This window comes from Strongylocentrotus purpuratus, unplaced genomic scaffold, assembly GCF_000002235.5.
Source record: "Strongylocentrotus purpuratus isolate Spur 01 unplaced genomic scaffold, Spur_5.0 spur5_scaffold_12, whole genome shotgun sequence".
NCBI classification, from domain to species: domain Eukaryota; kingdom Metazoa; phylum Echinodermata; class Echinoidea; order Camarodonta; family Strongylocentrotidae; genus Strongylocentrotus; species Strongylocentrotus purpuratus.
This window is the reverse complement of record NW_022145597.1, coordinates 8,866,353-8,933,341: the sequence shown is the minus strand read 5'-3', so window position 1 is coordinate 8,933,341 and position 66,989 is coordinate 8,866,353. Positions and strand designations below refer to the sequence as shown.

General features: G+C 36.6%; 3 protein-coding genes and 1 long non-coding RNA gene across 5 annotated transcripts in view; all 4 read left to right on the top strand.

Annotated features, from left to right (window-relative positions):
• The first annotated feature begins 2,422 nt into the window (after positions 1-2,422).
• Positions 2,423-4,929, top strand: LOC105441031. Its single transcript, XR_004063506.1, has 4 exons — positions 2,423-2,501; positions 3,450-3,523; positions 4,194-4,246; positions 4,688-4,929. It is a non-coding gene; the product is annotated as an uncharacterized LOC105441031 (long non-coding RNA).
• A 6,740-nt stretch (positions 4,930-11,669) lies between these two features.
• Positions 11,670-19,517, top strand: LOC115922609 (coiled-coil domain-containing protein 112-like). 2 transcript variants are annotated; one of them, XM_030981769.1, is made up of 8 exons: positions 11,670-12,656; positions 13,877-13,935; positions 14,734-14,817; positions 15,020-15,093; positions 16,427-16,510; positions 17,301-17,365; positions 18,265-18,317; positions 19,154-19,517. In XM_030981769.1, exons 3-8 carry the CDS (start codon positions 14,748-14,750, stop codon positions 19,291-19,293), a joined length of 486 nt encoding a protein of 161 aa, XP_030837629.1. In that variant the 5' UTR covers positions 11,670-12,656; positions 13,877-13,935; positions 14,734-14,747; the 3' UTR covers positions 19,294-19,517. The 2 variants fall into 2 exon arrangements, with proteins under 2 accessions (XP_030837629.1, XP_030837628.1); XM_030981768.1 differs by lacking the exons at positions 14,734-14,817; positions 15,020-15,093; positions 16,427-16,510; ... (1 more) ...; positions 18,265-18,317; positions 19,154-19,517 and having other exon boundaries at positions 13,877-13,936.
• A 5,766-nt stretch (positions 19,518-25,283) lies between these two features.
• On the top strand, positions 25,284-52,736 carry LOC585285. Its single transcript, XM_030981767.1, has 9 exons — positions 25,284-25,401; positions 31,400-31,896; positions 43,686-43,818; positions 44,740-44,857; positions 45,673-45,792; positions 46,590-46,814; positions 48,624-48,894; positions 49,242-51,571; positions 52,260-52,736. Exons 2-9 carry the CDS (start codon positions 31,512-31,514, stop codon positions 52,407-52,409), a joined length of 3,732 nt encoding a protein of 1,243 aa, XP_030837627.1. The 5' UTR covers positions 25,284-25,401; positions 31,400-31,511; the 3' UTR covers positions 52,410-52,736.
• An 11,865-nt stretch (positions 52,737-64,601) lies between these two features.
• LOC594581 (multidrug resistance-associated protein 5) overlaps positions 64,602-66,989 on the top strand; it is a 30,210-nt gene continuing 27,822 nt past the window's right edge. The window contains exon 1 of the mRNA XM_030981765.1: positions 64,602-64,776. The gene's annotated coding sequence lies outside the window, so the exon portion shown is untranslated. The remainder of the gene's footprint in view (positions 64,777-66,989) is intronic.

Below are 66,989 nucleotides of genomic sequence, written 5' to 3'. Positions count from 1 at the left end.
TTATTTTTCGATTAGATGCCGGGATCATGCTCATATTTCACTTGCAAAGTAGGATTTCTGAATTCCATTTCCTGTTTACGTGCAATCGCTATGGGAGATGTTTTGGTATATCGGTAACGCACTTGACTTCCAACCTCGAGATCCCTGGTTTGAGTCCGGGTGTCTCCAACACTTTTTTTTTCACTTTTTTTTCCTTTTGACCTTCACTGTACCATCTCCTTTGATTATTTAAACACGTAGATTCGCAAATAATGTCATAAATAACCCTTTTTACTTTATTATTACCCTATTTTCACTTAATCCATTACTTTTTGCGTGTAATCCCTATGGGAGATGACTTTTTCTCAAATCTGGAGGCTACATTCCTGTCTTTTGCGAGCAATATCGCCGTTATTTCGGCTTGGATTTTGTTGATTTTTGAGTATGTTGTAGCTGAGATTATATGCTATCTAAATCAACCCTCATTTTTTCAATAAGATGTCATGATCATGATCATGATCATCACGATCATCATTATCATAATGATGCTAATCATTTATCAATTACATTTTCATTTCTTTGAATAAGATAAAATCGTCAAAAGGTGTTCTTCATGATGTAAATTAGAGTCAAATGTGTAACTGGTTACTGCATAGGGTCAAAGGTCATATATTGTTTCAATCTATCTTCCCTAGATCCATGATGATTAAGGAGACACAATTTAATCTTGACATATGAATAGATCATAATGGGAGAAGCATATGAATGGGAGAAGCAAAATAATATATCGTGTAATGCATTATTTGTTATGTAAACCATTATCATACGTATCACCTAATTCGTCTAAGTGACGAATTAAAGTCTAGTTATTTCTGTCTTTCTTCTTAAATCTCAGAGTAAGATATTATGACGGAGAAACTCTTATTTAACATACTTCAATTACTTTTAAAAAAATCAAGTGTCTTTTCTTCCACAATTAATGATATTGATATTTACCAAGTTGAAAGAACACCGGTATGAATATGGTAAAGAATAACAAAATTATAGCCTTAATTAATTAATTATAATTATATCTCACGTTCTTTTCCCTTATCCTTCATCTTTCCCCTCGCTCTGACCTTTTTTCTTCTTCATACAATTGGGTAGCATGTGCACCCCCCCCCCCGCCCCCGCCCCCGCCATAGTTACGCCACTGTGCAATTATATTTTTGATATTTAAAAAAACGTTTAAATGAGAACAATTTTGAATGGTATATGCAGTTTGTCTTACAAGTTTGGTAGTAAAATTGTCTTGTGTTGGGATGAAATGTCATAACGTTCAAATTCCCTTTTAGTATGTGGCATCGTATTCTCATTTTAAGAGTGTTCTTTTCCTTTCTTTATTTCCATTTTTTTTTCATGAGGTGAAAGTATGTCTGAGGAGAAGCTAGGCTGGCGCTAGCCAAGCAGCAGCGAACCAAGAAATATGAACTTATCGTAAGAAAATTCAATTTACATTCCTTGGTCTAGGTTTATATTTGATGTTATCGCTGCAATTTTGAGTGTTAGTATACAAGATTGCATTTTAATAAGAGTAATAAACAATTATTCTCAAGAGTTTCTTCTATTACCTTAAATATACACGTCGCTCGTGCATCTGCTGAAGCCGAAAGTTTTACCAGGCTTCTATTACCCCTCCCTTCGTCAGTGAGATTTTGTTGGGATCAGTGTCTTTTCTTTTGCTTGTTGACAGGTTTAAAATAATGATAATAATATATTACATTTATCAAGCACTTATTACTATGTTCCAAAACAAAAAAGTAATGTTAACTTACAACAGTATTATACATGATCAGGCACGTACGCAGGGGGGGGGGGGGGGGGGGAGGGGGTCGACCCCCCCCCCTCAATTTTTTGTATGCGTGTGTTTTGGAGGAACCCCTCCACCCCCCCCCCCCCCACCACCACCAAAATAATCTGACAAAATCTTTGTCAACAGCTAGGTTCAGAGTGCAAAGATGATATTGATCGACAATGTGATTTTCAAATTTGTCAGACTTTAATCTGTTTTACATGCAGTAATTATTAACTTTTCAACCATAGTGGTTTTAGTAATGTTCTATTTTTCCCCAAACAGGAGAAGAGGGGAAAACAGCGGAGAGAAAAGAAGGAGAGAGAAGAGAGGAGGGCTGAAGAGGCCACTGTATTACCAAAAAAACTAGCCACCAATTTCTGACAAATAAATAAATGCCAAAGTCTACAAATTTAACCCTATAAACCCGGGGCCTGAGCCTAATTTTTATACAAAATATCTATAGCTGTGAATGCGCATTTGGTCATTTTCCTTGACCTCATAAATATATGATATATTTCGTCAAGACAAGTCAGCATCGTAGCTATATATAATTAAATCTTCCAACCATGTGGTTTTATTAATGTTCTTTTTTTTCCCCAAACAGCTGAAGAAAGAACAATGGAATAGAGAAAAGAGGGAAAGAGAAGATAAGGAGTTTCAAGAAAAGAAAGCTAAAGCTAGACAAACAGTAAGAATTATCAGTTGATTGGAGCTTAATTATTCTAGTTTGTTAATCTACCAAATCCTTGGGCAAAAATCATTTATTTGTAGTTTTTCACATTCAGTAAAAAATAGTTTTAAAGGTCATTTACAGTTTTGAGGATCGAGCTAAAAGAAAATTGGAAAGAAAGATGTTAAATATATGTGCTTATGTTGTTCTTCTTGTAATGCTTGTATAAAAAAAATATATATACATGTAACTATATGTAAAAGATCATTTAGCATTTTATCCATGATATCCGGTGAATTGTAGTGTAAATATATGCAAGGCATGCTAGATAACAGCTGCACTCCCTAAGCTAGGGCAGTGTGTTTGTAGAGTGTAAAGTATGTACACAAAGTCATAGGTTTTACAGCTGTTGTTAGAATTGACATCCCAGGGGGGTGTTTCACAAAGATTCTAAGTCAAACTTAACTCTAAGTTGGACTTAAATATTATGGAGAGCCATTTGTAGCCTTAAAATGAAATATATTCAAAAGCAACAATTGAAGTATTTTAGACTTTTCATAAACTCCACATCAAGAACATGAAATCTTTCATGATAATAGAAAAGATGAATGATTTGAATCAACATGTTATGCCTTTTAAAATAACTTTTACAAAATATTTTCAATGACGCTAATGGCTTTCCATAACTTTTAAGTCCAACTTAGAGATAAGTTCAACTTAGGATCTTTGTGAAACACCCCCAGGATGGGTATCTGCATTATTTTCTACCTCTCATTTCTTTGATAAATCACTTGAGGAGGAAAACAAAATATTTTAGAGCAGTTTAGTATTATCACTATCTTCCTATTTATCATCTGAAATCAAAGATATCTGACAACTTTTTTTTTTTTTTTTTTTTTGGGGGGGGGGGGCTTACCAAAACTTTACTTGACCTTTAAATTTCGAAGATTGACATTTTTTTTCCAGACTGAAGAAAACGAACGAAGAAGAAAGGAGAGAGAAGTTAAAGTCTTCAGAGATAATGCAGATGAACGTGCCAGGTGAGTTACTATCCCCCTCTTCTTCTATGAGGAAAACAAATAGATGCTTCAAGTTTTTGTTTTTTTAATACATTGTTTGACACCAAGCAAAGAAACTGTTGACCATTGGTTATTACATGCATGGTGTGATAAATATTTGTGCTTTGTGGAACCAGTGCCTCAATCCCAAAATCAAACCATATACAATATGAACAGAACTTCAAATAAAATGATAGTCCAGAGATAACAAATTCTTTTTGTAGGTTTTGGTCAAATTGACACGTTTTTTAACTATATCATTTAGGGACATGTATATTCTGGAGTTCAAATATTCTAGCCGGAGAAAAGAGAAATTGCTTTAAATTCTGTAATTTCAATGCTTCCAAACTGTACAGAGAAGCTAGATGAGTTATATAAATCTTTACTTTTCTACGCTTCCCTCTTATGATCTTTTTTTAGATTTTTGATAAATAATTTCATTGTTCTCCAATTTATTGGTATTGATACAATTAATAAGAAGCCGAAATCACAAATACTGAAGATGTCTTCTTCCGAAGCAGTTAGGGGAGCAGCTACAGGGTATTCAGTTCTATTTCGTTAGAATTCGAGGACATGTGTGTTTGTGAATTTTGTCTGTTTTTATTTTTGTCAACCTTTTTTTTTCTTCCACATTTCATTTTGTCTTTTGTAGAATTAATGAGGCATTTTTCAGAAGGCTAGAGGCCGGAATGACACTTACACAGAGTAAGTTACTACAATAATATCAAGTCAACGCAAAGCATAGCATCCCCTCGCCGGGTACAAATGGCCAATATTTAGCAATGTTTGCATATTTAATGAGCTATGACATTTGACCTACATACACCGAAATGAAACTTAGGCTGTATTTTGATAATATGTACCATCATATCAAATTCCGTTAAAATCCGTTAAACATTATTAAAGTTATCGAACGGAAATCACATTTTCGAATAATTAGCTTTTTTTTTCTGCATATTTAATGAGCTTTGACCTTTGACCTAAATACTCCGAAATCAAGCTAAGGCTGTATTTTAATACCATGTACCTTCGTATGAAATTGACTTAAAATCTGTCAAATATTACTAAAGTTATATCGAATGGAAACCACATCTTCATTGTTCAAAGTTTGCCATCAATTATGTTTCTTTTTTCTTCTCTCGACAGAATGATGATTAGGGGTGCCCCCCCCCCCTCCCATTTCAGCAGCGCTCTCGACCAGTGGCGAATCCACGTTTTCTCAGTGAGGGTGGTAATTAGGGCCCTGTTTCATAAAAACTTGTTATCAATAACAAGTTCCGATAACTGTTATAAGCTAATGGGTAGCTGATTTGCCATACAAATTTAGTAAAGAGAAATTTAATTGATAACAAGTTTAATGAAAAAGGATCCAGGTTTATGTGGGGAGCACATAGTAAGAAATAAAAACAAGATAGTCTCATGTTACCAGGCGCGTACACAGGGGGGGGGGTTTAGGGGGTTAAACCCCCTCCCTTTGGTATTTTTTTGTGTGTAAACCCCCCCTAAATTTCCCCAAAACCCCCCCCCCCCTTTTGGATTTTTTTTTTTTTTTTTTTTTTTTTTTTAATTAAGAGTCGTTGCGATTTTTTTTTGGACTACCAAAAAAAAAAAAAGTGTCCGCTTCCCCCCCCCCCCCCCCCCCCCCCACTGAGCGACTTTTCGGCCGGCGCGATTTTCAAATTTTCGGGAGCAAAATATTTTGGGCTAGATTTTAACCCCCCCCCCCCTTGAAAAAATCCTGCGTACGCCCCTGCATGTTACACTTATATACCATTCTGTGAGGTAGCGTAGCGATATAACGCAAAGTGCATTTTGTAATCTTGAGACAATTTTTATACAGTGTTATTAAGAATTGAATGAGAATTATATTATATACACATTTTACTACACTTTCTCACACAAAAAAAAGCATTGTTGGGTGCCAAAAATATGCGGGGCATCCCCTTGGCTAAGCCGCTACCGTAATATGTAACAATGAGGACATCGCGAAGTTCAAATCATATAGGAAACGCCAGGAAGCCATCTCCAAACGACGGAAGCTCGCCGGTGAGCGGAAGTCCATCCAGGAAGATTTGACAAAAGCAAATCAAGACCAGCTTGCACATGTAGGATCCTCTGAGAAAGAAAAAGCAGCAAGGTCAGGAGATGGTCGTATTCTATAGTGACTGACAAAAACAACAACAAAGATGATGTTCATGATTTAAGTAATTATAGACTAATCTCAGTTTTACAATTTTTTTCATTTTTTTTTATAGAACGAATTGTATATAATCGTTTGAATACATATGTATTGGATAATGCAATATCAAATTCCTGCCAAATGAATATGGATTTACCAAAAATGTATCAATTGAAATGGCTCTATAAATTGATTTTCATGATTATTTAGTACCTTCCCAAAGTAATAAATTGCCCACTATAGTTTTTTTCTTAGATTTAAGCAAAGCCTTTGATTCTATATTTTGTTAGATAAATTGAATGACCATGGAATGAGAGGAGTTGCTTACACATGGTTTAAAAATTATTTGGAAAATTGACACCAAATAGTTGTGTATAACAATGTTTTATCCCAAACAATGCAAGTCACGTGTGGAGTCCCCCAGGGCTCAATATTAGGTCCTCTTTTAGTTTCATTGCACATAACTGATTTAAATTAGTGTTCCAACATTTTGAATTTGTCCTTTTTCCTGATAACACCAATATCCTCAATTCTCATAAAGATATTAGTATTTTGTGTCAATCTTTAAACAATAAATTGCTGCTTGTCTCACATGGGTTTAATAGTAATAGATTGTCTTTGAATACATCTAAATCTAATTTCATATATTTTCATTATATGCAAATATTATTTCAGATGATTCGTTAAATGCATTAAATATTAAGATGAATAATGTTCCGATAAAACGAGTGCAATCAACCAACTTTTAAGGTGTAATTATTGACCAACATTTAACTTGGAATGCTCATATACTTGCCATTTCATCAGTATATTACGTCATTTCTTACCAATATTTGTTGTTGATTTTATTGTACAATACAATAGTTTTACCGTATTTAATGTATTGTAATGTTATATGGGGCAACACATATAGCCAACAAGATTGCAACGACTGCTTTCATTACAAAAGCGTATCGTAAGAATATGTCTTATGTCTGATTTCAATGCCCATTCAAAACCATTATTTCAACATCTACAGTTTTTAAATTTTGAATTAACTGATAATATTGTATATCACTCATGTTTTTTTTTAAACTGTTAATTGCCGATTAATCCTGCCACTATGATGAAATGAAATATGGAATTCTCTCCAGAGATATCTGTGATTCTACTTTCCTTAACTCTTTTAAATGAAAAATTAAAAAATACTTCATCTGTTTTTTTAAATCAATAATATATGCATGCTAACACGTCTACTATGTTTTGTACACTGTTTTGTTATTGTTATAATTTTATAGGCAATTGTTGGAACTTGTATGTATCTTTTAATATCAAATAGGGACTGCCTCGACAGAACCTTCCGGTTACATTTGCAGTTTCCGAATTCATTTTTAATGATTAACTTTGTATAATTCTGGTATATTTGTAGACATGTTTCCATTTTTTGTTTGTTCTCTGTTTTCTATATTGTATACAATCTGTATCGTATACTTTCATTAAATGTGTGTTTTATAGATGGAATTGAAATAAAACTTGAAACTTGCAAACTTACTCGTATGTGCCTACTCCCATCGTGTGACCATATGCTGTGTAGATTGTAATGGTCACCCGTGTCGTGCATCCATATATAAAGTCTTGGTAAATATTTTACGTTCCTCGATCGTGATTTCTGCAAAACAAAATGTCATATTAATATCAGTGTTTCACTTAAACTTGCGGCGTGGATGGGAGGAATTCATCAAAAATTGGGAGCACAGGTGGATCAAGAGGGAGTCATGGGGTCCCGATAACCCTCCTTTGTTTTCTCGCTCCCATCGCACCTCTCTCTCTCGCTCTCTCTCTCCAACTCGATCCTCCTCTCTTTCTCTCTCGCTTGTTGGAGATCTTTGGTGTACACCAATAACCAGTAGTATGTAATTTCCCCCAGCTAGCTCAGCACATGCTCACAAAAGAATTGCATTCTTTCAAACAATACCTCCACATTACCTTTCTTTTCCTGGTGATATGCTACAGCACGTCTGACATAAGCCATGTTCAGACGGGGCTTCCTAGTTAAGCCCTAGATATCCCATAAATATTTGACTTGCACCATTAGTTGTCCATACCCTCTTACTCGGACAAACTTGCCACGATTAAGTCAACACGACCTTCCACCGACCCTGTCTTACTCGACGTAACTTCCAGAAGTCAGGAGCAGATCAAGGATTTTCCAACAAGGGGGGGGGGGGGGGTGGCGGGGGGAAGTGCAAAGCTTGGCACATTCTGAGGCATTTATGAACGAGTAAACTGAACTTCGATGTTTGGGGGGGGGGGCACATACATGTAATCGATCGAGGTTAAAAAAGGGGGGGGTCTAAAAAAGTTCAACCGATCTTTGAAATTTAGGGGGGCATGTGCCCCCCCCCCCCCCCCCTCGTGGCTACGTGCCCGGGCCTGCGCCCGGCCTACTCCCCCTGGATCCACCCCTGGAAGTGGTGACGCCCACACTAGTCGACCTCTACCCACCTTCCGGATCTACACCGCGCGAAATCTCATTTTCATTTTTCGATTGTAAACAAACAACCCTCGTGAAAGGAGATACTCCGAGTGCCTAGTGAGAACATTCACACCCTACCCTCTAGTCGTGTTAGCGCGTTGCTCCTGGATAAATCCAGGAGTAAATCAGTCGGCGTAAAGGGGGGCATACCTAACACGACTAATTATATCGTTCAGACGATCACTACGTCGAACTTTACGCTGACCTTACCATATTTACCCCGACTAGCTCTAAGCACGACCAAAATTGCCACGGTGTGAACACGGCTATAGAAACTCCTATGTTGGATGGTCAGCTCTGGTGAAGCTACCTACTACTGTCTCTTGTTAGCTCATGATTGACAGATGATGTCACAAGATGAATGAGATCTGGAGCATTTTTTTGGGGGGGGGGTGAAACTTAGCATGTCCGAGAAAATTATTTTAAGAAATATTTAAAAATCTATGAAATATATTTAGATGTTTGAATAACAAAATATGATTTGTATGCAACCCTGCACATCAACAGGAATCAACTTATATTTGGATGTCACCCGACCTTTAAAGCTTATCAACACTAGTGTGGCTAGGAGGGATTAGACCACACAGCGAGGTCACTGACAGGTGGCTATCTCATCAACTCAGCTCTCAAATAACATAAGAAATAGAGGATCATGGGGGACCAACAGGCACCGATTAGGGAAGTTTTCTATATAGAGGGAGCAAGTAGCTACAAGTAGGACAGTGGGGCTTTAAGGCAATTTCAATTGAATTGTGCGTCACATAATGCAAGTGGAAATATTACAATGAAGTATTACGATATCCAAGCATGATTTCCGTGGGACATACAGAACTGCCCCTGAGCTGATTTCTCGAAAGTCTGTGCGATCGTGCTTTAAGTATACTGTCCCCAGGGCCCCGTGTTATAAAGAGTTGCGATTGATCTAAACCAATCGCAAGTTTGCGGTCTCCTATCTTTTATGTACATAAAATATATATATTTGGGATTTATATCTACTCTTTTTAAGACGGGGCCAGGCATACAAGTTGTATAAAGACTTTTTTTTATTTTTTTTAATCTTTGATTGGTTATGATCGAGGAGCTCGGATTAAATGGTGATTAAGTGATAATTTAAACATTGATGACTGGTACATTCTACTTTCAACCAGTCAGCAATCCTGAGGTCCATCGGAATGACTTGAATTGAAATTAAAAAATTCATGTATTAATCACAATTTTTACTTATTTTGATGTACATGCAATGATTAGAAAATGAATGAATGAATGACTGACTGCAGGGCGGCAGGGCGACTTCCAGAGTGGAGAGGGACACCAAAAAAAAGGTCAATTTCTTGAAAAAGGGCACCTACAAAGGGAAATCTCAAGGCGAAAATATACATTTTTTAAAGACATTGGAATTTCCCCCTATATTGTGGTTACATTATCAGGGATGATTTGTAATGTTTGCTTCTCTTTATACATGCGAGATTTTGCTTAATCATCATACTTTGCAGTTGGGTGTGATGGTCTGAATATTCATTTGCGAGCGAAAAGGAGAACGTGTCAAAATACAAAAAGGTAATTATGAGAGGTGAAAATTGGGCACTTCTTACACCTGAAAAGAGGCACTCACCAGAGATGAAAAGGGGCACTTATGAGAATGGGAAATGGGCATTTTCGACGGAAAAGGGGCACCCATCAGATTTTGATAGAAGCATTTATGAAAAGGGGATATTAGGCTATTATTATTATTATTATTTATTATTATTATTATTAGAAAGGAAAAGGGGCTCGTATCATTGGGACACTATTCATAGGTGAAAAGGTGTATTCATAAGAAGGGGAAGAGGCTCTTTTTATTACAAACAAATGGGGGCACTTTTCATAAGGAAAAGGGGCACATGTGAAAATTAAAGGTGCGCTTATCCGAGTTAAAAAGGGGGTAGTTATTAATCGGGGAATGGGCACTTCTTACAAAGGAAAAGGGGGCACTTGTCAAAGTACAAGGGGGAACGCTCAAATTCGAATAGGGCAATATTTGAGAGGCGTAAAGTTGGTTGGATATTCGACATTCGCATTCAAAATTTGTGGGATATATGATATTCGTGATTCAAATAGCCTGACGGCTTTAGCGGGTCAAGCAGCTAGCCCAACGGGTCAAGTACTGGATCCGGGCAACCCCAAAATGTAGTTACCTTGCCCTGGCCCATGGGGTTTAAAGGTACTGTCCCATTTGCAGGGCTAAAAAATGAAAAGATTAAATTCCAATAGCATTTGCAAGATAATATTTAAAACTTCTGTCAAAACGAAAGGGCTTGAAAATGTCTTTTTGTGGGAAAATAACGGCGATAAGTTGTCAAATCGACATAAGTGAATTTCATACCCTGGCTTGCACCGAATGGCCGTATGTTTTGTGCTGCGCAAAGACTCAATCAGTTTAATTTTGGCCATTTCAAGAAGTTGGTTATTGATGTAGACAATTGCTGCATGTATAGGCTTACCTGTCACAGCTCATTTATGTATGTTCTTACCAAAGAAAAAAAAGTCAGCCTGCAGTCACTCAATAGTGTCTGCCAGTGAAATTTATCAAATAAACGAGTTTCCTTGCGTAATTTGAATACTAGGACATTGCAAACGTTTACATTTCACAGATAGGACATGACATATTCATGATTCCTACAATGTTTTATAGAATTTGATGTTCAAAGGGACACAGTAGTCTATCTTTAAAGGTGTCCCAAACAAGATTATTCATCACGGCCGGCAATTAGTAATTCAAGAATTTCTGAAATATACTCCATGAATATACATGGCTATAGAAATAGCCTCACGGTTTTAGTGTGAAGGGGGCACTTGTCATAAGTGAAAAGGGGCACTTTTCGTACCTGGAAAGGGGCACTTACTATAGATTAAAAAGGGCACTTATAAGAATGGAAAATGGAAACTGGTCTTATTGCAAAGGAAAGTGGGAACTTGTCGAAGGAAAAGGAGTAAGTGTCAAAATAAAAGGGGCACTTATCGAGGTGAAAAGAAGAACAGGGGCACTTTGGGGTACTTGAATATGTGGGGGCACTGCGCCCAACCCCTCCCCTATCCCCGGGAGCGCCGCCTCTGACTGACTGATGACTGAATGAATGAAGGATTGGAAGAATTAACAAAAGTAATCCTAACATTTACAGTACCGTACAGGAATTACCTTAATTTTTTTTAACGAATGGAATTGAACCCCTAGTAAAACAGCTTGTAAAATACTCTGGTATGGAATGTACAGTAAATGAGCAAATAGTCGCGACCTGTCTCTTCTCTATCCTTTCTTAATTAAAATAGAAACCGGAAATAGAACTAGCAAAACGGTTTATATTACCTTCAAATCAACCGATACCGATGCAAGAAATGTGAACGTTTTTATTTTTCTCTCTTGTTTTTCTCTCTTGACAGATACCATAGTAAACATAAACAATGTCGTCACAGCTAGTTAGCTGGGGAAAACCAATGTCTATTTTTAGATATTTTTATATTTTCGGTCATGAGTTTCTCGTATACGGTGGGTGGGAAGTCCCGAACTCACACACAACTAGGAAATCGGGGACAAGATCAAGAGAAAGAAGAGTCAAATCGAGCTAAAAATTCAACATTATCGCCAACAAAATCACCAGGAACTGCTCGACCAGGAGGTAAGCGCAACTTGACGGGAGTACAGCCCGGTAGTAATCGTAGGGTTGGAGCAAAATCTAGACCACAGCGAGCAGCAGGTACATCAATCGGCGCTCAACAAACTTCCACCATTGTCACGCTTTCAGATTTAAAGAATCAACAAAGTAAACATCAGAGTAGTGTGAATTTAAAACCAGCCAATAGCAAAAACAATGCAGCAATAAATCTACCTCAGCATTCACATGATTCAGGTCCTGGAAGAAAATTAGGAGGGCATATTATTTCTGACTCGAAACTGTCTGCTGTTAGAATAGGAGTTGGTGTCAGAAACCAACCAATCTCTCCAAATAGACCTGTCAAATCTGGAAATTCAGAGCATCTTCATAGCAGAACTAGTGCCTCAAACTCAAATTCAAATCACACACCTGCTGCACCAACTGCAGATCTCTCAACTAGAGGAAGCCAGACGAAGAAGAAAACACCCAATGTGAACAGAACTTCAAATAAATTGATAGACCAGACATTAAATAGCAATAAAACTTCTTCAACTTCAAGTCAACGATCGCCAGGTAGGGGAAGAGGTTCAAGAGGCAGAGGTTCACCAAGAGGCGGCATGGCATACAACACAACAACAACAGATACAGCAGTAGCTTATACTCTGCCAACCCTCGTCAAGTTGGACAAAGACCTCCAGATGAAGAGGGAGAAGATACTCGTCAACGACAGGGAGAACCTGGACCATCGCAGGGAAGCCCACAACAGCCGCAGCAGCAGCCACAGGGGGAAAGGTTAGGGATAGTACATGTATCTGTAGCAATATGCTTAAAGGGCAAGTCCACTCCAAAAATAACTTACTTTTGATAGAAGCAGAACAATCAGACAAACCAATCAAAACAGATTGAGCAAAAACATTGGATAACTAATAAGAAAGTTATGAATTTTTTATGACATGAAAAACTTTGAAAATCACAATACAAATTGGCAACTCACTCATGAGTCTGTGACGTCATTGTCTCACTATCCACTAGATCTAATTGTTTCATTTATATTGATATATACACTTCCAATTTTCTCCCTAAAAATCTTATTTCTTCACACCAAGCATCCAAGTTATATTGACAGTAAATTTGTAGGAATATGTTTTTGTGTGAATACATTTTAATATATTGAGTAATTTTTTTCAATTAAATCATAAAAAAATGTGAATTTTGATAAACTAGATCTATTTAATATAAAAATCAATGATTCTGAATATACGATATTCAGAAAAAAGTATCAATTCTTCGAAGTTCATAAAACATTTTATATCTGTTGTGTCATGCTTAAGCTGTTTGGCCTCGAAGGGCATTTCCCAGCATAGGTTTCTCCCGAGGTATTATGGGCTCGGTATGTAACAGGTTAACCTGTTTTGCTGGGCTCTTGAAGAATATCAAAATACTAAGCCAGTATCAGATATGTAAGGCCATTACAAAAAATATACATGTTTAGCATCCCCGCCCGCTTCCTTTTTGGGGCCGCCTCCTATTTTTTTTTTTTTTTTTTTTTTAAAGAAAAAAGAACATGAAAACACTGCTAAAATAGGTCTATTTCTGATTTAAAAAAAAAAATGTCAGCGGCCATCTTGAAAAATAGCCCGACTGTCGGGGAAAATGTACCAAGCGGCCATTTTGAAAGAAAAAAAAAAGGGCCTCCTCCTTCCTATTTTTCAAAAAAACAGGACGCTAAACATGTTTTTTATTTTATTTGGCCTAATGTAACGAAGAAAGACAATAGTGATTTTAAGAAACCTGTTCTTCAGACCTTATTTATTACCAATCTGTCCAGAATTGATAAAAAGGGAGGAAGCCATTGTAATGTTGGTTTTAGTCTTGTTGTTTTTCTATTTATATTTTTTTAAATCTTTGTTTCCTAAGGAACAACATTTGATTCCTTCTTTTCTTCTCCTCATGGAAAAGTCATTTTAAATTCATTCATGAAGTATTATCTACAACTTGTTTTTCATTTATAGCCCTGGAGCTTTTAGAGTGATTCAACCAAATGCTTCTAAGAGGCAACAGCTGGTAACTAGTAAGTCTCTATAGATTCAAATATTGTTTTCAACTTTTCAAGTTGAGTAGAGATATCTGTATAAGAGGATGTGAAAAAGAGAGAGAGAGGGGGGGGGGTGGTAGAGAGGGGAAGAATGCTCAAGAAAGAAATTAAGGATTGTGATTTTGAAACAAAAAGTAATTGATATTGGCGATACTGGCTATATTCTATAAAAGGGAATAAAAATTTATCCAAAAATACTATTTACAGGTTTAATACTCGATACAAAATCAAATCATGATTTCTCTTTATCAAAATCTCTTGTAAGAGGTGCATTCACATCCTAATAATTTGATCTTTGAACTTTTGAAGAGCATTTTTGATTAAACTATCTTCTTATTTTATCTCACATTCTTTTTCCTTCATCTTTCCCCTCGCTCTGACCTTTTTTCTTTCTTCATGCAATTGGGAAGCATGTGCCCCCCCCCCCCCTCCATAGCTAAGTCACTAAATAATACTTTTGATATTTGAAAAACGTTTACAATTTTAAATGGGAATAATTTTGAAATGGTATGTATGCAGTTGGTAGTTTTGGTAGTAAAATTGTCTTGTGTTGTGACCAGGGCAGGGCGTGGGGGTAGGGGTGATGAAATTTCATAATGTTAAAATTCCTAGCTATGGAATGAAAGGGAGGAGTATGATTTATTCTCAAGAGTGCTAATGTGTGAAAATTGTCATTTGGATTTGTTTTCTTGTTTTCATATTAAATACACTTTGGGAGAAATCCTAGACTTATGGTTTAATATCTGTTTTTTTCAATGTTTTTTTTTAAACCAGAATCTTCACAAGAGATGAAGGCTCTTGAAGATTATAGAGCTTCCAAGAAACCAACTACTATACGCGGAGAAGCTCGTTGTGCAGGTAGGCCTACATTTCACATCATCCACAAGTACATCCTGTAGAGTTTAATCTGTAATTTCACCTTTTTAAAAATAAATTGCATGAAGAGAAAAATGTATGCAATACTTTTCTACATGTATGTACATGTAGCAACAGTAGCATCGTATTCACATTTTAAAAGTGTTAATCTCCTTCTTTTTATTTTCCCTTTTTTTTTAACCAGGTGGAAGTAAGTCTGAAGAGGAGGCTAGGCTGGATCTAGACAAGCAGCATCGAAACAAGAAATATGAACAGATCGTAAGAAAATTTGATTTATATTCCGTGGTCTTGGTTTATATCTGATGTTATCGCTGTAATTTTGAGTGTTAGTAACAAGATTACATTTCAATTAGAGAGTAATAAACAATTACTCTCAAGAGATTCTTCTATCACCCTTAATATACACATCGTTTGTGCATCTGCTGAAGCCACCAAGTCTGGCCAGGCTACTATTAACCCCTCCCTTCAGTTGGGGTCAGTCTTTTTTTCCTTGTCGATCGATTTAGACCCCGTTCTCACTCACTTTGAAAGTGGTCTTAGTTAGACCGCTCCAGACCGCTCCAGAGGAACGGGTCTTGAGGAACGGTTTGCGAGCGTACACACTCCGAGCAGTTTTTATGGCTCAAACCGCTCCACGAGTCAAAGTGGTCTTGTTGCTATGGCAGCTCAGGTAGGCGGGTCAATTTTTTCACGCGCGGAATCCAAACCGTATGTACCGTACTACATGTTTCGCCCCGAAGGTCACTAGCTCACTTCCGTTCAAAGTACGCTTTCCGTTCACGTTGCACGTTAGAGCGCTCTGGAGCGCTCTTAATAAGACCCGCTCCTCAAGACCACCTCGGAAGGTGGACTTCTGGAGCGGTCCAGAAGTCCGCTTCCTGGACCACTTTGAGCGTTCTCACTCACCTACGAACCGCTCCTGAGGAGCGGGTCTTAGTTAGAGCGCTCCAGAGCGCTCCAACGAAGTGAGTGAGAACGGGGTCTAAGATATGATACCCGAACGAGGGTAAAGGGAGTGCTCCTCTACCTCCACTTAATAAAATTGTGAGGAGAGAGTACTATATATGTAGTGGCAGTGGGCAAAACAACTTTAATATTCTTCTTTAATACACAGCATACATGTAGCACACTTTCATTGACAGGAGAGAAAATTCATGTTTCTGAAAGACAGACTATGATGAATAATTCATTAAAGATACTTGTAGGTCTTCTGGTTAGTTGTTGCAAAATCAGGTTTAGTTACCGGTAGGTAAAGTCTTTGGTCCAGGGCACTGGGCGTCGCTAGACCTTTATCAGTTGGGAGATAGGGGGGGGGGGGGGGCTGTAGAGGCCACTGTATTACCAAAAAAACTAGCCACCAATTTCTGACAAATAAATAAATGCCAAAGTCTACAAATTTAACCCTATAAACCCGGGGCCTGAGCCTAATTTTTATACAAAATATCTATAGCTGTGCATGTGCATTTGGTCATTTTCCTTGACCTCATAAATATATGGTATATTTCGTCAAGACAAGTCAGCATCGTAGCTATATATAATTAAATCTTCCAACCATGTGGTTTTATTAATGTTCTTTTTTTTCCCCAAACAGCTGAAGAAAGAACAACGGAATAGAGAAAAGAGGGAAAGAGAAGATAAGGAGTTTCAAGAAAAGAAAGCTAAAGCTAGACAAACGGTAAGAATTATCAGTTGATCTAGTTTGTTTTTCTATCAAATCCTTGGGCAAAAATCATTTATTTGTATTTGTTCACATTCGGTAAATAGTTTTAAAGGTCATTTACAGTTTTGAGGATCGAGCTAAAAGAAAATTGGAAAGAAACATCATGTTAAATATATGTTGTTCTTCTTGTAATTGCTTGTATAAAGAAAAATATACCTATGAGATCATTTAGCATTCTGATCCATGAGATCTGGTGAATTGTAGTGTAAATATCTGTAAGGAATGCTGGATAACAGCTATGCTAGGACCCTTCTACTTACAAAGACTAAGATCGACTTTAAGTTGGACTTAACTATGGCAGGCCATTCATGCCACTGGTTGCTCTCTTCAGATCTTCAGATAATATTTTTTCCTTCATTAATGAATTATCAAAAATTTGAATTCTGTAGATTTGTGACCGTGATTGTAGGTCCCTTGAGAGACCAATGTCAGTAAATGGTGAGAGCAAACAGTGGCATGAACGGCCTGCCATAGTTGAATCAAAGTTAAAGTCGATCTTAGTCTTTGTGAAGACCGGATGGGTATCTGCATTATTTTCTACCTTTCATTTGTTTGATAAATAAAATCACTTGAGGAGGAAAAAATACTTTGTAGCAGTTCCGTATTATCACTGTCTTCCTATTCATCATCTAAAATAAGAGAAAGCTGACAAAATGATTGGGGGGGGGGGGGGGGGGCTTACCAAAACTTTACATGACCTTTAAATTACGAAGATTGACATTAAATCTTTTCTTCCTTTTTTCAGGCTGAAGAAAACGCAAGAAGAAGAAATGCGAGAGAAGTTAACTTCTTAAGAGATGAACATGCCACGTGAGTTGCTCTCCACCCCCTCCCTCCCCCTCTTCCTCTTTGTGGAAAACAAAACACAAAAAGTGGTCTTTGTAGACAGGTTCCTTTAGTACATGTTTCAATGAGAAACCATTTTCAAGGGAAACGAAAAATGTGGTCTCTGTAGACAGGTGGTCACTAAAGCAGGTTTGACTGTAAATGCCTCAAGTTTTTGTTTTTCATACCTTACGCATTGTCTGACCCCAAGCAAAGAAACTTTTGACCGTTGGTTATTACATGGTGTGACAAATATTTGTGCTTTATGGAACCAGTGCCTCAATCTCAAAACTAAACCACACAAATAATGTGAACAGAACTTCACATATATTATTGGTTTGCTTTTGTAGAGTTTGGACGAATTGATACGTTTGTTGGAAACTATTTCACTTTGGGGAAATGTATATTCCCGAGTTCAAATATTTCATTTGGAGAAAAGAGAAAATGCTTTACATTCTGTGACTTCAATGCTTCCAAACTGTACAGAGAAGAACAGATGCATGATATAAATCTTTAGTTTTCATGTTTCCCTCCAAATTGCCAATTGCCAATTGGTATTGAATTGGGATTCAATGGGGGCATTCAATGGGGATTATGATCTTCTCATGTGATGGAGAAGAGCACATTACAAGATTCAATTTTTTGTATTTGTATTAAAAAAATATATATATTTCACTTTTCTTCAATTAATAATTTTGATTAAATAATAAGAAGCCAAAATCACAAATACTGAAGATGTCTTCTCCTGAAGCAATTAGGGGAGGAGCTACACTGTACAAGGTATTCAGTTCTATTTCTCATTTGTTAGAGTTGGAGGACATATTGTTGGTTTGTTTTTATTTTTTCAATCTTATTTTCTTCATATCACATTTTGTTTTTTGTAGAACTAATGAGAAATTCCTAAGAAGGCTTGATGCAGGGAGGACACCTCCACAGAGTAAGTTACTACTACAATATTAATAACGATGATAATAATAATACCAGTGTTTTATAAAGCGCTTTATCATTAATCGATCAAAGCGCATACAGCATTAGTATTACCCCGGATTCAATTAATATTAGGGTTTGGGTTGCAATACTGGGTTTTAGGTTAGGTTAAAGGTTAGGGCTAGGTGTAGTGTTAGTATCTTTTTATAACCCCAAATTTATACTGATTATATACTTCAACTTTATATTAACACATCGATTGCTCTCGATCTTTGCCTCTCTTCACGGTTGCTCGTTTGCCATGCATGCAATTTGGCACAAAACAATAGGCAACAAATCACCAATAGACAGAAGGATTGATTTATGCAGCACAATGGCTCTGCAAACTTACCCCTTTCTGGTCCTGACTAGCTAAATGACAACCCATTTAACACCTGTTTTAGATTAATCTTGCACTGGGAACAGTTAAATAAACTTGAAGGCTTTGGTATACCTATCACATGATTAACACACAGTAAGCTTAAGGTTCAAATTTTCACTTTAAATTGTAATATAGATGCAGTTTATGATTATATTGCAATCAATGTATATATTGTTCCGTTTCCATTGTAACAATCATTTTCAGAACGTTATTATGCTTGTGACGATGTACATCTGCTATTATTGTATTTATGTATTTCTTCTTGTGATATGTACATGTACAATCACTGTAAAACCAGTGAAAAAAAAATTCCTGAAAGGGACAATAAATGGCAATTCAATTCAATGATGAACAATGTGGCACATGGAGGATTATTTGTGTAGCATATAAAGAGTTATTCTTTATACTTACATCTGTCCCGCTAGGTGAAACATCCGTCTCACAAAGTTCAAAACTCCAGCAGCTGCGGGAGATGTTCCCTGATAAGAAACCTTCCAAGCTGCAAAAACTTCTTGACGACAACAATAACGATGTGGCGGAGGTTGCCGATCTACTCATGGATTGAAGATGACCTAAGATGATGAACGCCCGTATTGTGCCTCTTCCAGAAGATTGAAAGTGAGAAACGTTCCTGATATATAAAGAAAATGGCTACAGCCAATGACACTGGCAATGTCAGTCTCTTGGTCCTTCTGAAAAGTTATCTGAGCCCCAGGAAACCATTATGTCAGTTTCCTAGTCCTTCTGACAATTTTTCAGAGGGTTCATAAGACAAAGGCCACCCAAGGGTAACAGGAACACTGGCCACTGTGTGAAGGTGGCCTTTCTTGACAGGTCCTACAGCACCTGTTTCTTCCTAGAGGGAATGGCTGTTATAGACAGTTTGCTTTATAGAGAGGTGGCCTTTAACACTGGTTTGACTGTATTTTGTTGCTTACCTTTCATTGCGTTCATGACTCTGCTCCTCAATACCTTATCTCTCTAATCCAAAACTACACTCCTGCAAGACCTCTACGCTCATCCACTTCCAATTTTCTTGTGACCCCCAAAATTACCAAAACGTGGGGGGAAAGATCATTTGCATACTCTAGTCCTAAATTATGGAATGGCCTTCCTGAAGACATCAAAAAATGTTTATCTTCTGATTCTTTCAAAACTCATCTCAAAACATTCCTTTTCAAGTCTTGGATCGTTTTTCCTGTTTACACGCGCCTTGAGCACTCCACAGAGTGGATTTGGCGCGATATAAGTTACATTATTGTTATTAATATTATTATTATTATATACAGTGTATGTGTATTCAGACAACGACAATCTTGTCTCATTATAGATGGTGTTCAGATTTCTTTCTTTCTGTACTTTTCTTGATAGCCTTGATTCATTATTAGTTACCAACTAAATTAGTCATACCCTTACCAAGTTCTGTAATTTTTAAAGTATGTGATAAAGTGATTTTACCGATTTATGTTTCTTGATAATCTAAAAGTATTTAACAATCGCCCTAATTCGACCAGTCCACTTTCATTCTTGAGTTACGAAAATCACAAAAACATGAAATTTACAAGGGGTATGAATAATTTAGATGTTAACTGTATGTACATGTAGTTACAAAATGCCTTGGAAAATATTTTGCACATTACCTCCAGCAACTATTGCACAGTACATACATGGAATAAATCCTACCAGGTAACCACTTTCTTCACCTGGGTTGAGAGTGGCAAATGTACATACTTTGGGGAGTGTTTCACAAAGATCCTAAGTCGCACTTACCGGTAACTCTAAGTTGGACTTAAACATTATGGAGAGCCATTTGTAGCCTGAAAATGAAATATATTAAAAAGCAAAATTTTCAGTACTTTAGACTTTTCATATATTCCAAATCAAGAACATGAAATCTCCTTGATAATAAAAAAATATGAATGATTTAAATCAACATTTTATGCTTTTTAAAGGCACACTGTCCTACTTGTAGCTACTTGCTCCCTCTATATAGAAAACTTCCCAAATTGGTGCCTGTTGGCCCCCCATGATCCTCTTTTTCTTATGTTAAATGAGAGCTGAGTTAATGAGATAGCCACCTGTCAGTGACCTCATTGGCTCGCTTTGTGGTCTAATCCCTTCTAGATGCAGTAGTAATGCCTACCTTTAAAATAACTTTTACAAAATATTTTCAAAGATGCTAACAGCTCTCTAAAATTGTTAGTCAAAGTTAGAGATAAGTTCAAATTAGGATCTCGGTTCTTTCAAGTTGGCCTGAATGAATTTTAAATAAATTTGAAATATGGGAGGTTTAGTAAGTACATTTTATAACAACAAGGTTTCACAAAAAATATCTGTGATCTGTTCAAGAAGAATTGAGAAGTGTGTCTCATACTTTTTCTTCAGTCTTCAGTCTATGTTGTCCACGTACTGAAAAGCAGCTGGTATTTTGCCACTCCAAATTTTATGAACCACTTCCTACTTGCATCTCCTTGTCATTGTAGCCCCTTTGAAACTATTTAATAATTGTTGTGTAATTATTATTGTTATTGATGTCTATGCTTAGTTGCTTTCTTGTCCTTTATAAAAACCATAATCATGATATGTAAATCTTGGTCTTTAGGGGCTGGGTTTGTCATTGACTGACAATAGGCCCGTTCACACATAACAATAAATGCGATTTGGATTGCGATGCAAAGATCAATTAATTTTTTGCGACCGTTCACACATGTCAATTTAGTGCGAATTGGATCGCGATGCAATGATCGATTTTTGGGGCGACCATTCACACACAGAGAATTCTTGCTCGACAAATCGTGAAGATTAGTGAAATTATTCTGTCCACACAATAAAAGAAAAAGATTTTTGGATGGCGATGCAAAAATTGATTTTTAAATATCACTTTTTTCAAGAGGTGTGAACGCCCCTATTATATTTGTACTCGGGACTTTTGAATGAACTGAAAACAATGTAAATCACTGCATATATTAGTTTCTATACTCTTAAGAAAACTATTGAATCCTCTTTACCTGTACAGTATTTGTAAAATCTTGTAAATCGCACCAAACTAACTGTATTCTACGCAATTTATTGATTTTTGTTGTTGTTGATATTTCAGTACGGTACTTCGAAAGATTCTGAAAAAGAGATTCTGATTCACATTGTACGTTGTCTGTATTCTAAGCAAACTATTGATTTTTTTTCTAATGTCATTACGTCATAAAATCTGAAAAAAATGTACATGTATTTGTATTTCAAAAGATTTGAAAATAACTTTACTCATGGCATGTGCTATTTGTCTTCTAACTACCGGTAAGCAACGTACTGATTTTTTTTTAGATTTCTCAGTACTTCAAAAGATCTGAAAATAATGCAAATCACATCATTCGTTATCTGTATTTCAAGCAAACTATTGTTTTTATTTTTTTATTTTTATGGATTTCAGTACTTCAAAAGAATTGAAAACAGTAAGTCTCTGGATATGTTGTTTGTACTCCCAGCAAAGTATTGAATCCTGTTGACACATAGAGATGTAGATGTACATGATGATGTATTTGTACTTCAACAAATTTGAAAATAACATAACTCACGGCATGTGATATTTGTATTGTAAGCATAGTACTGATTTCCTTTTGTAGATTTCTGAGTGCTTCAAAAGATTCTGAAAAAAATGTAAATCACATCATTTGTTATCTGTATTCCAAGCAAACTATTGATTGCTTTTTTAAAAATATTTTATTACTTTAAAAAGAACTGAAAAGTCAAAAACATATGCTATTTGTTTCTTAGAAAATGATTGACTCCTTTTTAGATATCTCTCATACATGTCGTATAATGTTTATGTAGCTTGAATTAATTTTGAAAAGGTATAGCTTCACAGGATAAAGGGTCAGCTAACCAGGACCCATATTCATAAAACCTAACTAAGCCTATCTGTTGTCAACTAACTACAATATGTACCAGTACTAAAGCCTATTTAACTAGTTGACAACTAGCTTAGTAATTGGTTTTGTGAACATGGGTGCTGGTGACATAACTATAGCAGAATGTGAATTTGAATTTGAATTTGAATTTATTAACAACAACACATCACAATAATGACAGTACATATGAACAATCATACAATGCAAAAAATTATACTGATACATGTATACATAACATAAGAGTAATGTCGATTGAACAGTAATGTCGATTGAACAGTAATGGTTTTAAAACGATATTTTTTAGACATACATCTGCATACTATTAAATGTACAAAAGATATATTCGTAAATACGTATATTACTATGTTTAGGTGAAGTTGTTAATGGGAACTAGAAGTTAGCACAAGTGCTAGTCGAGCCTAATTCCATTCTTTAGCAAGATTTTTTTCTGTTAATTTGTTTTAACATATGAATGTAAAACTTGTTTGTTTTGTATTTACATATATACAACAAAATAATTACAATATCATGTAACTTTTTTTCTTTACTAAAATGAAAAAATAAAAATAAAAAAGCTTAAGCGTTAAAGCATTATAATGAAATACGACAAATCTTTGAAGAAATAAAATCATCAATGTGTTCATAAGAAATGAAAAGGATGTATTAATAAAAATAATCATACACATGTATGTACATGCACAAATCCTGTAAAAGCTTAAGGCCGCTATAATCGTTAACAAGGAAGTGTATACATATAGAAAAGGAAGACAAGTAATATAAAAGGAAATAAACGAAGGGGATGGGATTGAGCCCACGTCATTTACATAGAAGGTAGGTGGAAAGATGTCTCCGAAAAGATAACCTTGATGTTTTTAATCTAATTTCATCTGGCAGATCATTCCACAGCTTTGTTCCTACAAACGAAATACAAAATTGCCCTTGTGTTGTCTTACATTTTGGTTGATAAAGTAGGCCACTTTCTTTTCTCCTAGTTGCATATCTGTGCTGTATCATCTGACAATAATCCACTAAAGAGTGTGGTAAAAAAACCTTTTACCAAATCGTACATAAATGTTGATACAAGAAGTTCATGAAGTTGAAAAATATTTAAAATGTTTAGACTTTGAAAAAGAGCTTTGGAGTCTGTTCTAAGTGGACTGAATGTAATTGCTCTCATTGCCATTTTTTGACTTGAATATATACAATTTAGATTACTTTTGTAAGTGCTCCCCCATACTTCTACTCCATAAGAGAGGTGAGGCTGTATAAAAGCCTTATATAATAACACAAGTATATTCTTGGGAACAAAATGTCTCAGTTTAAACAGAATACCTACTTTCTTTCTTATGCATTTGTTTATTGTCTGAATATGTTCTTTCCATGAAAGGTGACAATCAATTTCAATTCCTACAAATGATGCAACAGATACCTCTTTAATATCTGATCTATATTCTCACAGATCCCTTTTTTTCTATTGATCTACCATTGGATTTCATAATCATATAGTTTGTTTTCTGTAGGTTAATTGTGACTTCATTTGCATTACACCATTCCTGCACGGCCTTCATTCAATTTTCACTTACAATTTCTAAATCAATGTAATCAATGTAATCAATGTAATCAATGTAATTTGTTTATGTTATTTCTCTCATATGATAAAAACTGTTTGTAAATAATTATAGTCTCTTGCCTGTCATACCTCGGTCGACTGCCAAATCAACTCCAAATCGACTGATTCTTGTTCATTCAACATCATCCTAAGAATTCATGTTCGGGTTGTTGCCGATCTGGACCCTGTTTCATAAAACTTGTTATCAATAACAAATGCCAAAATTTGATGACTAATTAGCTCTCAGCCAATCAGATGCCTCTATATCAGTAGCTTATACCTGTTATTGTAACTTGTTATTGATATAAAGTTTTATGAAACAGGACCCTCGTGTCGGTATTGCCGGTGTGACTGAGGTATTAAATTTTTGAAATGTTGGATTTTTGAAAATACCTACATGAAGAATTCATTCTTCCCCTTTTATCTAGCGAGATTATGAGAAAATCAAAGAATATTGTACTTGTAAGTTATATTGCAATAAAATGGAAGAAATAAAGTCACCATGCTTTCTATTAATTGTTATGGATGTCTAAACAGAGTAAGAGTAACATTTTCTTCAATTGTGACAGTAGTTAGTGTGTCAGTACATGTGTTATTGTGTGTGGGGGATTACAATGAAATTATAAGTGTAATTCTTAACACTGTATACAACGTGTATACAAATTAATGGGCATGTTTGTTTTTAATGTCCATCCGTCAAGGAAGTTAGGCATTGATCGTTTTAAGAAGTTAATTGTCCCTTTTTTGGGGAGAAAAGTAATATTAGGCCCCTACATTTTTTTAGAGATTGATAATTTTGAAGGATGAGAATGAGGGAATATAAGTCTAATAGAAAAAGAGAAAGTATATGCTAAATTATATTAACTTAACTTCTTTCTATAATCAACTTTACTTCTTTCTGTAATCGAAATACCCCCTTCCACCCCCGCCCCTAGGCCCCTTCTACCCCCCGCCACCCCCCCCCCCCCCCCCCCCCCCCCCCGATTATGCCATCCGGCCGCGCACGCGCATTGCAAATTTTTCAACGTCTTCAATGTTAACGTCGCTCTCGGTCGAGATTTTGGCCGAAACAGAATCATAACATTTCTAACGTTTTTATTCGATTGACCGTCGTGTATACATCTTTTTAGTTGTTCGGTACATTGGCTTTATCATATCATCGGTAAGTATCTAATTTTATTGAATTTTACCGTACAGAAATGTTTGATATCAGATGATTTGTTCGTGATGATGTATATAATTGCTGAGCCGACTGATCGTAGTGCGAACGTGAGGCATAACACCCCGGCTGCGACGGCGGACCAGTAAGCCCAAGCCCTGTATACTACATGCATGTAGCTGCAGCTGGGCGGATTGTGTTGCCTGTACCTGTCGACTGTCTGTTCATGTTTGTGCAATGTAAATGTGCGAGTGTGATTAGGGAGTTCCTTGTGTGACTATAGTATTGTTCATGTCTTAACTTCTTTACCTGAAATTGACTTCTACATGGATTGTTGTGTTATGATTTATACTAATAAGTAACAAACTTAGATTTCTATCTTGTTCTTTCTTATTCTTAATATGGCCATCTCGCGATCTCGTGAAATAAGCCACTGATCATTGAACATGTTTGAATCTCACTATGCATGCACACTTGAATTGCATTAATCTAATCTATCAAGGCGATGTGATGTATGCCATGAACTGATGAGCAGTTGAATCGAATGTTACCAGAGAATACCTACAAAATAGTAACGCAGAGCCTGAGGCGGCGAGAGAGAGAGAGAAGGGGGCAGGGTTTTGCCCGTGGAAAGTGAGAGATAATTTCCATATGCTGCATTTCTGGCTGTTGCAAATCAGGTTATGGCTCATGCAATGCCACAAACAAAACAGTATTAATCTACCCGGTACTGACTTGAAATAATACAGTGAAGGAAATGTTTCTTGAAAAATAAACAGACAAATAATTTGTAAGTAAATAATGATATGGTTAGGGATGCACTCGTTGGTTCTTGTTTTAAACCCATGGGGGAATATTACACACAAGTACTCATTTGTCAACAGGTTTAACAGAGTACTCCTCATCGATGTCTGAACCCACTTTGTGATTGTAAAAAACTTGTAAACCATACACACACAGTGAGAGAGTTCTTGTAATCTTTCAGCTCTAAATCGTCAAGCTTGGCATCTACATGTATGGCTAGGTTCACACCAAAGTCTGATAACTTAAAGTTTAGGTCGTTGCTTTAACTCATTGAATATTGGAACCGGGTGAAGCCTGTATTAAGCCTATGGGAATTAAAGATTTCAGTAGTCCAAGGGTTAAACATCGAAGTCCTATTGAAGTTTAATAGGGACCGATAGGGATGAACCCGTGGTTACTAAACTTTCAAGTTAACTTGAAGATACATGTACAAACGACAACAGATTTTGAGGTTAGCAAGATAACTTCAAACTGAGCAGACCGTCCTCACTTGAAGTTAAGTGCTGTGAGAACGCAATTAAATTGAATTAAATTTGAGCTTGTAGTTAAAATGAATGCTTTCCCAGGCTTATAGTTTAAACTTATTGTTTCAGTCTCTTGTGAACCCTCGTCATTGTTAGTAGATTGTTATTTGAAGAGCTTCATTCCAAAAGGAGCTAAATCCATATTTTATCAAAATGGAGCTATTTGTCTTAAAATAATGATTTCCTACATGGGGACAAAATGCACTATAACACGTTCGAAAATTTCACCAGGAAGTATAAAAAAAAATTAGGTACAAACCGTACAATATCATGTTTCATTCCAAAAGGAGCTAAATCCAAATCAGTTTCTTTCCAAAAGGAGCTATATCCACTTTGAGTAAATGACCTTTTTAATTTCTCCACTTTCCCTTTACCCATTTACCTTTACCAATTTACCTTTATATTGTTATACATCTTAAAGGGATCGCTCTGGACCAATAATATATGATAAGAAAAAAAAATCTACCAGTTACATGTATTTCTGATTTTTAGTAAATTTTTAGATTTTGTGGATTTAGCTCCTTTTGGAATGAAACATGGATTTAGCTCCTTTTGGAATGAAAATGTGATATGTTGTTTACTTTCTTTCCAAAAGGTTTTTTTAGTTGTGATTTCACTATTATTATTTAAAAGGAAAGGTTTGCTACTAAATTTGAATAGTACATTTCAGTGACTTTATTGAGAAAATATAAAAATTTTCCGGGTACAATATCATGTTTCATTCCAAAAGGAGCTAAATCCACGAAAACAAAAATTTTAAAAATTTAGTAAAAATCAGGAAACACTGGTAGATTTTTTCTCATCATATATTATTGGTCCAGGGGGACACCTTTAAAATATATAACAACATTAAGGTCCATGGCTAAAGGAAAAGTGGAGAAATAAAAAAAAAGGCGATTTACTCGGAAGTACCCAAAGTGGATTTAGCTCCTTTTGGAATGAAACTCTTCATTTGTTACTTTGAGATTTTGCAGACTTAAATATTTAAAACTATGATAGATCTGTGTGAACATATTAACTATGGCTTCCATCTCAAGTTTTTTTAAAGTTATTTTGAGTGCACATGATGTAGTGTAAGTGTGAAGTAACCTTTTAAAAGGAATCCCATCCTGATTGCCATGGAGACGAGGCTATTAACCGTTATTAGCAGACTGTAGTGGCAGATAAAGACGTGTCTAGAACGAAAAATGCATATTTATTGAAAAACATAATCTTACCACACAAATTTAACAACATCGTTAAGAAATGGAGCTGGTATGAAACGTATACCATCTTGATGAGGCTTAAAGATAAACTTTAGTACTGGTAATGCGATTGCATTGTGAAAGAAAAGGTGTGGAAAGGATCAGAAACAGTTGATCATGTAGTATGTACAGTAAGTATTGGTGTGCACTGCAAGGTTCTAGAGTCATCAAAATCATAATAAATTTGACAGAGTCTTGGTAAAGTAACAAGCACTGTACACAGAAAGCTACATTTGTATATATGGGACAACACGGTGTCGGGGCTAGTACTACATGTACCTTGATTTCCTTGTCTTGCTATGCTCATTACTCAGCCAGTATACATTTTGTTCCAAAATTGTTTGGCACATGTCATTTATTTGTAATCATGAACATTCAGTGTAAGTATCGTTTGATTCTGTGAGAATTAATTTTCTTTTTTTTTACCAGAACTGGAGTTTATCTTTAATGTGAGGTAAAATTTCATTCAGATATAAAAAATAAAAAAAAGGAACTTTTACAGGGTATTGCAGGGATTTGCACGTTTGAAAATATTAATAACTTGTAAGAGGGCCAAAAATATGGTAAAAACCATTATTGAAAACTCTAGTAAAAATATGGTGGCAAAATATTAATTGTTACCAAAATAACAGTCATCATAAATATCATAAATTTAAATTACCTTAAATAATATATTAGTTAATTTGTTGCAAATAAAAATCAATATAATCCCTGTGGAGGGAAAAAAATGGAGGAAAAAAAAATCTTTTCAAAATCAAATTTTGCAACTGGCAGTAGGTATTTTATTCACCCAATTTGTTGCACAGATAAAAGGGTTTCAATTTCCACTCATTTAAAACCACAGACTTCTGATGTGAAAATTTGCACATACTGGTACATGTACATGTACATGTACTTTCATAAACTCCTCTTGCTGCTTCAGATAAATTTGAGATAAATTTGATGGCTTGCAAATTCCTGTAACTTTAATTAAAACGAACATCACACAACTATTTACGCATTTTAGTTCCTAACGCATTGTTTTGTACCACTTAATTCTGCTAAGCTAGCTAAGGCGTAAGCCTGCTTTTAGATCAAGAAATGCAAAGTGAGAGATCTATACTACGGATTTATCAGTGATCGATGGAATATTTATGATCGGTTACCACATCATGTAAATCAATGCCTTGGACTTGGGTAAGGTTACTACATGTACTGTGCATGACATGGTTTCAAGAGCAAGTTATTTGCACAAGCAGCGATTGTTCAATTTGACCAGTAAGGAACAAAAGAAGCCTTATAAATTAAGAACTGTTGTCTAGACTTCAGAATGACTCATTATTCATTAATAATGCTTGCAAAATGTAGTCCTCCGTACAGTACTGTACATACTGTACATGTACCTGTACAGGTGTACATTCAGGAATTTTTATGAATATGCTTTGGTAAATCTATGAAATTCAGTTGCACATTTTTTTATTTAATTTTTTTTTTTGGGGGGGTGAGGGGGGGGTACATCTCTCAGACAAACGACAATAAAGGATGGGATGAGTTATCGAGTACAAGTGTAGGGCGATAAGGACACATTTCGTTTTTGTTTAAATACATTTATTTCAAGGGAGGGGGTGGGGGTACAAGTACCAAGTATGAATAGCACACTATTTAGACTGGAAAGAGCCCCCTGCCCCCCCCCCCCTCCCCAAGTGGTCTGTCGCATGATGTGATTAGTATCTTGTAAATGATTTGATAATTCATTGTAATTTCTAACTTCCTTTCTTTAGCCTTTAGTTTCTCTCTCTCTTAAATGTGATCAGAGCTTTTAAGTATAAAGCGTGCAGTACACAATGTACATGTACTGTACATGTATGTTTGTTATTTTTAGTATTTAGTGTGAACAGAGCTTCCTGTTTTAGATAAACACATATTTTGTTAGTCTTTTTAGTATATAACTCTATAAAGTATGCCAGGTAAAACAAGAGGTTTAATTTTGAGGAGTGTGAACACATATTTGTCATGTACAGGTACAGTGTATGTAAACATGAAGTAAGAATTTACATATAGTACGAATACTTGAACAGATGAAACAATAACGGTAGGTCTAATTTGAACAAGTGTGAAGAGAGCTTTTAGATTACCGGTAAAACAAATTTTGTTTTTCTTTCAAATATTTAAATGTACATGTATCATGAACAGGTAAAATAAAGAGCTTTAATTTTGAGGAGTGTCAACACAGCTTTTTGATAAGCGTGAAGTAATTTTGCCCTTTTAACATTTATTATTAATAGATCAAATGAGAGATTTTATGGGGAGCAGTGTGAACAGAGCTTTTTAATAAACAGTGGTTACGCACGTTTGTCTGTTTAGTATGCACAGGTGACGGCCAAGCCCGTCCCTCGTGATATCCAATCCCCAGCATCCTGTGGGAAGAGATCTCCATGCATGCGGAATTCATGGTTTTAGGAAAATTTCTAAGTAGTCAATATCTTCATGTTCTTCTGTATGCAAGATTATGCGCTGCACAGTACACCTTGTTTGCTTCGAATATTTAGTAGTTGGAGTCATGGTGGCAGTCTGTCTGACATGATACTGGGATTCGTTGGGAGAAAATGTACTTTGTAATTAATGCTAACAAGATTCCAGTTGTTGATGGTTGCAGGTTGAGTTTTTAATTGATTGGTGTTTATTTTATCTTTAACAATTATTGTTTACAATTACATGTACTGTACACTAACACAATATACATTGTACATGTAAGTACTGTATATGTAAGTATTTAGCAGCCAGGGGACCTACAGCTGCAGTATGTTAGTCCTATTCAAGGGACTTGGTAATTGCGGATCGTGCTCAAACACATTTGCTCCAGCGACAGTTGCTCCAGGAATTTTTTCAACTAAGATGAATGGTTGGGGTACGATACAATGTAGGTCTTTCAGTTAGGTTTAGGATAAGGGTAGTGGTAGCACTAGTGCAGTGTCTGATTCAGGATCAAACTTAGGAATTTGGTTTGTGTAGGACATTGACTGCAGAAGTGCAGAGCAATGATCGCTAATGCATGTGTCAAACAACTGTTCAGTTTTTAGTTATTATATGGACATGTGCCTGCCCTTGTCACTTGTGTTGTACAGTAAGTTGCTTTCAAATAACAACATCTGGTTGAGATCACAGATCAAATTCTTTGGATGAAATTTATTACATGTAACTGAACTTACATGTAGCCCTATGGTTATAATGTCTTCAGAATTATGTTGTGTTCACATTTGAATGTAGAAGTTATGCTACGGTCACAAAGGTTCGTACGAACGATAATTTCGTACGAATCTCCTTGTTTTTCTATTGTCTTCCCCAATTTCCATTGTCTGCAAACTGTTAGTAAGGCGTTCGTAGCAGTTCGTAATGGCATTTGTGACCGAGGCTTAACTTGTATTTCTTTGGTTTTTGTTATCGTTGCAGATGGAAAATGTTGATCAGTAGAAGACATCTGTGCAAAGAAAGCAGTCTGTATTAAAGCAGAACTCGAGACATCGCACTCCTCCCCATCGTCCCTCGTCTTCACTCCATCATCATGGTGACAGAGAAAGGATCCAAGCATCCTACCCTCCACAGGGATCCGAGCAGGGAGCCGGTGGTCCTTCCCTGCGACCTGGGGACATGGCCCCTGGTCCAGGGAGCGCTCACCAGGATGCGCAAGGTCACCACCATGTCCGACACCATGCCCATCCTGGACCACGTCTATGCCCTCATCCACGGCGGGACCAAGTCGGCGGACCCTCGCAGGACCAAGGCAGCAACGGTCATGGCAGGGTTGGTCCATTTCCTGGAGGCGATTGCGACGCAGGAGGAGAGGATACTGTTCTTTGACCAGACCTTGCCCATGATTGTGGACCTTGCGTTGGCTCTTGGAGACCTGAAGCCGCAGGAGGGCTTCTTCTACAGTGTCCAACAAATAGGTATGACTTTGACTTTAAACCTCCATATCAAACATGATTTGAAATTTTCTTTTGTTTGATTTGTTGAAATACTGCTGATGATTTTGTTTTCTCTGGACCATAATTTACTTGTATTGTATCTTAGATTCTTAGGGAGGGAATAATGATCTGTATCATCAATGAAAAATTGTCATACTTCATGTCTTTCACAAGTTGTGTAGTGTGCATTCTGTTGATAAATGTGTAAAAAGTAAGACTAGTGTACATGTACATACGCATATTTTAGCTGTGGCCTTTTGAATACCAGTACTGAAGAGTGCAATCTTTCTCGGCTGAAATCTATTGAATATCAAGGCTATTCCAAGTTCTTGATCAAGCCTACTCTGTAAAAGTACTCATGTACTTCATATTTAAACAGTCCTCTAAATTCTTGTGATGAGACAAATGGCAAATTTATTTTGAGTCCTGTATCTAGAGGCTTTTCAGGCTGAGAGGCTCTTTATTTATAATAAATTACATTTATATAGCGCTTAATACAAAGTTTCTAAGCGCTTAACAAAAAATTAAATTAAAGTAATGTTAACGTACAAATTACAAGAATATAATACATGATACATAATTATAATAACAAATTCCTAATAACAATCATACAATAATAATGGTTAATATTTACATAACGCTTTATAGTTAAACAAACAAAATATGATTACATTACATTACATATTAAACAGATAAGTCTTAAGTTTACTTTTGAATGTCTCTAAGGTTAGGGACTCGCGTATTTCATGGGAAAGATTGTTCCAAAGTTGGGGGGCACAGACAGAAAAGGCACGATTTCCATAGCGGGTGTGGGTGCGAGGGCCTGGGGCAAGATGAAGATGTGCTGTGGATGATGATCTGAGACGCATAGATGAAGTACGAGTTTTAGGAGTGATGAGTGCCGAGAGATATGAGGGAGCAAGTTTGTGAAAGGCCTTGTATGTCAGCATGAGAATCTTGAATTTGATACGTTGTTGGAGGGGGAGCCAGTGTAGAGAACGAATGATCGGTGTGATGTGTTCATGTTTTCTTGTATGTGTGATGAGGCGTGCTGCTGTGTTCTGAATATGTTGAAGAGGGGCTAAATGAGAGCTAGGGAGATTGATTAATAGTCCATTACAGTAATCAAGGTGGGAAGTTACAAGGGCATTAACAAGACGATGAGTAGAACTTTGATCCAGAAATTTTCGCAGTTTTCCAACTTTGTGGATCCCGAAAGCTGCGATACGACACACGTTGCGTATATGCTGGTTCACATTTAGCACGTTGTCCACCGTGACTATTTTGAGAAGCTTAAATCCCCTTAAGTAGCCTCTTGTACTTTAAGTGCAAGTACTTAGTGTGCAATTGACAGGTACATGTAGGGTATGTAGAGTACTGCAATATATAGTTAACTAGATATATACCCTTACCAAATTTTATAGTTTTTTAAGTACCGGTATGTGAAATATTTGTATGTCCTGAACTTAAGGATGTGACATATTAAAGCTTGAAAGTCTAAAGGTATTCAACAAAGGCCCTCATTGAACAGGTCCACCTTTCACTGTTAAGATATGAAAAACACAAAAACTACAAAGGGTATCAATAATTGATTTTAGCTGTAATTGACGTCCAATGCGTACTGTGATGTACAAAGGAAAGTTCACAATGGGAGCCAGGCATTAGTTAATCCTCTTGAGGCATTGCTGTCTATTGTGTTTAGTACCTTGAAAGAGTCCAAATATTGACTGTCCATTTGTTTGGAAAAACACACACACACTCATAGAATATTAGTGTAGTCTAAACTCTGAACAACAAATACAACCAAGATGCACTTACCATACACTTTAACAACTGACTTATTCATACCCCTTCTACTGTACATTTGATTTTTTTGTTTTTAAACCCCAAATGAAAGGTGGCCTGGTTGATTTAGGGCCCTTGTTTAATTTTTTTAAAGCTTAATACATGTATATCTCATATTTTCAAGAAACATATTAGAATCAGAACAAATCAACCTTTGACATACAGTAACTCGAAAATTACAAAACTTGGCAAGGGTATACAGTGTAGTTGTTAAATGTATTTTTAAGAGCAAATGTTAGTTACCGAGATAATACTTTCTGGAAAATGTGGGCCTACCAAATGAATGGATATCGAGTCTTTCTCTTACCAATAGATTATTGTTTTGTGCCCCAAAAGAAATGTTCTGATTACACCTGTACATGTATGTTGAATTGAAAGTCAAAATTTTGGTTCCCCTCTCTCACACCTGTTATGTTTTGGCTGTACATGTATACAATAGGGGGGGGTAGATGCGGATCGGTTCGATAGGGAAGATCAAGGTGTACATGAACGTCATTGACTTCATACACGTGCATGTACAGTGCATAGTGATATCAGATATCGGCCCTCAAAGGCAAAGGAAAGGCAGCCCTGATGAGCTTGGTGCATTTGATACCAAGCCAGAAACATGTGAATGAATCTGTAATGAATGATTATTTGAGATGCAGTACAAACTGGGAAGTTGTAGAGTGCCAATATCTAGATGCGCAATCAAAGGCGCTCCTGAGACTAAAAATACTGCTACATGTAAGATGACAGACAAAATCTAGTATTTTTTTATGTCTTGCAGTAATGTACTATTGTACTACATGTATTTACTGTAAGCTGCTGTATTTTACAAAATATAAAAAATAAAAGTCAAGATAAGCCTTGATAGTCAGAGCACATTTATGAACAAATAGAGAAAATTTGCAAGGAGCATATTCTACGAGACACTGGATAGAAAAGTACAAATTGAGGTTGCTAAGCACTGACAATTGAAGTTTTTGACATTAAAATGGCAAGCCCTGTAAATCATAGCACGTACGTGTACATGTACATGTAAAGGTACACGTACAGGTACAGGTAGTGCACAAAGCCAAAAATATTAGCATGGATCTGTATTGATTGATAGTGCCAGATAATGGATGAAAACCAATATCAGGTGTCATGCCTGCAGTGTTTTATGATGTATGATTTATGATGAGTACGGGTATATGTTTTTTTGTTTTTTTTAGAGCGCATTTAACCCAAAAAACACAGAAGTTTAGTGTTGCTTGTTTTTGCTGTTGTTGTTGATGTATTTTGGTGTTGTTTGTTTGTTTTTGTATTTGTTTTGTTTTGTTTTGTTTAGTTTTGTTTTGTTTTGTTTTGTTTTGTTTTAATAATAATAATGTTTGAGGCGCAATGGAGAAGAAAAACTGCAAGTTTTGTATTGTTTTTTTGTTTAAACAATTTTGGGGGTACTTTGTTGTATTTGTTGACTTTTTTTCATATGGTACACTGTACAATGCTGAGAACAGTGTAAAGCCAATATCTTGAGAAGTTCTGGTACAAGTACATATGGTACTGTAAATACACAAAGATCTACAATTATACGCAAAGCCAGAAAATGGAAAATATGCAAACTCTTTTTCTGATTGATCCAGGATGGAAACTGATCATGATGAGCCTGCTGATCATGATTGATGCATGATTTACTATCAGGGATATTGGTTCTGTGACATTAAAGGCAAGCCCCGGTAATCTATGACACATAAATTATTCATGGCGCTATTATCTGCGTTTTGAATGTCAAGGGTGATGTCTTCGCAACAGATGAAATTCATGTACTGCACGTCGGCATTGTCACATCTCAAGAACAGTTTAAGGCAGGATATAGTCTACAGGTAGAGACTCTCACTTGGTACTTTCTATGCTCAGCAACTTTGAGGCAAGCTGAAACCATTGAGTACATACAATATACATGTACATGTACATTGTAGATAAAGTTGAGTTCTGGTCATGTGATTGCATTGTGAAAGAAACAGTGTGGAATTGGTCAAAAAATGTTGATCATCTAGCATATAAGTATTGGTGTGTACTGCAAGGTTCGGGAATCATCAAAATTATAAGAAATTTGGCCCAGTCTTGGTAAAGTTACAAGCACTGTACACTTGGGACTACACGAACATGTGGCATAAAAATCTGTCCCGATTTGTATGATGTCACATGCCCGCATATTTTCAGGGAACATTTTATATCTGATGTTCTTCCACACTTGCATGACACAATGGTAATGCTCACAAATTATTATTTTTCACCTCTGCCCAGAACTCAACCTTCTCTTTAAATCTAAGACCATTCAGAGCCTGTTTAAACATTCATACGCATCAACTTGTTTTTCAGAAGAGGACAGATATTAAGTGTACTGTACAATTCTTGTACTAATGTACATGAAGATGACATTCACACGGCAAAGTTGACATTGATTCAGTACGAACGGATCATATGAAAAAATGCCAACTAAATAAAGTTCCTCATTATCAAGTCCCTCAGAGAAGATTTAAAGTCATCAGTCCCCTGGTTGCTTATTACGTACAAGGGCAGGTCCAAGCTATTTGCTTTGTGACGTACGGGACATTCAGAGACTTTTAACAAGAAATAACAATGGATGTCATTATTTATATGACTATCTTTTGGTATGAGTCTGTGGCTATTATGGGCTAGTTCATTTGTGAAAAGTTTTAGTTCTGACCAATTCATAAATTAATTTTTAATGTAATTAATGTGCTGCGTGACGTACGGGACCAGAGAATTTCTGACTTTTTCAAAAATAAGTTCATCATAAAAGTTCTCTGAATTTATCAAGTTATGAGATTTATGGTAATGATATCTTAATTCATTATGGAATCAAGCATTAATCACAACTATTACCATATTTTTCTGACCTTTCGTTATTATGTAATATACCAAAACATAAATGTGTGCACGTGACGTACGGGACACGTGACGTACGGGACAACTTTTCCCTATGGGAAAATGCATTGAAATGGAGAATTTTCGTCAAAATTTGTTAAATGTGAACAATTTTAACTTAAATCAGTGACAATTAGAGTGTTTTAGAACCCAATTAGATCCTCTGACCATTACTTAATATCATCTGTGTTAATTTATGAGGTAAATCAATACAAATATTACTTTAACAAAGAAAACAAATTTAATTAATATTCATACACACTATATTATACCATTTTTATTCCATTTACCCATCTATCATGTGTAATCATGCTTCGTTTCTTATTTCTTTTATCCATTCCATTCAACATTGCAAAATGTTTTTAAACAATAATTAATGAAGAAGATGAACTTGACCTTGAAAACTTTTATTTAAACTTGTTTGAAACACAGGGGCACACTTGGCACATCATATTTTGTCAAAGAACATTTCTTATGTTCCAAGTGTTTGTGAACAAAGACACATTAAAAATATGAAGTCTTTTCTTCATAGCTTGTTTGAGTTATTTGATAGTAATATCATAGAATTTTGAAGGAATTCAAAGATTAGAACATGTATATGTTGCTGTCATATATTCAAGAATTTTGATGAACATTAATGTAGCCTACATGTTTGTGAAAGATGGATACAAAAATATAAATCTTGAATGTATTTCGTATTGATTAAAACATCTTATTAACACCACCAGATATAAGAAATTAAAACCCTAAACGTTTGTGTGACCTTTTCCACAATTCAAAAGATTAATTTAAAGCAAACTCAACAAAAATGCATGGGTGTAAAAGTGATAAAAATCTTAAGTGGGTGAGAGTGTGAAATACTCAAAAAGGCTATCCTTCCTTAAAAGTTATGATTTAGTTTTTAGGAGATCAGAATTCCCGAGCTGGCTCCATAACATGTACAGTGCATGCTGTAATCCTTTACCATCATATATGACATTTAAATAGAATATAAAAAAACCTCACATGGAGAGCTTGATAGCATACATGTGCTATTCTTACCTGCAGCATCTATGAGTTGTAAAAGCCAGCTTCTGGTGCATCCACTACCATATAATTTCATTAGACTCATTCCTGGAACTAGTACACTATTATGATTTACATATTTAGCATCCTGCCAATGTTGGAGACATCAACTGGCAAAATACCAAAGTTGATAATACCAGGGGTCTGGCTTGAAGACTAATTACATTAACGACAATTACATAAAACAACAACAAAAGTACAAACAAGTAAATTCCTAGAAGGGACCCAGTTGGAATGTTCATATATCCCTGTATACAACAAGTTTCCTAACACAGTATATATTCTCCTTTTGGTCATTTCCTTTTTCATATCTCGCATTGGTTTTATATGGGGTTGTCCCGTACGTCACACACTTGTCCCGTACGTCACATTTCTTAATTTGATTATGTAATCAACACAGAATTTTCGAAATTTTTGTTAAACCTATTTTCTGTTAGGTATTCATCTAAATTAGAACTTCCTAGAATATCTTTAAAAAAAAAAATTATTTTCATAATTAAAATTAAACAAATTATGATCAAATTGTGACGTACGGGACATCACACTTTGGAACCTACCTCATTTGCATAATTAATTAATTTTGAAAGTTTTTATATTTTTTTCCTATTTTCTAGCATGATGGTCATCATGTCCTGAGATATTTAATTTTAAACAAATAATTCAAATGAGATACAAAAATAAAAATGTAATGTCCCGTATGTCACGCTAATTAATACAAATCGAAGTTCGTGACCTTGGCACTCTTCGTATTTTGATAATTTTTTATTTTTTTTATCAGATTCATAAAATTCATAGTTTCAGCTTTAAAATAAGGTATAGTTTGTTAAATATATATAAAGATGAAATTTGACCCCCAGAGGGGACAATAGCTTGGACCTGCCCACAAGCATACACATGCTTTCCTAACAGTCGGGTATTAAAAATAAAAACAAACCATCAAATAAAAAATATCTGCATACATTATAATGATATAATTTTTTTCAGAATGAAACCCCAGAAATTTCCTGTAAATATGGATTTGTTCAGATTATTTTAGTGGACTTTTCAAAGCAGCAAATTAATCCTCCATTCTTTAACAGTACTTTTAATCTTTATTCGAGGAAGGGAAATTCATTAGCACAATTTCAAGAGATTACAACTTCAGCCTTTTTTCAATGACAAATGACAAAAATCAGTGACAAATCTACTTATAACCGATCAGAAGCAAGGATTTCACTAGCTTATAACAAAAACTGTCACTGATGCATGATGACAGGTTTTTTGAAACACCCACTAGGACTAGTTCATATATTAAGTGTAGAGTTGTTATTTTCAAGTTGAAAGAAATGATTGTTTTAGAATGGCTCCTCTCTACTTGACAGGGGCTGTTATAAGTGCTGTATATGTTGGCCTCCTGAGGCATGTATGGTATGTGAATAGGGGGATGCTCTATTTATTTGATCTGAAACGTCATTGATAGGAGATACAGACCGGGTTTGACTGTACTTTATCTCATTCCTCCTCTCCTTCACTCTCCTCAATACCCCTTCTGCTACTAGCCCCATCCCTTCTTAGTAGGTCCATGCCCTGACCCTACAATGTATCTCTCTCTCTCTCTCTCTCTCTCTCATCATCCTCCTTCTCTGCTGAACCCCATTTCCACCCCTCTCCTCCTCTCTCCTGACCACTTCCGCTCCTGACCCGCCTCTTCTTTCTTTCTCTCGCTTTCTTTCTCCCTCCTCTTTCTCATCCTCCTCTTTCTCATCCTCCTCTTTCTCATCCTGATTCCATTTCCCCCCTCTCTAGTCTTACATGTACCCCTATGCCCCCACTCTCTTTCTCTCTTTCTCTGTTTCTCTGTCTCTTTCTCTCTCTCTCTCTCTCTCTCTCTCTCTCTCTCTGTCTGTCTCTCTTTTACTCTCCCTCCTCTTCCTCACCCCATCTCCATCCTACCCATCCCTCTCTGGTCTTGCCTCTATGTCCCCCACGTTCTCTCTGCCCCCCCCCCTCCCTTCCCTCTCTCTGTCTCCCTCCTTCCCTCTCCCTCTCTCTCCCCCTCCTTCCCTCCCTCCCTCTCTCTCTCCCTGCCACTCTCTCCCCTCTCTCTCCCTCTCCTCCTCTCCCCCTCTCCCCCTCTCCCCCTCTCTCCCTCTCCCCCTCTCCCCCTCTCCCCCTCTCCCCCTCTCCCCCGCATTTCCACCCTCACTCTCTCATCGCTACGTGAACACAACATTGACCCAACTGTCATGAGCTCCTTTAAAACAGGTGATTTTGACATTGTGAGGAAACCAAGCAACAACTTGTATGAAATATACATGTAGCTCATTAAGTGATAGATATTGAGATACCGGTATGTTGGTCATGCAATCAGAAAAACCAGGCTGATTACCAGTATTAACAAAAGCAGATAGATCCATACGAGTGAAAGCATGCAAGGCATCATTTGTATTACGGTAAACACTGTAGAAGGAGTCTCCTAGAATCTTGTTATTTGATATAAAAGAATTCATTTCAATAAATCCCAGGTTTAATGGGCACACTTATACTCTTTTCACACTGGTTTTGCTTAGCCCCTACTTTGCTTAGCCCCGTACTTTCCTTAACCCCAGACTATTTTTTTGGCTTTTCACACTCGCTGTTTTTAGTCCCGTACTAGCGCCTATTCCGGAATAAGAACATTCCCGCTGTTCTCACTGCATTTCATTAACCCGGATATCGTTTATGTTATGATTGGACATACTTCGCATCTGGCCAGCTGCGATACGCTCCATTGCGTAGTACCGGACTATTTTTCGTTTCTGTTCTCATTCATTTGCTTAGCACCGCAATTGGGGGGTTAGCAGGAGTTAGCATCACAATTGCGGAGTTAGCCCTGCTATTTTGCAGGGTTAGTTAACCCCGTACTATAGGTGGGGTTAGCCAACTTTAGCCCACTTTGGTAAAAACCAGTCTGAACAGAAAGTGGAATAGGCTTAACCCCGTACTATACATGTAGGTGGGGCTAAGACCCCCCCCCCCCCTTAACCCCACCTATAGTACAGGGTTAAGCAAAATATTGCCAGTGTGAAAACAGTATTACAGTTGTAAGCCTGCACAAAGAGGTAAGCGCACTTACAAATGTACTTCTATATGCTTTTACCCGCAGTGCTACGCAAGTATAGGCCCACACACAGTATAAGCGCACCTCTACACTCACTTCTGTGTATCATTACTTAAAATTTGTTGGATACATGTATTACCGGTACTAAAAATTACTACATGTGTAGCACGCTTTTTCATGAAAAAATATGGGATAGTCTCCGTAAATGCATCACACGTGACTCAACCCATCATTTGATTAGGGTCTAAGAGTGAGATTTATAATAAATTTAAATATACATGTATGCTACTTGTGCAGAACTTCTTGCTTGAACATACAATGTACATGTACATTTTATAGATGCCTGCACAATCATACAGTGTACAGACTCATCTATTGTGTGAACATTGAGCAGTCTGCTTCATTGTATAAGCAGATGAATATGTATTAAGGATAATGGATATTGCCGTCATGCTTACAATTTGTTAAACCTTTGAAGTGCATTTATCCAGAAGATGGCAGAATCAGTAGACAATGAAAGCAGTCATTTTCACTTCTTTGAAAAAAGGGGAAAAAACAAGATTCATGACAGGTCTGCCCCTATTTAACGTGCAAATTTACACCATGTACAGTATGGTAGAGATTGCTCATTTTAAGTGCACACCAACAAAACTGAGGAGAAATAGTTATTGCATTCGAGCTTGTTCAGTATAGTTGTACATTGTAAACTGTATTTGCACGTGTACTTAAAGTATCACAGATTTATACATGGACATGCGTAGAGATGTCGTGGTCCAGTGGATACATCACTGGGTTGTGGATCACATGGTTCACGGTTCAAGTCCCACTGCGGTGATAATGTCCTTTAGCAAGACATTAATCTGCATATCTATGCTACTCTCCACCCAGGTACAAGTAAATGGGTACCAGGTAGGAATTATACCTTGAATGGTTTTAGTGCCTTAGGACAGTTGGGCTAAAGCCAGGGGGATAATAGTACTTCGTAGGTGCCTTGAGCATCCCCAGGGATGAATATGAGTGCAATACAAATGTATTTTTATAACACAAAGTACTTCGCACTGAATTCATTTATTACATTTTGAAATAGAAATTTAAATGTATATCATTATTTATTGATAATTTTGACATACAGCTGTACTGTACCTCTGTGATTAATTTCCAACTAGTCCCTTATCGAAACAATAAGATGGCCGATAACCAACCATGAGATAAATTGTAAAACTTTTATTATGATTTTAATGGTTTTGGTTAAAGATGAAGTTGAGTTCTGGTCATGCGATAGCATTGTGAAAGAAACGGTGTAGAATCAACCTGAAAAGGTTGATCATTATATAAGTATTACCGGTAGTGTGTATTGCAAGGTTCTGGAATCATCAAAATGATAAGAAATTTGACCAAGTCTTGGTAAAGTTACAAACGCTGTACACAGAAAGATGTATACGGGACTACACGAACATGTGGCGTAAAAATTTGTCCCGATTTTTACTATGTTACATGACATATTTAGAATATGAAGGCATTTGAAGAGCCATACTTTTTAGGGAACATGTTTTATCTGATGTTCTTCCACACTTGCATGATAACAATGATAACGCTCAGAAATTATTTTTGACCTCTTCCCAGAACTCGACCTTCTCTTTAAGCCTTGCAAAATGCCACAAGATTTTGAACATTTTGGACAGAAATCAGGAGATTAAATTTGCTATAAAAGCCCAATTTATTTAAATAGTTGGTAAAAAGTGTCAATTTTAGTTATTGATATTTTTGTATTTTGTATAACAGTATGCAGGCACAAACCTTTCAAGCATTTTACAAGCTGTAATCTATAGACTAGATATGTATACTTTCCTTTCCTACAGTAGTAGAAGATACTCTGGCTTCTGAGAAAATAAAATTACAGAAAAAAAAAACAGATTTTGGCTCTGCTTTTGATTTGATTTTTTTTTTCTTCTTCAATCCCTCTAAATTGCTTGGCTGATACATACAGTACCTCCTCCGCTCTGTAAATCAACCTTTTTAGGAATGAAGTTTGAAATTGGATTCTTCTCGGATGCAAGTTCTTTCCCAATCAATATTTATTAAATTGATGTTATCATATAATACGGCTTCTTCCCTTAAGCTCGGCTCAAATAGCATCGTATATATAGTGTACCATCTCTTCCCTCTACCCCCCCCCCCCCTCCTTCTCAATCAGCCATGTGAATGATTTGATTTACTGTGCATTAACGGCTATAGTGTGTGTTACAAGGCCTGTAGGGGTAGAGCTTGTATAGATTGATAATTGCCATATTTGAAATTTATGCAAGACTCGGCTACCTGTACAAATGCAATCATATACAATTCCATTAGACCATATTTTAACTGATAGTCTATCAAGTTCTAACATATAATGTACATGTACATGTAGATTTATAGTAAACTGTGAGAAATAGTCACCATATTGTAAAGAAAAACATTTTCTTATGCAGATTAATAAGAGGATACATGTAAGCATAAATAAAAACTTACCATATGGCCACCTAGAAGTTTGTATGAACATATTGCTATATTGTTTGAGAGACCTAATGAATTTGTAGGTCAAAGGTCTTGATTAATTTATCTTTAATTATTATTTTGTTTATATTTTATTTCTCCCTCTTTCCCCCCCCCCCCTCTCTCTCTATTTCCCTTTGTTATTTTTCGCCTTTCTCTCTTTCTCTCTTCCTCTCCATTTCCTCCCTCTCATTCCTTTCTCCCCCCCCCCCCCCCTCCCCTCTCCCTCCCTCCCTCCCTCCGGCCCTCTCCTCTCCTCTCCCTTTTACTCTTTCTCCCCCTCAATCTCTATCTCTCCCCCTCCCATCTCTTTCCATCTCTTTCTCTCTACTAGGAGGTGAAGGCAGACTACCACGGAGGTTTGTAGCTAGCCTGATGGCTCATCTGTTTCTATGCACGCTCCCCAATCCATCCAGCCTCTCGCTCAATTTAACTCACTTTGCGAGCTTCTTTGGAGTTTTGAACACGTAAGTAAAATCTCTTAAAGCCCATCTGTACTAGTTTGGCTAGGAGGGATTAGACCACCCAGGAAGGTCACTGACAGGTGGCTATCTCATCAACTCAGCTCTCAATTAACATAAGTAAAAGTGGATCACGGGGGACCAATGGTCACCGATTAGGCATTGTTTTTTCTATAGAGGGAGCAAGTAGCTACAAGTAGTACAGTGGGCCTTTAAATTAAATAATTTTATGCAAACAGCACCTGTTAACATATTGCCTATGTGAACCAAGTGATTCATGTACCAAGCATTTGGGAAGTAGATCATTCAGTAGTCAAGGGGTTTTAAAGCACTTGACTTTTGACAAAAGAAGTCGAGAATTTGAATCTGCCTGATTAGACGAGGTATTTTATCTATAGTGCCTCTATCTACCCAGGTGATTTATTCCTTCATGTTCAAAAGTCAACCTGCCAACAAATATAAATGCATGGCATATTTTAGCCTGATTGGACTCTCTGATAGTAATGCACGTTATATTATGCCTTACACAAATGTTTAGTGTCCCGTTCCTAGGTGTATGTGCATTCCAGTAAAGCTAGTGAATTGTATTTCTCCAGCTTTAGTTACAATGTGATTTTGAAAACAAGTGTTTTATCCGGATGTTGCCATTAACCCTTTCGGTGTCCTGGGCAGACACATCTTGTTTTAACTCAATTGAAATATATGTGGAGTCTTGGACTAAGGAGGGTTTGTTTAGCTAATTTTGGTTATGGGTCAATTCATATTAATTGTCAATCTGATGAAACACATACTAGTATGTTGAATGAAAATTATCAAAAAGGAACCTTGTTTAAGAACTGAATCATGATGTCTGATAAAAGTTATAAATTTTGTGACAAATTAAGTGAGTAAACATCAACCTCTTGTTGCATTGACGGTACTGTACAGGTCAAAGGGTGAAGATTCTCAGACTGCTAAGCTACGATGCATCCTGAACTACTTCAATCGTCTAGCAACCGATTCTGTATCCAGCGGGCCTCTAGGGAGCATCTCATTCACTAGAAAGGTTGGTTATCATCCATCCTCCTTGATGATGATGATGATTATTATGACAGTGGTGGTGGTGGTGGTGGTGGTGGTGTTGATGTAGTTGGTGATAAATATGATGGTGATGTGATGGTGAAGGTGATAGTGGTGGTAGTTGTGGTAATAGTGGTGGTGGTAATGACGGTGGTAGTGGTAATGATGATGATAGTGGCAGTGGTGGTGGTGGTGGTGGTGGTGGTGGTATGATGACGATGAAGGTGATGGTGGTGGTGGTGGTGATGGTGATGCCTGATGGGTGGAGAGAAGCAAGGGACATTAAATGCCTTGCTAGAGGACAAACAGTATATAATAATGTAAAAAAGCAGTTTGAACACATGACCTTTGCATTCCTGTTCAAGAAGATGAGGAAGTGTGCTCAAATTCTACGAATACAGACAGGAAGCCCTGGGAATATGAGTGATTCACCAGGAAGCTGAGGATTATGCCAAGATATTCACCCAATATTGCAGTGTTAGGGATATCAAGAGTGATTTCCGATTGATACAGAGCATGGTAACACAGAGCATTTACAACCAAAATTATATAAGAATTCAATATTTTGTATTAAGCACTTCAAAATAAAAGATTGTTTAGATAGTTTACAACTTCAAGAACCTTTGTTCAAAAAGTATGCATTACATTTGAAATGTTAGTAAACTAGTCTATTAAATCCAGTGATTGGTGTGATAACACTAAATACTGTAAGTCCTTTAGTTGGTTACGTCGTAACTGGTGAGGCACTATAATTTCAACAGACCCTACAATTAAATCGTCATCTCCTCCACATTCCTTCAGGTATTACCTAGAGACGAGGTGCCGATGTTGGAGACGTGGAAGGACAGCAGACTCCAACTCTGCCCTCTAGTGGTCCGACCTGAAGGCTTGATTGAGGAGGCAGGAAGTAGCACGCTCCAGGTCAGTCTACATTGTATTGATGAGAAGTCATCATGATGTGACCTTTGAACCAGCAGAAAGAAGAACATGATAACATTTTAACTCTGCAAGATGATAAAGTTTTATTTTGGATGTCGGTGCCAACCTCAAATGTGCTTTTGGACATAAAGATAAACATAAAACCACTGTGCAATATTTGTCATGTGCGTGAAAGTGATGATTTCACACGCATTTTAGGGTTTGTTTACCTGCCTTTTCGGGCAGGTCTATGGGTGCCAGTTAAGGGGTGGTGACATAATATAATATTTACATTATCACCAAGCCCGTAAGGCTACCTAGGCTCCTGGTGCGACGAGGGAGAGATTTTGTAACTGTTCAATCAATTGTCTTAGAGTCTAAATATTTTATTACATTCCTCATCAAACACTATTCCCATCCTATGACCTTAGGTTGACATTGCCAATGAGTACATCGGGGGTGGAGTCCTAGGCTCTGGGTGTGTCCAGGAAGAGATCTGTTTCTGCATCTGCCCTATCAGTCGACCTTGAGTCTAACACATCCTCACACAGTAACATTGATTTTATTATGATTTTTAATCGAACACTATTCATGTCGTTTATCTGTAGGTTGACTTTGCCAATGAGTACATTGGCGGTGGAGTCCTAGGTTCTGGGTGCGTCCAGAAAGAGATCCGTTTCTGCATCTGCCCTATCAGTCGACCTAGAGCTTAACACATTCTCACACAGTAACATTGATTTTATTATGCTATATTTTTATTACATTCCTCATCAAACACTTTACCTTTTTTGTAACCGTAGGTTGACTTTGCCAATGAGTACATCGGCGGCGGAGTCCTAGGCTCTGGGTGTGTCCAGGAAGAGATTCGTTTCTGCATCTACCCGGAGCTCCTGGTCAGTCTGATCTTCATGGAGAGCATGGAGGAGAATGAAGCTATCTCAATCAGCGGCTTTGAGCAGTTCTCGTCTTACACCGGCTACGGATGGGGGCTGAGATACGCAGGGGACTTTAGAGATGGTGCACAGGTGAGCTGCTTGGAAATGATAGTTATAAGTGGTAGTGGTAGTGGTAGCGATGGTGGTAGTGTTGGTAGTGGTAGTGGAAGCGATGGTGGTAGTGGTAATGGTAGTGGCGTCAAGCAGTTCTCGTCCTACACGGGTTACGGATTAGACTTAGATACACAGGGGACTTTAGAGATGGTGCACACTGCACAGGTAAGCTTCTTGGAAATGTTGTTTATTTTATAAGAAGTAGTGGCAATGGTAGCAATGGTGGTAGTGGTTGTAGTGGTAGTAGTTGTATTGGTAGTGGTAGTGGCTTTGGGTAGTTCTCATTCTACACGGGCTATGGATGGGGACTGAGATACGCAGGGGACTTTAGAGATGGTGCACAGGTGAGCTGCTTGGAAATGAATAGTAGTGGTAGTGGTAGGGGTAGCGATGGTGGTAGTGGTGATAGTGGTAGTGGTTTTGGGCACTTCTCGTCCTACACAGGCTATGGATGGGGGCTGAGATATGCAGGGGACTTTAGAGATGGTGCACTGGTAAGCTTCTTGGAAATGATGGTTATAAGTAGTAGTGGTAGTGCAGGGAATAATTTTCCTGGTATCGCATCGCAATTTACTATGCATTTTTGCATGACTGCTATACAAAATGTCTTTTGTGTAGCAGTTTTCTCCCATAGAAATGTACAGAATTTCATTTGAAATATTTATCCATCGGCTGAAATTGCTAATCAAAAAATTTGAGGAAAATTATTCCCTGTAGTGGTAGCGTTGGTGTTAGTGGTAATGGTAGTGATGTACTAGTGGTAATAGTGGAGGTAATGGTAGCAATGTTGGTAGTCGTAGTGAAATTGCTTGTTGTAGTGGTTGTAGTAGCGGCTTATATCTCAGCTTATACAAGCTACAGATGGAGACTGAGATACACAGGAGACTTCATAGATTATGCAGAGTCAGGTGATGTTCTGTGATGTCATCGTTACCTTAGGATATCATATTCAGGCTTCTGAATAGGAACTGTATGAAATGTTCATGTAATTCAATGACAGCTGTTCTTGCCTTAGGAAACTTCAATGTTCACAAATATCTACCCCTTGCTGTATTAGCTTATGTGTCATGCTCGGGAAAGTTTATGGTTTTCCAGTAGTCATCCTCCTCGACCTCTCTTCAAGGTATAGACCAGTTTTGGAAATGCCCCCCTCTCAGAAAATGAAATGGAAGCTCTGATTACCAATCATGTGAAAGAATATCATCAATAGTGATCTGTCAGTTCATGACAGGTCCAGTGACCCAATCAAAATTTTATATCGAGTGTTTCTCCAAGTTCCTTGGTCTTGAGCCATCCGTTTCAGCATTTCATACCCTGTTGCTCCACATTCTGTGATTACATCGTCTAGAAAGCCTTTACGAGGTCTTCCCCTCTTCTTCTTTCCATGAATACGACCTTCTATGTCATATTCATGGAAAGAATATATATTCTATGAAAGAATATGTTTTGACTAAAACATGATACAAATTTTGCCCGGAAACCGCCTACTAATTAATATATTTGGTAAAGTATCATATCTATCCAGTCTGGATAGATATCGCATAGTCCCATATACATCTTTCTGTGTACAGTGCTTGTAACTTGACCAAGACTGGGCAAAAATTCTTATCATTTTGATTATTCCAGAACCTTGTAGTACACACCAATACTTATATGCTAGATGATCAACCTTTTCTGATAGATTCCACACCGTTTCTTTCACAATGCAATCGCATGACTAGAACTGGTCTATACCTTTAACTTGCTACAAAACCAAACAAAATCTCCACTCCCTCCCACCCACAGATCACTAGCAGTGGGGACATCAAGACATCTCTTGTGGCCATCGACGCATCCTGCAATCCCGGAGACACCCAGTACAGGGACCCGACCCTCCTGAGGGAACTCAACAAGGCCTATGTGGGCTTCCTGCAGACGGAGCTGTCCTTGAGCAGTCAGATGGGAGGGGAGGGGCTCAGCGAGAGCATCTATCTCGATGCCATGGACCAATCGCAGATGTCGACTGAAGGGGACTTTGAGACGGCCTCCGAAGGCCTTGACAGCCTGAGCCATCCGAGTAAGTGCCATGATTTTTGTTTGTGGCATTTTAAAATTTTGATGGATTCTGTAGTGTCAATCATGCAGTGGCGATCCAAACATAGGAGGGGCTAAATGACACCCCCCCCCCCCCCCTTACGGTTGTAGATTTTAAGGGAACTTTCATCTGCCTCAACATGTATGGTATGTTGAATTTTTGTAGCAGAGAAATGAGTTTTAATTAGGTAAATTAAGAAATTCTGCTATTAGGCCAATTTTGTAATATGTATCTCCTTCAAGGTTCATGTTAGGCTTTATTCAACAACAATATGTAGCACTTTAAATTATGGAATGTTTCATTTGTTTTGCTTTTTTTTTCTTCTTCAGGATCCGTAACACCCTCCATCTCAACCATATCAGACTACAGCAACTCTCTGAGCAGAGCAATCACTGACATCGCAGTCAAGGACTACTGCCAGGGCAAGCGTGATCAGGCAACCCAAAGTGAGCCCTCTCTTGACCTAGAAATCACGGAAAAGGGTGATGCGGGATGCCGCCATGAGGGCTTGAACAGCTTTGCTTCTTCGATTGCCGGTGATGCAGTGAGGGAGGGATACGTGCATGCCTCCAAGAGATCTGCATCAAAGAGAGCGGAGCCTGCTAAATGTCGACGTGGACAATCTGTTGAAGATACTGCTGAAGATATCATAACAGATGCCATCGACTCTCGCCAAGGTGATGGGCAGTCTCATGAGCATGTTATATGGAAGAACGGCCATGGCTATCCTGATGGGAATAGAGACGGTATCGCTCAGGATCTTAGTGCAATCATTGACGACATCGTTGGTGTCGTCATCAAGGAAGCCCTTGCGGAGATCGCTGGGATGTGCGTGTCTGAAACGAGCAGCCACCGAGGCCCAAGCTTGGAAGGCTACAGTGTGATATCCACATGGTCATCGTCCAAGTCGGACAGCTTTGTCCGGATTGACATGGACAGTGACTTTAGCGCTAGTGGCACTCGAAGCGTAGGCAGTCTGTCGAGTGTTGGCTCTGAGAAGGTTGGCATGACTGTTGAGGCATACGTGTCTAATGTTGTAGCAGGGGCTGTGCAAAAGATGAAGAAGGGGGAGGTCGATACGGAAGGACAAAGAACTCGAAATGGGGGACAGAGTGTATCAGGATCTGATATTAAGACTGTTGCAGAAAGTATAGTTGGCGGGGTAATGGAGGATGTCAAGAAAAGGTTTCAAAAGGATGAGGAGGATGGGATGAGAAACTCCTACTTCAGACCGGTAGTGTCAGCAGGACTTGATGCTTTTGCTACAAGTGTCACTGACTCTGCTGTTAAGGATGCTATCAAAGAGTTTTCTGCATCAGATCAAGGGTTTCTGTACTCGCAATACTCGACCATTCCATCCACCCCTCCTCCGTCCCCTTCCAATGCATCCACAGGGAGCTCTAAGCGATTCAGTCTAGAGGATCCTTCGCAGTTGGAGGAGTTTGCTGAAAAGCTCCTCAACTCTATTACCCCTTCTTCAAGACATCACAGCACCAGAGGATGTGACGGGGAGGTTGGTTATTCAAGGTTCCAGGAGATTGAAAGCTTTGCCAGCAGCCTGGTATCCAGGGCAGTCACTGATTCTACCCAGATAGTCAGCTCATGTGGTTTGTTTAGAAGAGAGAGTAGTTCAGGCTGCATCAGTTCCAGAAGTTCCTTGACGGTCCCTTCAGGCAGTTCCAAGCGATCCAGTATGGACAGCTTCACAGAGGATCTCCTGCGTATCGGAAACATTGACCCCACTGGGAGGAGGCCAAGCAAGACAGAAGAGAACATAGCCTACTTTTCTCAAGAACTGACTCGTGTTGCAGAAGTGGAAGAGAAATTGGGTCAGAGAAGAAAGTCAGACCTGGAAGATTTCCAGCAAGAACTGTGCCAAAGTTCTATATTAGGTAACGTTTCTCATAAGAATGAACCTACCCAGTCCAAAATTCATGCTGCCAGCCGACTTGCCAACCGACTATCTGATGACATCATCTGCGATGCCTTCTTGCAGCTATACGGTGCGACTCCTTTCCGAGAACTCATACGCCTGGACTCTCTGTCAGACCTTGATTCTGGTGGAGGGAATAGGCGAAGGAGCTACCCCCGCCGTGGCTTCAGAACATCATCAGTATCCTCCTGTTCCCTTTCGGTCAGGAGTACCATCTCTGAAATGGATCTGGTCACCCTAGCCTCCAACCTGGCCAACTCGATCATTGAATCAGCGCTACAGACATACAAGGACGAATACCTGACAGCACAGCGACTAGCAGCTGAGAGCATCACTGAGGACAGTCAGCTTCAGGACACGATGGACGAAGCCTCCATCTTGGCTACCTATGATGGCTCCAACCTTGATCGCCAGGAGACAGCGTGTACAAGTCTCGCAGGAGAACTGCCGCCTGTACTCTCCATCCACGAGACGGCCGGGTGCATCGTAGAGAAGGCTGTCCAAGATGCAGTAGTCATGTACCAGGCTTCCTTATCGAGCACCGCAAGGGTCGCTAGGCACCCCGTGGGGACTCCTGCCAGGAGGCCTATAGCTACGGGAAACTGGGGATGCGGTGTGTTTGGTGGTGACCCGCAGCTCAAGTCTCTCCTCCAGTGGGTGGCTGCGTCACAGTGCAGGGCGCCATCATTGTTCTACTACAGCTTCAACGATGAAAGAGTTCGGCAGGTGAGATGTTTTTATAAATAAATGTAAGTTTGACCTGTAAGCCGTGAACTACCGTGCCAGAGCCTGTGTGGAGCACTGGATGGGACTTGTGTAGTGACTCGATATGAAGTGACTCGATATGAAGAAGAAGAAGAAGTTTGATGAATATAAAAGGCTTGGAGAAATCAAAACAGTCAAAAGCTCATTAGCTCAATTGATACAAGTACATGTAAACTTTTTGTGACAAAAAAAAGACCTCTTAAGTTACATCGCCAATCAGATAAACTTCTTCAGCATGTTATTAAAGCAGATTCATTGTTTATTGTTTAGTCAAATTTAATTACTTTTCATTTGCTGTTTTCTTTATATATATATATATATATGTTTTTGAATGCTTGTTTATATGATTGTATGTTTGATGTAAACTTGCACTTTTAGTCTTTGGACTTTTTGACAAGTCTGGAATAAAACCTCATTTTTAATTTGAATTTGCGTTTGAATATGAATGTACAGAACTTACAAAGAAGGCACGGTTAAAATTGCTGTAATGCTACATTCACAGCATTTTAATATTTTGAAAGGAGAAATTTCAATTGTTGATTAGTTTCCCTTCAGTCCATAACGTTTAATTTTTGTGTGTGTGTTATTTCATTTCATATCTTTACAAGTCCCTTTATGTATGCGCTTTTTATTTTCCACTTTCCTCCAGCTTGAACAGGTAACACTGAAGATCCAAACCAAGCGTTGGAGCGTCGGCGACCTTATGCGCATCGTCCATGAATACTGCCATCTGGTGACAACGTCTTCGGAGCAGTCGGGACACGGCCTCTTTGACTACATCTTGGGTTTGCAATGTTGATTGATTGATATGCGTGTGATGTCGTGAATATACGTCCTTTTTCTTCCTCTCTCTCTCGTGTGATATATAAAACGCAATGATTTTCTTGATTATACACCAACTAAGCAATCACTACTTAATTTTTTTTTTCATGGAATGAATTCGCAACATTTTATTACTATGAAAATATTGTAATGTGGAGTGATTGTGTAATGTGTATGAATAATCAAGACGCAACACTTGGTTGTAATTCTGCAGAATGATGTGTGTTTTATACTACTTGCCGTAACGGGATTACGTATAGTTACGTAATCTTTTGTTCGCAAACTTCTATATGGTATTTACATGTATGTGAATGTAAATTGCAAAGGGAGTAAAGTTATTTGAAAAATGTCAATACCAGTTTGTTGTTAGCACATGGTACAAATGACCATCAATATAACAGATCTTTTACACATGAACAAGTCTTACTTTGTTCATTTTGAAATTATCACTCCAAGCTTGATGGAGGTGATACATAAATCAATGATTTGTTTCCCATTTTTTTTTTTTTTTTAAAGGAAACTTCCATTTTTGTACCATGGACTGTAATGTAGGTGCATAAATAAATAATTAATTAATTCCTTAAGCCTGTTTCCTGTATCTTTCCTGGGTGGCTTTTGCTAGTAGTCACAAATGTCCTTTATCTGCTCATGCACAAATATAACAGAGTCCCTACGGTCATGGAAAAAACCCGGAAAATCGTGGGTAAATTCTTCTGGAAAGTCGTGGAAAATGAAGGAAAAAAAGTCTCCCGAACACAGATACAACACAGATGAATACGCTTTCTGTTGAAATGTAATTCATGGACAAAAGGTCTGCAATAGCATAATGCAAAACATTACCACGGCAAAGCATTTCATCATCACGGACTCTCTTTACCCAGGAATGGAAAGGATCATGGAGTTATCACCTGAAGTGTATTCCACACATCGTGTGTCCAGACAGGTTGGTTATCTGAACAGTTGATTTAGAGCAGTAATTTGAAGAAATCTGTTGCGGCAGTTGACTGCGTCATATCTGAATTAACCTCTAATGTACAAGCACCACACTTTACCAAGTAAAATATACATATGCGTGTGGTCTAACTGCTGCTAAACAAATTTAAAACATTTCATTCTAACGTAATTAACGGTGTATAAACCGCCGTCGTGTATTAACCGCACCCCTCTCTTTCGCCCTGTCGGCAGCAAGCCAGGTCCGTGTTAAAAAACCCACGCGGGAAGGCCTTTCATTTAACTGCGAGGTGCAGCTGAATGTGTAAGATAATTAATGTAAATTAAAAAACAGTAGAGGACCTAGGATAGAACCTTGTGGTACACCATGTAATAGAAGAAAAATTGGAGGAATTATTATTATAAACTACATATTGAGATCTATCAGAAAGATTACTTTCAAACCAAGATGACAGACAAATTTGAGTGTTGTTCTAGTTTCCAAGTGGTGAATCAACACACCAATTTTTTTTTTTTTTTTTTTTTTTGTGCACCGTGTATAAGCCGCACCCTCGACTTTGAATTTTTTTCGACGGCAAAAAGGTGCGGTTAATACACCGTTAATTATGGTATACCATAGAATTAATGTTACCGGATGTATTCCTTGCCATACTGAAGTGCTATATCACCAACTGCTACAAAATGTCGCTAGATAAAATATGAAGCTTTGGGTAAATGCTGTGTGTTAAAGTGTATTTACATTGATGTGATGACTGGTGAGATGGTATGGCGCCATCTTGTGATGAAGTTTTTTCACGGGTGTGGCTGAGTGGTCTTTGGGAAACCATTGATGTCTATTGAGAATTGAATAGTCCACTGATGTATGTGTGTTTGTATGACCAGGTGAAGCATCCCCGGTCCATCTGAGAAGGTCATGTATAGTATTTACTTAAATGGTGTAGCGCCATCATGTGGTAGAGTTTTGCCATGGCATAGGGCTGTGTAGTCTATGATAATCGACTGAAGCCATTGATCTCTATATGAATGGATAGGGCACAGGCTCATGCAGGTGAAGCAATCGCAATCCAGTGAGTAGGCCATGTATGGTATTCCATTGAAATACATGGTTAACGCCATCTTGTGGTAAAGTTTGGTGATGGGATTTGTTGATTGGTGTCTGGTAATAACAATAAAATGTTTACTTGTATAGGATTAGTGCTCTTACACAATTGGTTTCACAGCGCTTTACAAGGTATGGAGGTGGGAAAAGCAGATAAATAATGTGCTTTTTAAAGGTGTCTGGTGTGGGTGCTGTACGGATAATTACTTGAAACCATTGATCACTATTAAGAATGGAGTAGTCCTCTGATCTATATTTTGTTTTTATGAACTGGTAAAGCAATTTACAATCCATTTGAATGAGGATAAGGATTAGAATAATATAGATCTACATGTAAATTCTGATCATGTAGTGGAATACAGACAAAAAATCCTCGCCCAAATTTCTCTGAAAGAAATTTAAATGGTAATATTTAAAAAAATGATAGTGTTATCATTATTAGTGGGTCTTTGTTCAGCATTCATGTCTGTCAGTCTTGACACTCCTAGCGCTCCACAATTATTACCCTGATATTAGCATGGCTGCCATTATTGTGCCCTAGCCATGCCAGGTACCCATATACTTCACCTGGGTGGAGAGTGGCAAATGTAGATTAATACCTTGCCAAAGGACATCGGTGTCGCTGCAGGACTCGAACCGCAAACCACTCGATCAAAAGTCCGGTGAAGAATCCGTGAGCCCACGATACCTCCACAAGGGCATCATCTTCATGCACCAATAAACTTGTTTGTTGTAAAGATATCATTCGTTGAAACCTACAGTATACCGTACAAAATGACATGGTTTAATATAATGGTGGCGTCTGATATAGCGCACATGTCCATCATACTGTGCCGGAGAATGGCAAATGTGGACCAATGTTTCAAAAAACGGCGTTCAAGTGCAGGGCTTGGATTTGAACCCTCAACCCTCGGATTGGGAGTCAAATGATTGAACCACTATACCATGACACCTCCACATGGAGTGCATATCTTTTTTTATCGAAATGCATATAATTAGTTGATTAATTACTCATTTCTATTCCCTTTGAACCTTTGTAAAGATTATGCTATCTACAGCAGTATTCAGGGCAGTGTATACTCTAACAAGGTCTTCTGTATAATTATGATTATTATAATTCTCTGAGCAAAAATAAGAATTATATTATACTACTTTATTAGAAGAGGAATGTAAATATGTATTTCCATAAATAAAAATTCAAAAATCAGATCATGATGTAATTTTAATCTCATTTCGATCACATAAGTCAAATCTCAACTACCAAACAGGACAAATGATTCTGATATATTCTGAAATACATAAATTTTAATATCTTTTCTATCTCAATTCTATAATTCTACGCACAGTTGTCATACGGGTCGTGAAACTTCAGCATTGTTAGTTATTAAGGTTGGATACTCTTAAGAGGTGCTGGCTCAAATTTACCAATTTTGCTATATTGGATGTGCTCTGGTTTAAGATCCATGTTTATTTATGATGGCTAAATAAATAAACTATTATATATATTTTCATTTTCATAAATGGTAAATAATATATATATGACTTCAATGTTATTTACTTGTAGGTGTTATACATACCAGTATACATGTACCTGCTAATATGTGAGTTTCATTCTGAGAGATTTACCAGAAATATTTTCAAGTTTTATAATCTCTCAAAAATTATTTCTATCTGCATGTATAGAACATGTATTTCCAATTTCACGTTGTTTAAAACGATTTTCATTTATAGGTGTAAAACAAATACTTTGTATAAGACATTCAGTTGCCTCCAGTTGCACCCTAATCTAGCATATTATCCGTAGGCTATGTTTTGACATACATAAAATTAAAAGACATGGTATTATATGAAAGATCGGACAGGAAATCTCTGATAGTCTGGTTTCAAACATAAATTAGTCATCATAATGATAATCATTTCTGTGTTTGATGACAGAGTTAAGTTTTTCGGTGTGTGAGTGTTTAAGATGTATTTTCTGTACCTCAAATATTCATGTATTGTTTCATGTGCAATGTTTATCCATGCATTGAGAATGCAGTAAAATGTTGAAAGTGATGTCTGATATACTGTATGAGGATGTATACAGTTAGCAACTAAATAACGGTATTCATTCCCTTTACCTAGTTTTGTAATTTTTGAAGTATGTGAAAAATAAAAGTGTCCCGATTTATATATCTGGACAATGTGACTTCTTACATCTCAAAGTATTCAACCAAGGCCCTAATTCAACCAAGTCTACCTTTCATTCGTGAGCTTTGAAAAAAGGGGAAAAAACATCAGATTTTGCGGGGGTATGAATAATTTAGTTATTAACTATAGTTGTTGAAAGTGATGTCTGTTATACGTCTGTTATACTGTATGAGAATATTAAGCAACTAAACTATTCATATGAGTTACGGTGTCTATGCCAATTATGGTTGTCTCTCTTTTTAGATATTATTGATGAAGATGTACATGTCTGTACAGTTTTTGTAATGATGGGTGATGGCTCTCTTGTTCGACACTCATAAAGCAAAGTGGCAAGGCGTAGCCAGGGAGGATGTCAATTCGTGGGCAGGAGATAGGGAAAGGTCTCCTCTAATATTTCAGTTACATGTAACTGTGTATCTTTTTTTTTTTTTGGGGGGGGGGGGGTGGGGTCACTCATTTTCTCCCTTCATCTTTTTCTGTAGCTCTATCACTTTCATCCTAGCTCTGCTCTCTCTCTCTCTCTCTCTCTCTCTCTTTCTTTCTATTATCCCCCCCCCCCCATCTCTCTTCCCCTCCCCCATCTCCCTTTCTTTTTCGTATGTATTTATTTTATTTGTAAGTGCTGCAAAGTTTAGTCAAATATATATTATTAACTTGTAAGATAAAAAGAAATTATTGCTTTTCATTCTTTATTTGCCGAGATAATATCTATGCTTTGTTTTTCCAAAGTGGTGCTGGATACATTGGCCCAAATTCTGCTAATATTGAAACCCGACATTGGGCTCAAGTTTTTGTTCCAAATCAGGTTCAACAAATGATGTTAGACCCAGGTTCGAGATCAATTGAATTAGTGGAACACGAACCATAATGTTCTAATTGTTGAAGCAATATCGGTAATGAATGATGTGTACAATGTATGTAATATGTCGTAAAGGGATGATTTTCATGTGTACAATATATCAAATGCAATCCATGAGAGAACTACTTATTTAAGGTTCTAAACTATCAAATTTTTGAACCTGTTGCATACTAAGCTAGAGATTTAAATGTATTCAAATCTTTTAAGAATTTGAAAAGAAGATAATTAGCGTCTTTTGGTTAAAAACATGTTTTGGGGAAAGAAAGGTCACTTTATGAATTGTACATTCATATGTAGTTTGTTATGCAGGAGTACAAACTGCATTTAAGTCTATACTCTATAAATGTCTGCCTGTTGATTTTGATTGATGATATGTTTAAGTCATTTATATTTCTTGCTCTTGTTATAGTGATGGGTGAATACTAGGATGATGGTTTAGTAAACTCCTTATTGTATCGATTTTGTGCCAATTTCTCTGATCTCAATGTCTATTGGTATTAAAGGCGTTTATTGTGTTTTTAAGTAAAGGAACATGGGTCATTCAGACCTTTATTTAGCAGCTTATTATGGGGTATTTACAGTGGTGATGTGGACAAATTTGAAAGAAAAATATTGGATTTATTTTTCATGATGTGGGTGAAGAAGAGACAACATTCTTCATATAATTTATCTGAAAACTGTAAGCTTTCGATGGACAATAAAAATATTTCAAAAAGTGGACAAAATGAAAATGGCATGATTTTATCTTTTTATTTGTGTTTGTGCAATATTTTGAATATCTTCTGAAGATTAATATTGTTAGCTTGTATGCTACAATTTCTATGAAGTGTTCAAGGTTTTGAAATATTACTGTTGTGAAGATGTTCAAAATCATTTGATAGCATCAAGATGTATGACCAGTATGACTTTGAGAATGTGAAATGATTGTATTATGAATGGTTCATATACGTTACTTTAAAGGGTAATTCCACCCTGATATTAAGTTAGTAAATAGAAGCAGAAAAATTTGAGAAACAGATCAGTGAAAGTTTGAGCGAAATCCAATTAACAATAAGAAATTTATGAATATTTGAATCTGCAATTGACCAAACAAAAATTGGCAACTCTTGTGACATATCTCTCAAATTGTGCCATTCGCCTAGTCTATAAATAAAAAATATATATTTTTGAATGAATTTTATAATTTTATTCAATAATTGCAATTATGTTTTTAAACAACCTCTGCATGGAACAAATCTATTCCTTCATCAACAACTAAGAAAGTAAAAAATCAAGAAATTTTCATTACAGAGCAAAATGGGACCGGACATTGTAAGATTCTTCACAGCTTTGCCAATTCGTGTTTTATTGATTTTAAATTTAAATATTCATCCAAAATGAAACTTTCTTATTTCTGATCAGAATCTGCTCAAACATTCACTTACATGCTCCTCTCATTTTCCTGTGTATTTTTTCATCTGTAAACCAATTAAGTATCAGGGTAGACTATCATTTTTAATCAGCATGGCATATACTTGTAGATATGATGTTGCAAAAGTGTAATTTGAGGTAAACGTACATTTGAAGATGAAGTTGAGTTCTGGTCATGCGATTGCATTGTGAAAGAAACGGTGTGGAACCGACCTGAAAAGGTTGATCATCTAGTATATAAGAATTTGTGTGTATTGCAAGGTTCTGGAATCATCAAAATGATAAGAAATTTGGCCAAGTCTTGGTAAAGATACAAACGCTTACACAGAAAGATGTATATGGGACTACACAAACACGTGGCGTATTACTATTCTGTGACTACATCTTTGCAATACTGACATTTCCATTTATGTATCCTCTGATTTTCAACAATGATACCTTATCATTGCAGCAGTCAAAAATTAAAATTAAAAAACTCAATGATAACAAATCGTCGCCTGGCTGGCAAAAGGGCGCTAGCACGAATTTCTGGTAAAAAATGAAGCGTTAAACAGAAGGGCGTTAGCACTAAATTGCCTCAAACTTTTATAAAACTGGCTTATTTCTGAGAAAAAAATTGTGGCCGTGTTCTACTATAGCATTTCTATTAGTCTTTAAAGTTTTAAACCAATTTTCGGGACGGAAAGCAGTTTTAATATAAAACAAATCTTTAAAAGCGAATAATTTCGAAAAGTAATTTTCGAGTCGCTTGCGCGCTAACGCCCTTTTGCCAGCCGGCCGACGAAATTCAGAAATTTGACAAAGACTTCTGCCCCACAGATGATGATATTGTCCGTTTGTAGCCAGAAGGGCATTAATTCTAATACTTAAGCACAGACTTAATGCCATATGGGATCCACACATGATATATGATGTAAGTTTTTCTGCTTTACTGAAAGGTTACAATGGGTAGCTGCTACCAATCTAAATCTCTTGTCTAATTGAATTGCCTGCATTGTTAGCAGCATGCATCCAATCTCTTTCTCTGGGGCTGAAACTATTAAGTGTTGGGTCGTATCTCTTCTTGTAAACACACACTCTAAACATCGTCTTATCTGCTGTTGGTCCTCGGCAAATACCTCCCAGTGGAGTAGGTAGTGACTTAGTGACTGTGAGATGTGCCTATTTATATTAATAGTTATGTGATTGAATTATGCTGCTTGTACTGTAGCATAGTTGCATCATTTGAGACAGGATAACTGTATTTTTCTTTCTATCTCTGTCTGTCTCTCTCCCTCTCTCTATCTCTCTCCCTCTCTCTATCTCTCTCTCTTGCACTGCTATACCTACAGTGTACAGCACATGTATTTTTGTCATTATCTTCACCAGCTTGAAGTTGGTGATTATTTTAAATTCTTGGTTTATGTAAAAGAAGTCTCTCTCTCTCTCTCTCTCTTGATTTTCTTATTCTATTCATTTATATCTAATCGTTTTACCCTACTGTGACTGCTCATTATTGTCATTCCCAGTAAGCTGCTCCGATCATTGGACATCATGATTAAACATGATTAAATTTCATGATAATCACAATTATAATTGCCATAATCCTTATCATCATAACCATAATCATCATGATTGTCATCATCATCACTAACATCAATACAACAACAACAACAACCACCACCCCCACCACCACCATCGACACTACCAGCACCATCACCATCAACACCACCACCATCATCGTCATCAACAACACCACCACCATCATCACCATCACCATAATCACTATTATCATCATCATTATCACCACCATCATCAATATCGTTATCATCAGTATACCGTACATGTATTTCTCATATTGTTCTTATAACATTCAATGGGGAAAAAGGTACATGCATGTGAATAAAAGTTGTACCTAATGACACATATATGATGACAATGAATTATTAAGTAAATGTCAATCGTTCCAACAGTTATATATGAATTACATGCCCATGAAGACAATGATATTGCAATAATTACAATGCATATATTATTTTTATGCCGATGTATTAAAGAGCTGTATATGCGTAACAAAACAGATAAGAATATTGTTTATATAAATTTTGACCCTGATCATTGGTATTTGATTATATTGTTTAATTAGAGAACAGTTTTAGCTACTCCCTAAAAAGTGATAATCTGAAACAAAGTCCTTCCTCAACTATTTGTTTTGCTAAATCAGGAACAAGGGCTGCAGTAACTGGTATTATCGAGTCATATTTAGTCTTGAATCAAGTCATATTTTTATAATGATCTATTTTCAATTGTAAAGATCATGAACAATTGAATATCCTTTAAGAAATTGTGCAATTACTATATAAGTGCCACAATAGTTGTTTTTCAGATTTTGAATAAAAACAAAGAAATGCCTTATCTCAGTCACATATACTTTGCAGAAGGTTTGTTAGTTTAGATATGTTTATAACTAAGTTTAAAATTTATTTGTGAGTTCATGTAAAAATGAGTGTTCTATAATGATTAAGGAGTACAAATTGTTTTTTTAAATCAATTCGCAGCAGCATGTCTACAAATTTGTATACATGCACATATAACTGTAAGGTTCTCATACATGTAGTTCAATGTAAAGAAAAAGGAACCAAAGTATGTTATGATGAAATACTTTTAACTCCCAGCACTTTAAGAGAGACTAAAGATTGTTTCTATTTCTGGGTTAGCATGTGCAGTAGCTTTTCCAGTAACGGTTACTATGGCAACTTAAATGGAGCGTTGGTAAGCTGTTACACAAATTTGCACGACACCCTGGCCAGGCTGATCTTTGGATGCTCGCGTCGGGCAAAGATCTCAGCGAAGGAGAGATAGCGCTTTATCAGAGAGCCGCTTCGAGAAATACTCGTGCTCGCATTGACCCCAGAACGAAAGGTATACTGATCTTTCAAAGTGCTGAAATGTAAAGTCCATTACTGTCGTATTATCTTAAGTAATTTTTTTCTGATTACTATACATGTAATACCAAAGGCTAGCCAATATACATCATACGTAACCTTTGACATGATATCTATATTAATGTTTTTATCCATTCGTTTACTTCCCATTTTTATATTAGAAGGATAACAAACTTAAGACATAGTATATTTATTAATGTTTATATGAATTAAGTTACTTCTAATATTCATATTAGAAAGATAACAACCTTAGACATAATATATTTCTCTTTTTTTTTATTAATTCATTCACTTCCAATATTTATATTAGGAAGACAACAACCTCTGAGATATATTTTTATCACTGTTTGTATCAAATAATTTACTTCTAATACTATATTAGAAAGATAACAACTGCGGACATAATATCTTTATTAATATTTGTATACATTCTTTTACTTCCAATGTTCGTATTAGAAGGATAGCATTTTTTACTGGTTGAACAATATACATGTACTTACAGTGTATAAAGGTAATGATTAAACTGTGATTTTATGTTATGATAATTTTACAGCAAACATAACTCAGAGATGAATATAAACATTTATACTGCAAATTAAAATGTATCCCTAATGTGTGGAATATCATAATTTCAAAAAGTCTAAATTTTGTATACAGTTTTTGAAAGATTCCTGAGTTATGAAACATGAGGTTTACATTATTGATCAATTACATTTCAATACATCCAAAGTTAAGGTCATGAATCAATTCAAATTAGGGAGATACTATCCTTGTTCATTTTCTTCAGTTTTTAATATCATGAGCTTTTGATCTGACCAAAACTTAGTCCAAACATTTGTAAGATAAACTATTTGCTTGACTAGCTGTTAATGATTCCCTTTTGCAAATTATCAACTAAAAAAACAAAAAAATTATATCCCCAGCAATTGTTGTTATAGTCGTATTCCATGGAAAACTACTCCCATTTTCTCAGTAATTAATGTTGCTCATTAGTAAAATATGTTTTTATGTTATGGGTAAGTCATTTAAACATCACATGATTAGACTATTAGCCAAACATTATCATGGGTAATCTTTGCTTTGTTTACTTAATTGACATCACAGTCACCCAATATGGGTGGAAGCTGGAAACATTCTTAATGAATTATTCATGGAAAGAAAATTACAACAGGGACAAGAGAATAATTATGAAAATGAAATCAATCTGCTTCCAATATTAAGCAAGTTTAAAATGAAGAAAGAGAGAGGGGGAGGTTGTTGATACCCTAACCCAAGAATATTAGATACAAATGTAATAATTAAGCTAGCTGTTTGTTTTGAAATTTGAAAACAGAATATACTGGATTTTGATACATTAAACTTATATAGCTCTACCACAAAAAATCTCAAGATTTTATAGAATAATAATCACATTTTCAAATCGTAGTTAAATAGCACAAAATCTTTCAAAATATTGACAAACGGAAATGTGAAAACTTTATCTTTCAGGACAACTCTCTTGGAGAAATGTTTCTTTTTAAGATTAATCATTTTCGATGTTCGACTGTCTTGTGTTTGTTAGATATCTTATAATTCTGTGAAAAGTCAACCAGAGTAATAGGACCTTAAAGCCACAATCTCCCATCCCATCTACCAGCGTCGGAGTCGGTCAGTGTGTGAGTGGAACCATGCCGACGCCCATCTTCAACCTTTGTCTTCCCTTATCTCCACCCCTCATACACTCATTAACCAAGCCCAAACCTTAAACCCCCGTTCTACAGGTTGAGGTTAAAGTGGTCTTAGCAGCAGTATTACTCGACATGTTAAACCTGTATGCAGGATCAGGACTCTACCATTGTCAGAGGAGGGAGGAGATGGAGGACAATGAAGGGAGGGGTGATGCCTTCATAAAAAGGTACTTGTCAACTTTACGTCAACTTTACTTTTGAAGCTTTTCCCCCCAATATTTTGACATATTTGATGTATATGATAATAGATGTATCATGTATATCATATTAGAGTGTTAGTAAAACATGGTTTTTGAAGCTCCCTATTTTTCAATGGAAATTTATGTTTATGATAAAAAATTAGGTTTAGCTGTGTGTTTGTAACATCTGTAAAAATAAAAACATTGTGTTTGTAATACGTATAAAAATAAAAACAATGATTATAACAAGAGCACAAGTTACAGGTAGAGATGTCGTGAAACATCTAAATTATTTTAATTTAATCATTTGAAAATTTTCTTTTGAAGATTTGTTTCTTCAAAAATGTTATAATCAATTTTGCAATCATTTTATTGTGTAAGTAATTTGATTTGTTGACTTGTGGTTGAATTGTTGTTTTAATATTTTACCGTACATTATGATCCAGTTTCTTAGTTTAATGATACATTGCTGTATAAAAATATCCTTTTTGTGATAAATATTGTTGTTACTCCAGGGTTCAAGAGGACTTAAATGATATATTGTTAAAGGAAGTAAGGAAGGAAGTCCATTATGCTGATTTAATGACCACAAATGAAATACAAGTAGTTGTAAGAATAGCAGGAGTAATAAAAAGAGGTATAAGATTTTGTGGTTTTTAATCAAACAAAGGAATTAGTATCATCACCTGGTCCCTCCATAACAAGTGCACCCCTCCGAGTGGGATGGTCTAACCCATTTCGTGCAATACACTGCATAATAATGTACTTCTGAATTCTGCCACAGCTATCCTACAACCCTCCAAATACCCCACCAAATCTTTCCAGAGTTCATTCATACATCGGACTGTGCTCGGAAGAGGACAGTTTTTATTTCTTCATCCCATTACCAGTTCTTCTTTTGATATTGACGTTTCTTCAGGCTCATTACAAGATGGAAGAGAACGTGTAAACAGACTGTATACCTAGTTAGAATTACGAGCCATAAACACAAGTGGACTTCAAGTGGTAAGTTGGATAATTATTACCTGTCAAGTAATTGGTTTCATTGTTAATGTGTGGAAGCTTAATCTGCTTTCCTTGTTAATTATTATAGTTATTCTATATAAAATACATTTTGTGTTTTGTATCTGATGTGATGCACTTTTCATTTTATCTTTCATACTAGTAGTGAAGTGATATAGTGTATGTTACATTATAAGTTTTGTTTGAGTTTTGTAGAATCATGTTTTTGCAGGGCCAAATATATTTATTTAAAAAGTATTTTTTTTGTTTAAATTTAAAATAATCTTCTGTTTTGCTGATAATGTATTCACATCTGAAGTAGATTTAAATCTTTACAGCTGATATTTATATATTTCAGGTTCATGTTCATTTTCGTTCTATTTTTTAAAATTAGATCAAATAAAACTTTATTATGAATAAAAATGCATTTGAATTAGATGATACATAGATAAAGAAAATCAGTTTACTGTACTTCTTTGGGGCTATCTATGTGATTATTGACAGTCATTTGATATTTCAATTTCAAATGATTGTATTTGTTATACTTTTACATGTAGTTTGTTTTACTCTTGCTCTAAACCTGTAATGATATGTGCTTAATGAATCCAGTCTTAGATTGTAATAGTCTGTAAATATACACATGCCATTTAGAAAAGTTTCATATTTACAGTTAATCAATAATTTTGCTAATTACTTATATTGTTGGTTATTTAGACTCTATCCTACTGCCTTGCAATTCAAAATCTTTATTGGTATACCTAAAGAAAAGTTTCATTGGCTAAAAGTAGAAAACAAGACTAGTTCTCTATTGTAAGAAATACTATTGTAATACAAAAACGAAAGAGATTTTATTTTGTTTTAAAGAGCAGTCTCTGAAAATACAATGTGATCGAAGTCTTGAGTACACAATCATCTACAATCTTAAAGAAAGATAGCTGAGTTGTAAAATCTTGTAAATTCAAAGAAAATTAAAGAGATTAAGAGAGAAAGATAGAGCTAAAGAGATTTGTTTAAACAGGGATAGATACAGCATAGACCAGGAGAGAGAGATAGAATGGGAGAGAGACAGACAGACAAACAGAGAGCGAAGGAATGAGGGGTGAAATTTGTATATACACACCTATGCAAAAATGAAACCCGAAAACAATTGATCACATGACAGTAATAGAGGGAGAGAGAGAGAGAGAGAGAAAGAAAGAAAGAAAGATAGATAGAAAGATAGAAAGAAAGAAAAAAAGAGAGAAAGATAGAAAGAAAGAAAGAAAGAGAGAGGTATGAAACAGAAAGAGAGAAACAGACAGACAGACAGAGTGATGAGAGATATAAAAAGAGAGAATTAATGAGAGATGAGTTAAGTTTCTATCCATACACACCTGTGCACAAATGAAACCTGGAAGCGATTCTCAAACGAACTAAAACGACTGTAAGATAGAGTGAGAGAGATCATTTAACACTTTTGCTGCGGGGTCACTCTGTACAGCCGTCTGGAATTCCCTCGTGTTAATCACTGAGGAAGTCCATTGAAGGAAATTGGTTTTCCATTAAAACCTCACTCCAGTAACCTCCTGCCAAATCAGGATGTTGTGATTCCTTGTGTTTTTATTTTCAGTCTTTCAATAAATGACAATATTTGTATAGTTCCGTGGTTATGACCCATCTTGTTCATAGAAAGATTGTTTGAGGTGTTTTGATGGGGATACATTGGTTAATTAATAATCAGATTCACCTCACACTTTGGATATTTTAATGACTATTTCTTGACATTTTCTGCAGAAGTAGTTTGTGAAAGGGTTATTGGTTCATTTAAATGTAAAATTAATTGTTTGGTTTTGAAGAGTCAGACATCTGTTTTCAAGTATACAGTATTAAATCTTATATCATATTGGGGAAATAGTGTAAAATCTCTCTTTCACCTATACCATTTAAGGTGAACCATTGTCTTTCAAACCTATGAAAACTGTAGAATCATTGTTTGACTGTTATAATTATTGCAGTAGCAGTGAGAGAAGGGGTTACTGGTTCATTTTAATTTAAGTTTAATTGCTTGGTTTTCAAGAGTCTATTATCTGTTTTCAGTTATACGTATACTAATATTTTATATCATATTGGGAAAATAATTTAAAATCTCACTTTCAGCTATACCATTAATGGTGAACCATTGTCTTTCAAACCTATGAAAACTGTAGAATCATTGTTTGATCGTTATAATTATTGCA

Coding starts and splice junctions, on each gene's coding strand:
- LOC115922609 (XM_030981768.1), top strand. CDS start 11,741: ATGAGTTTCTCGTATACGGTGGGTGGGAAGTCCCGAACTCACACACAA. Junction 12,657..13,876: donor CAGCAGCCACAGGGGGAAAG/GTTAGGGATAGT, acceptor TTTCATTTATAG/CCCTGGAGCTTTTAGAGTGA.
- LOC585285 (XM_030981767.1), top strand. CDS start 31,512: ATGGTGACAGAGAAAGGATCCAAGCATCCTACCCTCCACAGGGATCCG. Junction 44,858..45,672: donor GCATCTCATTCACTAGAAAG/GTTGGTTATCAT, acceptor ACATTCCTTCAG/GTATTACCTAGAGACGAGGT. Junction 51,572..52,259: donor ACGATGAAAGAGTTCGGCAG/GTGAGATGTTTT, acceptor ACTTTCCTCCAG/CTTGAACAGGTAACACTGAA.